The 69,117-nt window shown below is 44.5% G+C and overlaps 1 non-coding gene across 1 annotated transcript; it reads left to right on the top strand.

Moving 5' to 3' along the window:
* The first annotated feature begins 18,187 nt into the window (after nt 1–18,187).
* Nucleotides 18,188–18,325, top strand: LOC114808542. The gene has a single exon (XR_003756389.1). It is a non-coding gene; the product is annotated as a small nucleolar RNA SNORA7 (small nucleolar RNA).
* Nucleotides 18,326–69,117: the final 50,792 nt, after the last annotated feature.

Here is a 69,117-nt window from a genome sequence, read left to right as displayed (position 1 = left end):
GAGAGGGCAATACAACAGTTAGCAGACACATTCCCCACCCATAAGGAGCTTTACAGTCCAGTGGGAATTGCCTTGCAACTTTAGAAAAATTTTTCCATTCAGAACTTTGGAAAGCTTGGCAATTTGGAGGTCTGCTAATTTGAAGTCTAGAATTCTTAGTTGATTGCATTTATTATTTGTTTTTACTATTATTATATACTTGTCACAGGGGCCGGGCCGGCTTCCGCAAAACGTTCCCAGTGGTGTCACTGTGTTAGGCCATCTGCCCAGCAGTGCTGCGCACATCAGGGCGGTCACTCTAAGAAGGGAGTGGCAAACTTTTTCCCCATCTCAGGATGACCAAATGTCTGAAGTTGGCTCTGTTTGCCTTACTATATGATGCCACTTTGCAAACCAGTGCCAAACATTTACAAAATGTTACAGAAGTAATGGGCCAATGGCACAGCTGAGATCAGGAACTAGATTTCCTGGCTCACAAGAAAATGATCTCTTCCCTGATTTTAATTGTTCTAAGTGCTTTAAGTGAAGTTCTCCTGCCACTCTATTTTGTCAGAGGGGACATTGGTGAAACTTTAATTCCTTCCTGATTGCATTATTTTTAAATCAATTGCATTTATTGAGTGGTTGCTGTGTGCAGAGCACTGTACTAAGCACTTGGGAGAGTATACTATAACAAAGTTGGCAGACATGTTCCCTGCCCCTTATGGTAGTGTGTTTGACAGGTCCTAGAATTGCATTTGTATGTTTGGCACCTACTTCATCCTCTACATGCCAACTACTTCCAGAACCCTCTTTACCACTGGATTAAAGATATAATTTCCTATGCAATTTTTGTTTTTTTTTTAAAGAAAACTTCCATCATTCAGCTATCTTGGAGTCCCTGCTATCTTCTGGAAAAATCCGCTAAAGTCAATTTATCACTATGACATTTATCCTTTGTTACAAAGAAAAATCATTTGCAAAAATAAAAACAGTTAAATGGGATGATTAGTGATAAGTAGTGCACCTTTCTTGCCATCTGGGTGAGCTGCTTTCTGTAAGTTCAAAAGCTAAGTGCTCCTCAATTAAACCCTGAGGGGTTACGGTGATGTACCGAATAAATATAACATGGTGGTGGTGCTGGAAAATAAAATGACCCCAAACAGTCGATTGTTCCAGAAGTGTGATTATATATAAGCATTTTTAAAGTGTTTTTTACCAAGAAAACTCTTTGGATATATTACCAGAACAATTGTAGGTGGGGCATGCTGGGAGAGATGTGTCCATGGAGTTGCTATGGGTCGGAGATGACTCGACAGCATAAGACAAGGAGGGATAGAAGTGGTGATTAGCTGTATCATGAAGGTAAAGAAATCCTCCGTGCAGTATATCCTACTGCACACAGTAAGCACTCAGTAAATACAATGCAGCTCTTCGCCACACTCTTTTCCCTCAGTTCTCATGTACTCCCCCTCACACTGGTATCCCTGAACAATAATAATTACAAACCTAATAATATTTTTTCTTAAGTCCTTCCTATGTGACAAGCACTGGGAGTATACACAATAATCAAAACTCAACATGAGCAAGACTGAGCTCCTCATCTTCCCTCCCAAGCCCGGTCCTCTCCCAGACTTCCCTATCACCGTGGATGGCATGACCATCCTTCCCATCTCTCGGGTCCGCAATCTCGGTGTCATCCTTGACTCGTCTCTCTCTTTCACCCCACACATCCTATCCTTTACCGAGAGCTGCCGGTTTCACCTTTACAATATCGCCAAGATCCACCCTTTCCTCTCCACCCAAACGGCTACCTTACTGCTACGGGCTCTCGTTATATCCCGGCTAGAATACTGTGTCACCCTTCTCTCTCATCTCCCTTCCTCCTCTCTCGCCCCGCTCCAGTCTATTCTTCACTCCGCTGCCCGGCTCATCTTCCTGCAGAAACGATCTGGGCATGTCACTCCCCTTCTTAAACACCTCCAGTGGTTGCCTATCAACTTCCGCTCCAAACAAAAACTCCTCACTCTAGGCTTCAAGGCTCTACATCACCTTGCCCCTTCCTACCTCTCCTCCCTTCTCTCTTTCTACCGCTCACCCCGCATGCTCCGCTCCTCTGCCGCCCACCTCCTCACCGTCCCTCGGTCTCGCCCATCCCGCCGTCGACCCCCGGGCCACGTCCTCCCGCGGTCCTGGAACGCCCTCCCTCCTCACCTCTGCCAAACTGATTCTCTTTCCCTCTTCAAAACCCTACTTAAAACTCACCTCCTCCAAGAGGCCTTCCCAGACTGAGCTCCCCTTCTCCTTCTACTCCCTCTACCGCCCCCCCCTTCACCTCTCCGCAGCTTAACCCTCTTTTCCCCCCATTTCCCTCTGCTCCTCCCCCTCTACCTTCCCATCCCCTCAGCACTGTACTCGTCTGCTCAACTATATATATTTTCATTACCCTATTTATTTTGTTAATGAAGTGTACATCACCTTGATTCTATTTAGTTGCCATTGTTTTTATGAGATGTTCTTCCCCTTGACTCTATTTATTGCCATTGTTCTCGTCCGTCCGTCTCCCCCGATTAGACTGTAAGCCCGTCAAACGGCAGGGACTGTCTCTATCTGTTGCCGACTTGTTCATTCCAAGCGCTTAGTACAGTGCTCTGCACATAGTAAGCGCTCAATAAATACTATTGAATGAATGAATAATCAGTCTCACATGGGGGCTCACAATCTAAGTAGGAGGGAGAACAGCTATTGAATGTCCCTTTTGCAGATGAAGGAACTAAGGCACAGAGAAGTGAAGTGACTTTTCCCACGGTCACACAGGAAACAATCTGCAGAACTGGGATTAGAACCCAGGTCCTCTGACTCCCAAGCTTGTATTTTTTTCCCCCAGACCACGTTGCTTCTGTTAGAGTCACCACGCTGCTCCAACTCTTAGCTGGATTACTGGTCTCCCTGCTTTCAGCCTCTCTCCTCTTCACTCTCATTTATATATAGCTAATTTGATCATCTTCCTAAACCTCTGTTCAGAACACATTCTTCCTCAAGAGCCTCCAATAACTACCCATTTCTCTCCACTTCAATTAGGAACTCCTGATGAAACTTAGGACCTCAGGGTTTCCACCAGCTGTCACAAATCTTACATTTTATACTGTCTTCTCTCATTACACCTTGCATGCTAAAATAGCCTCTTAGCCTCTTCCATCTCTGACTCACTGCATACATCCTATCCCCTGCAAGAAACTCACTCCACAATAAAATCTACCAAACCACATCTCATCCCCACTTCCAAGTCCTCCTAAAGGACCACCATTTCCTTTCCTGATTTCTCCTCACCTCTTTGGTCATTCTCAACCCATCAGTTCACCCCTAGTACTTATGTACCAGTATATTTATTTCATTTATTCATTATTGTGGTCTCCCAGGTGTTGCGTACAGTGAAAGGCACGAGTAAGCCCTCAATAACTACTGTTGTTCAAGTAATTTATTTTGCCTTTATAAGTTGTATCTATGCTTTTACTCTTGTTCATAGTGCATGCAATTTATGTCTGCCTGTCTCCTCCATTAGATTTTCCACTTTTCATGGGCTGAGCCGATGACTTTGACTTCTAAATCCCAATGATGGTGATGATCTTGATCATGTTGAGGTCATTCTGTGTGTCTCTCAGCCTCTTTCTCTCTGAGTGTCTCCCTTTCTTGCCTTTTTCTCCCCACTCCAACAGAATCCTAGTAACCTCAGATGAGGAAAAGGGGAAGAAAATGGTGGCTGTGGGGGAAACGTGCAAGAGAATGGGAAGCAGCATTGCCCAGAGGATAGAGCATGGTACTGGGAGTCAGAAGGACCTGGATTCTAATCCCAACTCTGCCACTTGTCTGCTGTGTGTGACTTTGGGCAAGTCACTTAACTTCTTTGTGACTCAGTGACCTCATCTGTAAAATGAGGATTGAGACTGTTGAGCCCCATGTGGGACATGGACTGTGTCCAACTTTGCATCGAACCCAGTGCTTAGTGCAGTGTCTGGCACATAGTAAGAACTAAACAAAGACCATAAAAAAAAGAGAATGGGAGGATCAACTTCACCTTGAAACCGTATGGGTCTTTACAAAGTGCAAGGATAGGAGTGAGACCCTCAAATGGGTTCTATTTAACTAATCGGATCACCAGAATCCAAACTCTTTGATTTTCTCATTTTATTCCTTGCAAAGACTCAGCTTTCCTTCCAGACTTGAATATTCTCTAGGGTTAGGAGAATGATTTAATGGCCATTGTGTTAGCTATTCTTTTATTTTCATGGAGTCCTCTCCTTCCTCCTATTGTAAATTCTCTGACTGGGAGGCCTTTCCGGGGTTGAAACACCCTGGAGCATCCATTGTGAGGGGGATGCATAGCTGAAGTCCTGTTTTGAATTCTTGTTGGTATTTGTAAACTGGCCCTATGTAAACTATTTCCCTTTCATCCAAGGTCCAGCTGCAGGGCAAATGCCTGTTACTGAGTAGGCTCAGCATTAGTTTGGGGGCTGTGTTTCTTCTGTGTCTTCTTTATTAATTTTTTAATGGCATTTATTAAGCACTTAGTGTGTGTCAGTCACTGTACTAAGCACTGGGGTAAGATGCACACTAATCAGGTTGGACACAGTCCATGTCCCATATGGGGCTCACGGTCTTAATCCACATTTTACAGATAAGGTAAGTGAGATACAGAGAAGTGAAGTGACTTCCCCAAAGTTTTAGAGCGGACAATTGGCGGAGCCGGGATTAGAAGCCAGGTCCAGATCTGTGTTCTTTCCACTAAGACCAACTGATTTCTCTGTTTTTTTCACCTTTAGAGATAGGGTCCTCATGACAACGTTGCAGATAAGCGTAAACTTTTACCAGCTTCACTACTTGAAGGCACATACCTAATAGGTTAAACGAAATCAGTATTTCCCACTACACTTGTCATATACGATTTCTCAGCTGGGCCGATGGACAAATATCCATTTGCCTGGTGACTCTATCATATCTCTACAGCCCTAGGAAGCAAGGAAATTCATTTGAAGCTCTTTCTCGACTTCTGACTCTTCGGTGAATTATTACATCTCTGTGCCTCAGTTTCCTCATTTGTAACATAAGGGTTAAATTCCTGTTCTCCCTGCCCTTTACACTCTGAGCCCCATTTGGGACAGGAACTGTGTCTGATCTGATCGTGCAGTATCCACCTCAGGGCTTGGTTCTTAGTAAGCACTTAACAAATACCTCAGTTATTATTGAGAAGTTTACAATAGAAGTACAAAGTACATTAGATTGAGAAGGCACCATCCCTGTCCTCCAAGAATTGATAATCTAGTGGAGGAGACAGCCATGAAGCAGCTTGGCCTGGTGCAAAGAGCACGGGGCTGGGAGTCAGAGGCCCTGGGTTCTCATCCCAACTCGACACTTGACTGAGCAAGTCACTTAATGTCTCTGGGCTTCAATTTCCTCATCTGTTAAATAGGGATTAAATATCTATTCTCCCTCCTACTTAGACTGTAAGCCTCATGTGGGACAAGTACTCTTTCCAACTGAATAATTTCTATCTACCCCAGCACTTACTTTTGTGCTTGGTACATAGTAAGCACTTAAATACAGTTATTATTATTATTATGAATAATAGAAGGAGAAGGGGATTTGTATGAGTTAGTGCTTGAACATAAGGGCTACAGGTGGTTGTGAGTACACAAGTGTGTAGTTAGTACAGAAATGGGGGTGGATATGACCTGGATAGAAGATAAATAAATTGGGGAAGTTCTGAAAGAGATGCAATTTCAGAAGGACTTTGAAGGGGAGGAGAGTGCCAGCAGGAGGAAAAGTGTGAACAAAGGGGTCTAAGACAGCAGAAACAATAATGAAGCACAGTGATTAGGCTAGCATAAGAGGAAGAAGGAGTATGAGCTGGGGCGTAGTGGGAGAAGAGAGTGAATAAATAGGGAAGCAGCGTGGCTCAGTGGAACGAGTCCGGGCTTGGGAGTCAGCGGTCACTGGTTTGAATCCCACCTCTGCCACTTGTCAGCTGTGTGACTATGGGCAAGTCACTTCACTTCTCTGTGCCTCAGTTCCCTCATCTGGAAAATGGGGATTAAGACTGTGAGCCTCATGTGGGACAGCCTGATTACCCTGTATCTACCCGAGCGCTTAGAACAGTGCTCTGCACATAGTAAGCACTTAACAAATACCAATATTATTATTAAATAAGAGGGAGAGAACTGATGGAGTACTTTAAAGCCATTCTCTTTCCTGTTTCTAGTTCTAGCCCTTTCGTCCTCTGAGTAAAATCAGAGTTATATGTTTACAAATTTTCTGTGCAGTGCCTTGAGGTCGTCATAGGCAGATGCTGCATAAACCCATTAATAAAGAACAGATAAATACCTATACGCAATAGAAAACCGGAGCGGGTCGTTGATTATAATCAGTGTATAATCCAGTCTGTCTCCCCATCGAGACCGTAAACTCGTTACGGGCAGGGAACGTGCCCGCTAATTCTGTTGTATTGTACTCTCCTAAGTGCTTAGTACAGTGTTCTGCACATAGTAAGCACTCAATAATTATGATTTATGGAAGGATTGTTGGAAGAACTCATTCGGATATAAGAAAATTTCCCAGAATGAATGTTCTGGGATGGAGGTGGAGAGTGTTCCATGCACCCTTGGGAGGCCAGGGGTGGGTCTACACTACCCACCCTCAAGTCCCTGCTGTCTCTGGTCACCCTCAGCTGCAGCCACAACCCCCTGCCCTCCCCATTTTACTCTTTTACTCTGCTGGAGAAAAGGAGCTCTTTAGCAGCTTGCCACCCTCCCTCTCCACTGTGGTCATCGCCCTTATCACCTCCCCCCACCAAAAGTAATAACAATTGTGGGATTTGCTCAGTGCGTACTATGTGCCAGACACTGTACTAAGTGCTAGGGTGGATACAAGCAAATTGCTTACTATGTGTCAGGTACTGTTCTAAATTTTGGGGTAGATACAAGCTAATTAGGTTGGACATAGTCCCTGTCCCACGTGGGGCTCACAGTCTCAACAGCCAGTTTGCCTCCAGGGTGGAGGGTGCTGCCGGCCTTTGGGATATAATTTTCTTTTTCTTTTTTTCAATTTTCAGCAGTGGGTATAAGCTGGAGTGAAAGGTGAAATAAGGGACAAGTGGGGAGCTAATAACAGCTGTGCAGAGCAAAGTGCAGTCACAGCCATTTGCTCTTGGGAAAATCTTCCATAATCCAGCTGAAACATGGCTAGGCTTGCAGATTGCTTATAGAGAGTTCTTGAGCGGATCATGGTGTACTCATGACAGTTCATAGAAAATATACTCCGATCTATAGCAATAATCATTATTTATGGAACTTTTAATGCTATAATTTTTAGTGCTATAATTGGGGTAGACAATAATGAAAATTAAAAATCAGAAAAACCTTAGATGTAATATTTATCATTCACCTTATTTGCTGAGCACACTGGGCAAAGCACTGCTCTAAGAACAAAGAACTTGAGAAGCAGTGTGGGCTAGTGGGGCAAGGGCGGGTGTCAGAACTGATGAACCCTACTTTCCCTAGCACTGAGAGCAGTGTTAGACACATAATAAGCTCTTAACAAATGCCATAAAAAAGACGATGCTTCAAACAATATAAAATGTTTCAACAGACAAATCCTTTGGATAAAGTGTTACGGATATTATATTTCACAGTAAAGCAACACAGTACATCCATTCTAAAGGTAAAATCTCACCACAATAGGAGCCTGCTGGAAGACTGGCTAGTTCTCACCACTCTAGTTCAGATGAAGGGGAAGAGAGCCTTGTTTTCTCCTGGAACTTCTTTCTCTCTCTTTTTGTCTCCCTCTCTCTCTCTCTCTCTCTCTCTCTCTCTCTCTCTCTCTCAGTTTTGTGGGATTCTTCATCAAAAACCAGGCAAAGTCTCATTTTTATGTGCTCAAATTTGAACAGATCCTTTGCTAGTCACCAAAAGCTAGGAAACAGATCCTTTGCTAGTTACCAAAAGCTAGGACCTGATAAGGTTTCTTCCAGATTTGAGACATATGATGGGATATTTCTCATTCATTCTGTGTTTCCCAATTATTATTACATTTGGTGTAATGTGTGTGGGGAGGGGGGTGGGGAGGCGGAGGGAGGTCTTCAAGTTGTCTCTACTTTCCTAGTGATCATTATTTAACCATAAACTGTGGTTTCCATCTGGTCTGAAGAATGATAGACTTTTCTTCAATTCTTTGTTAATTGGCAATCACTGCTACATTCCCAGAGAGGATTCTTTGATGATCAAAGATTTGGTCCTTTCTTTTTGTTTTTTTCCTACGAGTGGTCTCTGTTTTCCTCCTCTGTCTCAGGGAGTCTCATTTTGTTCCTCTCACCTCTCCAAACATTATTACAACTTTCAAAATTCCTAGCCCTGAGTTCTGTCCTTGGGGATCTTATTGCCTCGAGTCAACGGCTTGCAGTTTTCTCACGGAGCGGGCTTTTCCTGGTTTTCTCAGGTTTCGGCTCTTGAACCTGAAACACATCAAGTCTCCTTACTCAGCTCTGTGCTAAATAGGTATCCTGGCAGAAGCAGTGGGCCCCTTGGCCTTAGGCAGTTCAATCCGTTCTCCTGAACTGGTTCCTGTGTTTCTGCTGGGTCCTACTTATGCCAGATCCTGAAGGAACAAAGAGAGCTAGGAAGATGGAAGTGAACCTGTGCCCGTGGTAGGGTGTGGTGAAAGGGGTGTGACGGTCATGCATGGAGCCCAAGTCTTGATGGGGCCTTGGGGCTGAAGCAGCAATGGGTTCATTCATTCATTTAATTGCATTTATTAAGCTCTTGGGAAAGTACAATACAACAATAATCCGTGACATTCCCTGCCCACAATGAGTTCACAGTCTAGAAGAGGGGAGACAGACATCAATACAAATAAATAAAATTACAGATATATACATAAGTGCTGTGGGGCTGGGAGGCGGGGTGGGGTGAGAAAAGGGAGCAAGTCAGAGTGAAGCGGAAGGGAGTAGGAGATGAGGAAAGGTGGGGCTTAGTCTGGGAAGGCCTCTTGGAGGAGATGGGCCCTCAATAGGGCTTTGAAGGGGGTTGAGGAGATGCAGAGTGTAGTGGGGTTGAGGCAAGAGAAGCTGAGTAGTTGTGGAGCTCAGGGTCTCTCCACAAGCCCCACCCCCAGTGGGGATCCCCCTGGGGCTGATGAAACCAGGCCCTGGGTAAAACTTTCCCAGAAAATCTCGGCTCCTGGGCCCTCACCTTTATTACCCAATTGAAAATTTTTACAAAAAAAGACTATCCAGAGTATAAAATAGCTTTCCCTGTCCCACATGGGGCTCACGGTCCTAATCCCCATTTTACAGCAAAGGGAATTAAGGCCCAGAGAAGTGAAGTGACTCGCCCAAGGTCACACAGCGGACAAGCGGCGGAGCAGGATTGGAACCCATGACCTTCTAACTCCCAGGCCCGTACTCTATCCACTATGTCTAGCTGATAATAATAATAACAATAATAATGTTTTATGGTATTTAAGCACTTACTATCTGTCAGGCACTGTGCTAAGTGCTGGGGTAGATATAAACTAGACACAGTCCATGTCCCTCTCACATGCGGTTTGCAGTATTAATCTCCATTTTACAGATGAGGCAACTGAAGCACAGGGAATTTAAGTGGTTTGCCTAAGGTCACACATCTGACAAGTGACGGAGTGGGATTAGAACTCAGGTCCTTCTGAGTCCCAGGCCCATGGTCTACCCACTAGGGCACACTTTTTCAAATAATAGTAATACAAATACAAAGAATAGTATTTGTTAAGTGTTTATTATGTGCCAGGCACTGTACTAAGTGCTGGGGTAGATACAAGACAATCAGATCCCGCATGGGGCTCACATTCCTATCCAGAAAATGAGCCCAGGTGTTGAATCCCCATTTTGCGATGAGGAAACTGGGGCACAGGGAAGTTAAGTGACTCGCCCAAGGTCGCACATCAGCTAAGTAGCAGAGTCAGGAATAGAACCCAGGTCCCCTGACTCCTAGGTCCATGTACCATCCACCAGGCCCCTCTGCTTTTGTCTCCACAACTTAGTGGCTGTGGGGGTGATCACCCCAGTGGAGCTTATGCCTACATACCTATATCCACAACATTTCATCTGTGGGACTGCTCACTGTTTGTACTGCTAATGATCTCAATTCTCCCAATGCCTAGACTTACTCCTTGCCAGTAAATTGACTAGGGCAAGGGTTCAGTGCCTTGCTGCCTACACAGTACTTACATTGCAGTCGAGTTCTAAATGGCTTCTAAGTGCTTGGAAAGAGTTAACACTCCTCCAAGAGTAACTAACGTATTACCAGGGAGTAATTTTAGGTACTGGGGAAAATGGGCTTATTACAGGCTAATGGACATAGCCCAGTGATTGAAAATCCCTTTGGAGAAAAAATGAACACACAAAACCCTCTGCCCTCTGACTCCACATAGACCGTCAGATCTGCTATGAATACGCTTTTGTAATATTCCTCTTTTCTTGTCTTTCTCTGGCATGATAAATACTTTCGTATTTGGTCACCTGGGCTTATCAGATGAGCAATTTGTGCCTGTCTGCAAAATCACAATCAAATAATATTTGGTACAGACTAGTGAAATGAGATCCCACTGAGATTATTTATAGAATTTTTGTTGGTGCTTGCTCTTTCCAGTATATCACTCTATGCTGCCCTAACTTTGTGTTTTTCAAATAGATTATTTTGGGAGCACACCATTTAAAACTAAGATCTCCCTGGTGCTGTAGACTGCCTATCTGATTCTTATACTTCATATGTGGCCCAACAAAGTTTTTTAACATAGTCTAGAACAAACAACTGCTTTCAACTCTCAACTTCACTCACTAAGTCATATTGGACTTTCCTCCACAACATTTTCTGGATAGGCCCCTTCCTTTCAACCTACAGGAAAGGCAGTTGCCATATCCCAACTAGGCTATTGAATCAGCCCTACTGACTGGTTTCACTGCTTCCAGTTTCTCCCCTCTCCAGTCCATACTTCGCTCTTCTGCCTGGATCATTTTTCTAAAATACTGTTCTACCCACAACTCCCTATGCCTCAAAAGCCTCCCATGGTTGCTGGTTCCTCTCTGCATCTAGAGAGGTTCCTGACCACTGGCTTTAAGGCACTCCATCAGTTCTGTCTTTTTTACTTCACTCTCTGCTCCCACTGCACGCCCCCCTCCAACCCTCTTCATTCCTCTCAAGCTAGCCTCCTCGCTGTGCCTCATTCTCCCCCAAAACTTTGCTCAAGCCTGTCCTACTGAATGGAACTCCCTCCCTCTTCAAACCTAGCAGATCGAAGTTCTCTCATCTTCAAAACCCTTCTGAAATCCCACCTCCATCAGGAGTCTTTCTTCCAGATAATTTTACTTCTCCTCAGGTCATACCCTCTCAACTTCCACCTCAGTATTTTGTGCAGTCTTTACAGTTGCACAATCAGTTAATCTATCAGTAGTATTTACCCATCACCTGCTGTATGCAGCACACTATACTAAGCATTTGGGGGATTACAATAGAGTTAGCAGACAAAATTCCTTCCCTTCAAAGAGTTCCCAATATATCTGGGAAGACAGACACAGAAATAATTTATTTCTGGGAGTCAGAAAGACCTGGGTTCTAATCCCCGCTCTGACATTTGTCTACTGTGTGACCTTAGGTAAGTCACTTTACTTCTCTGTGCCTCAGTAACCTCATCGGAAAAATGGGGATTAAGACTGCGAGCCCCATGTGGGACATAGACGGTGATTAGCTTGTATCTACCCCAGTATGGTTCCTGGCACGTAGAGTAAGCATTTAGCAAATACCTTAAAAAAAGTAGGAGGAAGAAGGAAAAGTAGATAAATAGATGAGTGAGTGCTTAAGAGGAGATGTGTAGAAATGTTGCAGATGGTTATGAGTAAACAAATGCATAGTTGGCACAGAAGTGTAAAATCTGAGGAAAAGAGAAAATTAAGTTGAGAAAGCCTCTTGGAGGAGATGTGATTTCAGCAAGACTTGGACTGAGGAGAGAGCTGTGGTCTAGCAGATTTGAAGAGGGTGGGAGCTCCAGGAAGCAGGAAAAGCATGAACTAGGGAGCGGAGGCAGGAGAGATGAGAACAAGGTACGATGAGTAGGTGGCCTTGAGAGCAGTGTGAGTTGGAGTGTAGTGGAAATAGAGGGTAGATAAATGGAAGGGAAAGGGCTGATGGAGTGTGCCTTAGAGCCATTTTTTATGGTATTTGTTAAGCGCTTACTACATGCCAGGCACTGTGATAAGTGCTGGGGTAGATTCAGGCTAATCAGGTTGGACACAGTCCATGTCCCACTTGGGGCTCAAGGCCTTAATCCCCATTTTACAGATGAGGAAACTGAGGCACAGAGAAGTGAAGTGACTTGCCCATGGTCACACAGCAAAGTGGTGGAGCTGAGCTTAGAACCCATGACCATCTGACTCCCAGCCCTGTGCTCTATCCACTAGCCATGCTGCTTGTGGACTGGCTCCATGAAGAGCGGGAATCATCGAGTCATAGTTTCATCCGTCTTTTTGGTCACTCCTCTGGGCCTGCAAATACTGAGGACCAGGCTTTCATTTCCTGAGAGCTGTTCAACCTGGATCGCAAAGTGAAGGGTGATGGAGAGGATGTGCAAAACACATTTTAAGTAAAGTACCATCCTGTTGTGCTCCCTGTGGGATGAACCAGAGGACAGGAAACAAAGCCGCTCTGTGGCAATCCCACATTCATCCCTTCCCCTTCCAGGCAGGAGGAAGAGCGTGAGCAATGGGTAGAAGATGGGAGAAGTGTTTCCAAGAGATTGATTCTCTTTGGTCAGGAGAAGCCCCACTGGCACAGTGCAGAAGTCTTAAGCTTTAAGGATTTAATTGTGTTTGTTTCTCTGCTTTCCCCAGCACTTCCTTCCTCCCTGATGTGATGTTAATACTCTTATTTGAATCGCCCACTGTTTCCCCTCGCCAGACCCCCAGAACACAAAGTGGTTCACCATCGGACTAATTTCAGTAATGACATTTTGCTTTTCAATTGTTTCTCATTCGTAGACGATACCTTATCAAAGACAAGAAAATCAAGGAGTTGACAGAGAGGTGCCTGGCAGTTGTTTCATGAAAGAAATTTCTAGATCAGCTAGGTTGGGTGGGATCTAGACAGGTTTCAAGCAATATCAAGATAATACAGTAACTAATAAGGAAGTTTCCATAGACCAGTAGCAGGCAGCCACGCCTATAATTAAGATGTATACACTGTGGGTTTGCTGCAAATCATTATTTGTAAAACAGATGGATCACATCCAAGAAATAGGCACGATTGGCAGTCAAGTGATGATTTCAAAATGATCCAGATTCCTAACCATCCTCGATCCACAAACCACCCCCAAGTGCAGTGAGGTATGGGGGGAGATTTTGAAGAAAGCCGTGCAGTAAGAACAGTGCCATGTTACGACACGCACCTCAAAAACTTTAGAAATAGTAGGGAGTGAAAACAGGGCACTCCCATCAGTCAGCCGCAGCTCAACAGGGATAAGGGAATCCTTTACCCCTGGTGGGAATACCACCGAGGAGGCGAACGCGTTAGCTTTGTCCCCAGGGACTTTTAGGCAGGGTAGGGGCCTGAAGCTAGCCTGCCTCAACCTATGGCACTGGTCTGGGGGGCCAGAAATGAAGCCAATAGGGCAACTCCACTGTTTGCTCTCTGTCAGCAGCAGACTGCACCCCCCTGGTCAGCCCTGGAACCCAGTGGGTTCCTCTTGCCCATGCTGTGCTCTGAAGCTGGGCCTGAGGGTCTGCTTGCCCTCCAGTCAGGCAACCTTCTGGGGGCCCTAGGGCCTCCTTTTAATGGTATTTGTCAAGCGTTTACTATGTGCCAGGTACTGTACTAAGCACTGGACAAGCAAATCAGGTTGGACAAAGTCCACGTCTGACAGTCTTAATCCCTATTTTACAGATGAGGTACCTGAAGCACAGAAGAGTGAAATGATTTGCCCAAGGTCACACAGCAGACAAGTGGCAGAGCTGAGATTAAAATCCAGGTCCTTCTGACTCCCGGACCTGTGCCGTCACCACTAGACCATGCCTCTTCTGTTTCAGCTGACCTCTCAGGTGTCTACAATACTGCAGACCACGCCTTTCTCCTGGAAACATCATCCAACCTCAGCTTCACTGACACCATCCTCTCCTGGCTCTCTGACGGCTCCTTCTCAGTCTCTCTTGCAGGCTCCTCCTCTGCCTCTCACCCTCTAACTGTGGGAGTTCCTCAAGGCTCAGTTCTGGGTCCCCTTCTCTTCTCCTTTGCTCGCATGTCTTAAACTACCATCTCTATGCAGATGATTCCCAAATTTACCTCTCCAGCCCTGACCTCTTTCCTTCTCTGCATTCCCACATTTCCTTCTGCCTTCTGGACATCTCTATCTGGATTTCCCGCTGATACCTCAATCCCCAAGAAACAGATACAGCTCAGTAGCACCAAATAAAAGCCACGGTTTTGTAGGAGACCTGCAATGAATCCAGCTGAAGTGAAGTGGGAATGTGACCTTCCAAAAGGGTACTTTCCAAAAAGATACTTAGGTTTGAAAAGATGATCAGATCTTATTTCAGGAGAGATCACTCAGATTCTCTGATCTGGTTTCTTTATTCGGGGATGCAGGAGAAGGAGCTCTTCCCTCCCTGCAGTTTCCTTAGCATTTGCATGCGTATCTGTAGTTTATTTATGTTATTGCCAGTTTCCCCTCTAGACTGTAAGCTCATTGGGGGAAGAGGAAAGGGTCTACCAACTCTGTTATATTGCTCTCTCCCAAGCATTTAGTACAGTGGTCTGCACACAGTAAGCATTCAATGAATACCTCACCTGGGCCCCAGTGTTCTTACTACTAAGGTCCCTGGGGTTCCAAGATTACCATTGGGCCACAGAAGTAGTAGTGGAGCAGGAAAGAAGAGCTCTCCCAAGCACTTAGTTCAGTGCTCAGCACACAGTAAGCGCTAAATAAATACGATTGATTGATTGATTGAAGAATCCGGGTAGGGGAACATGCCTTGTGACTGCTTCACTGGCCTCCCATCTGAGAGGGACTTATTAACCCATGATAACTAAAACCTATTTGCTTGGTTGACACACTTCTCAGCTGGAAGTGCACTAACATTTAAGAAACTTCAGGTATGTATTTTTTTTACTCACCCCCGCCCCCCAACCTTTCATAGCCTTATTGAAGTCACATCTCCTCCAAGGGGCCTTCCCACACTAAGCCCCACTTTTCCTCATATCCCACTCCCCTCTGCATCACCGTGACTTGGTCCTTTTTGCTCTTCCGCCTTCCCAGCCCCACAGCACTTATAGACATTTCTGCAATTTTACTAATTTGTATTGCTATCTGTCTCCCCCACTCTAGACCATAAGCTTGTTGTGGGCAGGGACTGTGACTGCTTATTGTTCTATTGTACTCTCCCAAGTGCTTAGCACAGAGCTCTGCACATATTAAGCGCTCAATAAATATAATTGAAAGAATGAAGTTCCTTAGAGAATGAATATGCTCCACCTTTCTGTTTCTTTCAGTAACTTCCCTTTCCTACTGGAAGAGCTATGTAATCTACCTCAAAACCATAGCATTCATGGTAAATAAATGTATTTTTAGAGATAATTTCAGTCAAAAAAATTCATTCTCCATGAGTCTCCTGAGCATATTGTTTTTATTGAAAACCAAGCCATCAGGACACCCTTCCAAATTTATACTAACTGTGGCAGGGAGAAAGTAGGGTTGGTGGGGGGAGGGGCGGGGAGTGGAGTAGGAAGGAAAGGGCAAGAGGATTAGATGGGGGAGGGGGAAGGACATGGGGTTAAAGTCCTCTAGCATTCCGAGATGTTTGAACTACAAGTCCCATTCAACTAGTTCGGTCCTTCAGTGCTGTGGGAACTAAACTGAGTACATTCAGAACCCACTCCAGCCCAGATTTGAGGACACAAGCACTTCAAATGAGCAAGAGCAGCTGAGGGGTAGATCGAGATAAGTTAGCCAAATGATCTAGTAGACAGTCTCTGAAATTCGAAGCAAAAAGGAATATCTTCACCAAGGAATACCACCCATGTACTTTTTTTTTGGTGCCAACTACATTCACGTCTCACTTTGCGTATGTACATGTCAAAAGACTTTCGCTCTAAAGCCGGTTTAAAAAATAAGATGGTATCCCAAGAACTGTGTTACTCTAACTGGCTGGCTGTCATCTGAACATATCTTTCTCTGTCTAGATGAAGCTGCTCACAGTTAGGTTAACTCAGCCAGGCGAGGCTGGCCATACGATAATAGTTGACATCTGTATGCCCCAGAAGTCACTGGAGCGTGCACTAATTTACATAGCTATTTGGCAGAACCTGGCATCCAGGAATGTGGAATTGGCACAGAAACAAAGAGACAGAAATTTAACTGAAGACATTCAGGACTCGCTGTTTCTAAATAAACATAGGCATGTTTACTCAGAGAGCAGACAAAGGAGAAGCACTTTCCATATGAATTCAGGGCAAGCAGCACAAAGCCAGCAGCATCAAAGAGCCCAATTCAGCCAGTTAAATTCAGCAGTAAGGAGGATGTGAAGTAGGTTTGGCCTCCGGCTTGCTCTGTTACCCCACTGGGAAGCACAGGCAAACAGGAAAGACTATTCCAGGGTATTTGAGGTGGGCAAAAAATTCAGTCTTAATCCTTGGATTATGTCCCTGGGTTGCACGAAGGGACTTGATGAATTACGGTCCCGTAGGCTCCCTGTAGGCGGGGAACTATACTTCTCTAAGCACTCAGCAACGGGCTCTGCACACAGTAAGCGCTCAATAAATACCGTGGATTGATTGATTGGAAAGTGGGCCTGCCAGGTATTGTCTCTGTACTCAATGGGCTCATCTAATCCTCCTTATTGGTGGTGGCATTTGTTAAGCACTTACTGTGCACCAAACACGGCACTAACCGCTGGAGTAGATGGAAGATTATCAATGAATAGGGCTCTGTTTTTCTACCAAATTCATTTTTTTTCCTAAGGTACCTCCATTTATGTACTTCTGCATGAAAAGGCCCAGCTGCTGCTTGCTTGCTTTGGGATTTTTTTTGTCAGCCTCTTGCTAGCATGGAAGAAATTAGGATGAATTGATTTCACTAAGGACATGTTGTATCTTCGCTTCTGGCCCTTTTGGAGAATTCCCAAAGAGCGCCTTCCATAGGAAGCCTCTCTAGTCCTTGAGTGTGTGTCAGGTTATGCAATTTGTTCCTGGCAGCAGTGAATTCCATTTACCATTTCCTTTGGGCTTTATGTTTCTTTTTTTTTTCCTAAGTTTCTAATGATGGAATTAAACATGAAAAGGGAACAAATGAAATAAACACTGTCCACAGGACAAAAAGATTACAATCAGAGGCTTCAGCAGAAGATGACACTGTGCCATTAAAATCCCCCTATTACTTTGATACTCTTTCACTGTAGCTGAAGAGCCAGTGTCTACTGTTTTAAACCTCTAGAAGTTTCTAGTGAGCTTTGGGGTACCTGGGGAGGGTGACTATTATATAATTGCCTAGGTGCTCACCCTCTCCTTCATTAAAGAGTTTATATACTACAAAGCTGAGCTCAATTAAATCTGTCAAAGGATACACATTTCACAAGGATAGGTACAGTCGTAGAGTTGGTCTAATCCAGTAAAAATCCAGATATTGGCCAGTAGAGACACCCATTCCCCTCCCACCCCCCGCCCCAGACTGTAAACTCCTTGTGGGCAAAGAAGGTGTGTTCCAAATCTGCTGTACTGTACTCTCCCACCCACTTAGTACAGTGCTCTGCTCACAGTAAGCACTCATTAAATACCATTGGTTGACTGATACTTTGGGGGAGAGGAAACAAGCAACGGTTGAGTTTCACTTTCACCAGTCCCTCACCCTGCCCTTCCACTGACATAACCACAGGATGCTATCATTCACTGGAAGCCAAATGCCCAATTGCTCTACTCAGTGGCCCAGCATTCTAGAATTACCCAGCCTACTAGGGGAAAGTAGTCCAGTTTTTTCCTTCTGTGCCTAAAGTGTTTTCATTGACTTGCCACTTATTAGTGAGGAAGGAGAGACTGAGTTACTTGTATTACCCAATCAATCATATTTATGGAACACTTACTGTGTGCAGAGCACTGTCCTAAGTGCTTGGGAGAGTACAATAATAACAGAGTTGGTAGACACGTTCCCGCCCCTCTCAGGATCACACCCGGAGAGTTTCCAGTACCCTACCAGTCTCAGCTACGGGAGGGACAGTCAAGCAGGGGTATATCCATTCCATTCCTAGCTTAGGCAGTGGCTAGCGAGTGGAAGGCAGTCTGCTACAAATAAAAACTCACCTGTTCTGGGCAGCAGCGGCACGGGAGAGAGTCGAGGGCGGAGACTCGAGTTTACTGCGTGGAAGGAGGCAATTGTAAACCACTTCTGTATTTTTACTAAGAAAACTCTGTGGATCCACTACCAGAATGATTGCAGATGGAGGTGGGGCATTCTGGGAGAGATGTGTCCATGGAGCTTCTATGGGTTGCAGATGGCCTTAGACAAGACCATCATCATCATCATCATCCTCATATTGTGCGTCCAGAGGCTTGGACTTCTAGACCGTCAGCTCGTTGCAGGAAGGGAAGGTATCTATCCACTCTGTTGTGCTGTACTCCCCCAAGTATTTAGTAGAGTGCTTTGCACACAGTAGGCGCTCAATAAATACCAATGACAGATAGATTGATTGAGCTCTAGCTGTAGACTTGCCCAGTGAGTATTTGAGGGTTTGAAGCACCAATCTAGATGTACCACTATGACAATGGAGTAACTGTATTAAACCCTTGATCCTAGCAGTTGTGTTCCTACCAAGTGGATTCGCTCCTGACACCCTAAATTTGATTTTTTTCCCTTAAGCAAAATGAAGGAGAGGAAGGAGAATGGTTGAATTTTGTTGGACACACACCCAACCAAACTTAAATCAGCCCATTTTTGTCAATGGGGTTGCCAAAAAAGACCATGGCTAGTGATCTGTCAATCTATCAATACCATTTATTGAGCACCTACTTTATGCAGGGAACTGTGCTAAATACAGTAGAAGTCATACGATTGAAGGCGGGAAACAGACTGCAAATCATTTATGGAGAGGAGGAAGAGGAGATTAGAGAGGATAATGTTGGAGAAAGGGGGCAATCTGCTGGGGAGAAATGGCAAGTCTGTTACCTTGGGCTACCCACCGAGTGCTGAGGGAACTGTGGTCAAAACAAAGACATTTTAACCTGGGGTGGAGTGTGGTAGCATGTGGGTGTAGAAGGGATTAGGGAGTCAAATTAATTCAACTGAGAACACTCTTGGCTTTAAGGCTTTAGTCCCAAAACAAAAGTCTATTTTAGTGCCCAAAGGAAGGGTTTTCTCAGGAAACGTACTGTATTGTTCCCATCACCATGGGCAGAGTGAGAAGTATTGTTTGTGACATATTTAATGGTGTGGATGGGGACAGGGAGAGCTAAAGAATGCAGTAAATGAATTTGGCACCTAGAAAATACCATATAGCTCGTTGTGGGCAGGGAAGGTGCTGTTTATTATTATAGTGTCCTCTCCCAAACATTTAGTACAGTGCTTTGCACACGGTAAGTGTTCAAGAAATACGACTGGATGAATAAAACTTTACAGTGCTCCTGAATAAAGTCATGGATTTTCACTGCTCACCAAAAAGGGGAGGAAGCAGGAGGTAGAACTGGCGTGAAACGTATCAATTTCACAATTGATATTACAGACACTCTTTGGTTTTACTTCGTGTTCTTTTCTCTTCTTTTGCTTTACAGTAATTAGACAGCTAAGGGCTGACTATACTGCCAAACTGAATCAGTCTCCTGAGTCATCCAGTCACTCGACTCATTTTGAAAAGAGAAAAAGAAGCCAAGTTATAGAAACCGAGAACCAAGAAAACAAATCCAATTTTCAGTTTGCAGAGTCAAATTCCTCCCCCGCTGGAGTGAGTGACCGGTTGGGTTTGTAAAGTCCTGCACCTGCTGATGTCCTTAGGCCAAGCAGAGGAAGAAAACAATCTTCCTGACTTACCCCAGTGCTTAGTACAGTGCCTGGCATGGAGTAAGCTCTTAACAAACACCATAAAAAACCCCCCAAAATCTCATCTGTTCTGTTTTCTCTACTGCTGTTGAAAGATCTAGCCCAGGTTTAGGAACAGCAGTCTTAGCAATGGGCTTCAGGAAGGATAAAACGTAAAACATAGCTTACCCAGTGTAATGGCTACAAAACCACAGCCAAACCCATATAATGAATCAGCATATATGTGTTTCCTTTTAGGGTGGCGATCCTTCATATGCTTGGCCAGCGAAGATAAGTAGTAATAGCAGTAATAATAATAATGTTGGTATTTGTTAAGCACTTACTGTAATAAGTGCTGGGGTAGATACAGGGTAATCAGGTTGTCCCACGTGAGGCTCACAGTCTTAATCCCCATTTTACAGGTGAGGGAACTGAGGCACAGAGAAATGAAGTGATTTGCCCACAGTCACACAGCTGACAAGTGGCAGAGCCGGGATTCGAACTCATGACCTCTGACTCCCAAGCCCGGGCTCTTTCAAGCATCTACTGTGGGCAGAGCACTGTATTGCGCACTGGGAGAGAATCCACAGGTGGTAATTAGACACAGTCCCTGCCCCTTGGAATGGGAGCTCACAGTCCAAGAGTCTAAGCGAGGAGAAGGGATTGGAGACAGACACATCAGGAGTGATGAAACATCAAAACATAACCCAAACAAATACATAAAACAGCGATGGAGGAATCTGAGAAAGCACAGGAGCAGCTTTTATCCCCGGCCCGACGGGGATAAATAAGACACTGACGGTGATTTTGTAACCCACCGGAGGGCATCCGTTATCCTAGTTTATGAAGTAAGCTTTTCCCCTGTACTTTCTCTATTTAACATTTATTAAAACACTTGCATCATACTCACTCCAGTGTCTGGTGGCAGCTGCCTAACACACTGTAAGTATTAGACTAAGCCAGATTCAGACACGATTTTCAAGGTGTGGAGGAGTACGCTCACGTCAGTACGTCCGAGGAAAGGCAAGCCCTTTTTGACTGGGCCAAGTTTTTGTGTTTGGCTCCCTCCCCTTCCTGTTTCCTCTATACCACTGGTCCAGTGGAAAGAAAGGGCAGGGGCAGGACCAGCTTGAGATGATGAGTGAGAGAGGTGGCCACCTCGGGGTGCAACAACAGAGTGGGGAAGAGCTGTGATGTGGCCTGGCAACTCTTGTAGGGATTTTCTATTTAGAACTTTTGAAGCATGGTAATTGTGAGATCTGCTAACTGTAAACTTTCTGTTGTTTAGCAGATTCCACTTGGGCATTTTGTTTTTATTATTATTATATTCTTGATACGTTCGGGTGGATCTCGGCAAAATGTACCGTACTTCCTTATATTTCATTCATTCATTCATTCAGTCGTGTTATAGAATGCTTACGGCATGCAGAGCACACTATAATATACTGTGTGCCTATCTTAACACATGCACAGAGTTAGCATCTTCAATTCACCTGCATCTGCCCAGTCGCGAACCTAGTGCAGCACTCCATGAATAGTTAGTGCCGTTAACTGGATGATCTGGAGTTAATCTTTTTCATCTCGTCTTTTGTACACTGAAGCCAGTGGTCTTTAGGCTCTGAGTTTGATTTGGCATGTCCTGAAGCGTATATTTCTGAATGTCCTGTTGACTCTTGCCTTTTTACTTGGAGAAGCAGTGTGGCTCAGTGAAAAGAGCGTGGGCTTCAGAATCAGAGGTCATGGGTTCGACTCCCGGCTCTGCCACTTAGCTGTGTGACTGTGGGCAAGTCACTTAACTTCTCTGTGCCTCAGTTACCTCATCTGTAAAATGGGGATTATCTGTGAGCCTCACGTGGGACAAACTGATTACCCTGTATCTGTCCCAGCGCTTAGAGCAGTACTCTGCACATAGTAAGCGCTTAACAAATACCAACATTATTATTATTATTACTTCTTTGAATTCAAGCAAATTGCATTTCTCTGACAATTCCTTTACTTTGAGAAGCTGTTTCTGCAGTCACCCACGTAGTTTTTTTTTCTTAATGGCATTTGTTAAACACTTACTATGTGCCAGGCACTGTACTGTGCTCTGAGGTAGATACAAGTTAATCAGGTTGGACACGGTCCATGTCTCACGTGGGGCTCATGGTCTTAATCCCCATTTAAGAGATGAGGTATAGATGAAGCATAGATTTTCACTAGTCTTGCACTCATCCTATCGATCAATCAGTCATTCATATTTATTAAGTACTTACTGTATACAGAGCATTATGAGTACAATATAACAAGAGTTGCAAGACATATTTCCTGCCCACAATTAATTTACAGTCTAGGGGAGAGACAGACATTAATATAAACAAATTACAGATATGTACGTAAGTGAGGTAGGGCTGAGAGAGGAGTGAATAAAGGGTGCAACCCAATCTAACCTAGGTTTCCCAACCTCCCTGCAACTTCCCTTCCCTTACTTCTCTTAGTCATTTCCTTTCTAGTCAGACAGACCATAAGACCCTCACTGAGTTTGGGGATCCTTTTCAAAGGCTACATAAAAACTGAGCGTGTTGCATTATTGTCCAACAGCTATGTTATATGAGAAATAATATCTACTGATCCCTATTTAAGCCTCTATTTAAATCTGTTTCTGTTCCATTTAAATCTGCTTTCCCGTGTGACCATCATGTGGTTCATTTCCAATCTTACCAAAAAGGCTCCAAGCAGTGTGACTGAGAAGAAAGATGCTTTATTTGCGATAGAGTTTTCCAAACCGATTAACGCAAACACATTGATGTATTCCAACTCATCCCCAGGGGTAAACTTCAGTCAATCAGTAGTATTTATTGACCGTTTACTCTGTGCATCAATAGTATTTATTGAGCGTTTACTCTGTGCACTATACTAAAGCATTTAGGGGAGTACAGTAGAGTTAGTAGACCCAATCTCTGCCCTCCAGGAGTTTACAATCTAGCAGGGGAGACAGACCCTAAAATACATTACAGGTAGGAGGAAGCAGTGAAGTAAAAAAGTATGTGCAAAAAGGGTGGGGTGGAGTGAGTATCCAAGCACTCAGGTGACCCAATGCAGAAGTGCTGAAGTAGCCGTTGGTTGAGTGGGGATTTAGGGTGGGGAGATGTCAACTGTGGTATTTTTTATCCCTCCACTTGCTCTTCTGGGTGGCAAAACACCACGTTTTTGAAGGTAACCTACAGAAAGAATTAAAGTAGAAAAGTGGCAGGTGAGCTTCAATGTCGTGGGTCCTATGTGAGACAGGGACAGTGTTCGACCCTGATTATCTTGTATCTACTCCAGCGCTTAGTACAGTGTTTGGCACAGAGTAAACACTAAACAAATACCATGATTATTTTTACTGTTAATAATGATAATAATAATCATAGTGATAATCAATCAACGGAATTTATCCAGTGCTCACTGTACTAAGTGCTTGGGAGAGTACAATACAACAGAGTTGGTGGACACGTTTCCTTCCCACAGTGAGCTTACAGTCTAGAGGTGGAGGCAGACATTAATATAAATAAATAAATTATGGATATGAACATAAGTGATAATGCAGCTAGGGAGAATGATCCATATCACAACATGATGATGTGTGTTGAGCTATTAATCACATCTCAGGAAAGATATTGGAGTCATTTCTGACTAGTCTCTTAAATTCTCAGTTCAAGGTGTGACAGCAGCCAAGAAGGCCAGCCAAATACTTCTCATCATCAGGAAGGAGATGAAAAACAAAATTAAAACCATGGTATGTTCATATCTGGGTTACTGTGAGCAATTCTGGTTGCCGTATCCCAGGAAGAATATAATACAGTCACAGAATAATAATGATAATGATAATAATAATAAAAGGGAAGCAGCATGACGAAGTGGATAGAGCATGGGCTTGGGAGTCAGAAGGTCATGAGTTCTAATCCTGCCTCCGCCGCATGCCTGCTGTGTGGCCTTGGGCAAGTCACTTTGCTTCTCTGGGCCTCAGTTACCTCATCTGTAAAATGGCGATTGAGAATGCGAGCCTCACATGGGACAGGGACTGTGTCCAACCCAATTTGCTTGTATCTATCCCAGCACTTAGTACAGCAAGCACTTAGCACATAGCAAGCACTTAACAAATTCCATCATTATTAACAAGCAGGGTGTCGTATGGGTCCCCAGGACCACATCATCTGTTTCTACCTTCAGGAACTAAATAAAATACATTTGGTGCCAAGGAAAGTGTAGGCATGATTAGAAGAAAATGGAACACTGGAGGGTTGGGAAAAGATAAAGAGGAGTCACAAATACACACATTCAGGTTAATGGAAGATCAGTCATTCAGGTACTGGCTCTGCAATCAGATGGATCCAGCAGAAAGACACTGCCCTTCCCCCTTAGGTAGTACAGACATACCTCAGGTTATGGCCATGCTGCGAACACGTGAATTCCAGTAATGTGTTAGGTGTCATGCACTTTTTGTCTATGTTCCCCAGGATTCGTAAGTCCCAATGACCAATCACTACGGGTAAGCCAATTTCCTCCCTGCCCGCTCCTCCCCGTGCCCCGCTTCCTTCCCACTTTCTCCCTTGTTTCAAGCAGTTTTCTTCCCACTCCCACACCCAAATTCAGCCCCCCTCACTCCCCTGTTTCTCCTCCCTACTCCAGTGTCTTTTTTAACTCTTCTGAACCCAGAGAATTGGCAGTACCCATTTCAAGCCACAAGAACGGCCATGCCATCAGTCATATTCTGGAAATAGGAGGGGCAAGTGCTGGGGTGGATACAGCTGTACCACACTGTACCTTGATCTCATCTATCTCGCCGCTGACCTCTCACCCACATCCTACCTCTGGCCTGGAACACCTTCCCCCCCTCATATCAGACATGATTGCTCTCCCCCACTTCAAAGCCTTATTGACAGCACATCTCTTCCAAAAAGCCTTCCCTGATTAAGCCCTCCTCTCCTCCCACTCCCTTCTGCTCCTCCCTGACTTGCTCACTTCCTTCATCCTCCCTCCCATCCCCACGGCACATATGTATACATCTGTAATTTATTTATTTATTTATTTATTTATTTATTTATTTATTTATTTATTTATATTAATGTCTGTCTCCCCCTCTAGACTGTGAGCTCTTTGTGGGTAGGGAATGTGTCTATTTGTTGTTGTAATGTACTCTCCCAAGAGCTTAGTACAGTGCTTTGCACATAGTAAGAGCTCAGTAAATATGATTGAATGAATACAAGCAAATCAGGTTGGACACAGACCCTGTCCCACATGGGGTTCACAGTCTCAATCCTCATTTTACAGATGAGGTAACTGAGGCACAGAGAAGTTAAGTGACTTGCCCAAGATCACACAGCAGACTAGTGGCAGAACCGGGATTAGAACCTATGTCCTTCTGATTCCAAGGTCCATGCTCTATCCACCACACCATGCTGCTTCTCTCAGCTCAGACTCTAACCTCCGAGGTCTCTGCAGCCTGGTGCTCTGTTCATTCAATTCAATTGTATTTACTGTGTGTTCTTGGAAGAGTACAATCAAAGTATTAGACGTGGTCTCTCCCCTCAAGGAGCTTACAGTATGATGGGGAATTCTGTCCCGTCCCAAACCCTGTCCTCCCCCTGACTTTCCCATCACCACTGACAACACTACCATCCTCCGTCTCATAAGCCCGTCACTTGGGCAGTATCTTTGACTCATCTCGCTCATTCAACCCACATCCTCAATCTATATCTGCAGAGAAGGCAAGAGGGAGGTACCATCATCTCTTTCCCTCAGAGATTGACTGGAGTACTAAGTACAATGCTCTGCTTTTAGGAAGCACTCAATAAATATCATTGATTGATTGATTGGAGTTTGGAGGAGACCTTAATCCTGTCAGCATTCCTCAGCTTTCTGGAAAATTTTATTGTTCGAGCCTGTGCAGTATAAAAGCAGACACAGCTGACTGTAGAGGGCTGTAGAATTTGCATAGCTCCTCGAGGACACGCAGTACAGGAAACACCAAATATTTGCTAGGAGTCCCTGACGTATAAAACTGAAATAACCATCAGCCAGTATCCTAAGTTCTCCTTTCAGGAAACTGCTCCTAACTTTATGGTGACTGCCATGAGGAGAACAGTTCTTCCTTTCTTGATTCAGATAAGGCAGCTCATTCAGTCTAGCCCACAGACTCCACTCTGTCCAGGGTGTTGTTCACAACTGAACAGGATGCTACTGCAATACACTCTCACTCACGAGAAGCAGCAAGGCTTAGTGGATAGAGCACGGGCCTGGGAGTCAGAGGACCTGGGATCTAAGCCCGGCTCTGCTACTTGTCTGCTGTGTGACCATGGGCAGGTCACTTAACTTCTCAGTGCCTCAGTTACCTCATCTGTAAAAGGGGGATTAATACTTTGGGACAGGGACTGTGTCCAACCTGATTATCTTGTAGCTACCCTGATGTTTTGAGGGGGCAGGGACCTAGGTATTATCTGAAGTAGGTTTACATTTTTAATAAAATATTGGAGTTGGTAGATCATGGCATTAGGAGTCAAGAAATTGGGGTTTCCCTCTGGGCATGAACATAGATTCTCTTGTCCCATTCGTGGAGGACTGGGACTTGCAGCAGCCGGCTGCAGGTCGCCTCTTTCCAGAGCGTGAGAAGGCCGCTCTGACTGCACCGAGTGAGGAGCCGTGGGATGGGTGAGTGTCCCGTCCTGCTGAGCGCTCGTGGGGTTGGAAGCCAGAGGCTTCACCATGGGTATGTAACGTTTAAATGTATTTGATGTCTAAGTGGGTGCCTCCCCAGGGGGACGTGAATATGGTGGGAGTGAGCCACCTCGCCAAGTTGAAGCAGAGAAGCAGCGTGGCTCAGTGGAAAGAGCCCGGGCTTTGGAGTCAGAGGTCATAGGTTCGAATCCCGGCTCTGCCACCTGTCAGCTGTGTGACTGTGGGCAAATCACTTCACTTCTCTGTGCCTCAGTTACCTTGTCTGTAAAATGGGGATTAACTGTGAGCCTCACGTGGGACAACCTGATTACCCTGTATCTACCCCAGCGCTTAGAACAGTGCTCTGCACATAGTAAGCGCTTAACAAATACCAACATTATTATTATTATTACTGTGGAACGGCCCCTCACTTCTGTGGGTCTGTTTCCTGATCTGCAAAGCGATTGGCAGTACAGCAAAGGGATCGATTGCCAGTAGATGACAGCTATTATTGAGAATCATCTAATAATTATAACTGGGGTACTTGTTAAGCACTTGCTAGGTGCCAAGCACTTTACTAAGCATGGTGGAAGATGACAAGATATTCAGGTTGGAACAGGTATTGAATCCCCATTTCATAGTTGAGAAAATTGAGACACAGAGAAGTTAAATGATTTGCCAAAGATCACACAGCAGACAAGTGGAAGGGTCAGGATTAGAACCCAGGTCCTCTGACTCCAAGACCCAGGTTCTTTCTACCAGGACACTTTGCTTCATCTATAAAGTGAATGACATTTCCAGAGTTCTTTCCAACTGTGAGCATTATTTCCATTAGTGTCAAAGGGCAGGGACTGTCTCTATCTGTTGCCGACTTGTACATTCCAAGCGCTTAGTACAGTGCTCTGCACATAGTAAGGGCTCAATAAATACTATTGAATGAATACTGTATTTAAATCCTAGGTGACTATTCAAAGTATTAACCCACAGGACCTTCCTGAAGAGTAAACTGAGCCATAAAATTCCAATTCCTCGGTAGATAACCTAGGGCAGCTATTCCACTAGGGCCCCTTTAGCCAAACAGCATAGGGGAGTGAAAAAGGTTACATATTTGCCTGGGGTTAAGCAATCAATCAATCCATGGTAATTACTGAGCACTTCCTGTGTGCAGAGCACTGTACTAAGTACTTGGGAGAGTGCAATGCAAGGAAGCTGATAAACATGTTCCCTGCCCACAAGGAGTTTACAGCCTAGATGGGGAGATGGGCATTAAAATAAATTACAGATAAGGGAAATGACAGAGTACTAGAATATGTGCATAAGTACCGCTGGGAGTGGGGTGAATAACAAGTCCTTAGTGGGTACAGACCCATGTGCATAGACAATGCTGAAGGGAGGGTAAATAGGGGAAATGAAGGCCTGGTTAGGGAAGTCTTCTTGGAGGAGATGGGATTTTAGGAGGATTTTGAAGTCCGGGAGAGTTCTAGGCCAGAGGGAGGATGTGGGCCAGGAGGTGAGATCCAGCTGCAGTGAGTAGGTGCTATTAAAGGAGAGGGTGGGTGGGTAGGGTTGTAGCTTAGTACAGTGCCTGGCATAATTATTATTAGTAATAGGAAATCAGAGAAGTAAGGAGGAGGGGGAGAGACACTTGAGTGCCTTAAAGTTAAGGGTAAGGAGTTTCTGCTTGATGTGGAGATGGATGGGCAACCACAGGAAGGTTTTGAAGAATGGGAAAGATGGGAGACTGAATGGTTTTTGAGAAAAAGGATGTGGGCAGCAGAGTGAACTATGGAATGGAGTGGGGAGAGACAGGAAACAGAGAGGTCAGCAAGGAGGCTTATGCAGTAATCAAGGTGGGATAGGATAAGTACTTAGATCAGTGTGGTAGCAGTTTAGATGGAGAGGAGAGGGCGGATTCTAGAGATGTCGTGAAGGTAGAACTGACAGGATTTGGTGATGGACTTCACATGCAGGTCAGAAATGTGGCTTGCTTTCAATAAGTTAGAGGGCTAATTCTTCTGGCCATCAAAAACCCTGTCATACTAGTAAGAAAGGAACCAAAGAACCCAAAGCCAGTTCAAGTCAAAGCTTTATTGGGAAATCTATAACTGTGTAGGCTCATCATGCTATTCCTCTCTATCTGGATTACACTAGACCCTTTAAGTGCATTTGCTGTAGATCACCGTATTCCTTCTTTCTTCATATTCTTGCTTACTAATCCAGTGCTGCTGGAAGACTTCAACCACCCAATTCATCCAGAAGCCTTCCAGGCAGGTGAACAGGGAACAGCTGCTGAGATCTTTCGGGAAGAATTCAGGAAAGCTCCCCGCAGAGTAATAGATTGAGGGTAGCATCACACCTGTTGAGGCACCTGGCAGTCAGGATGGATCCAGTTAGTGAGGGATTGAAGAGTGTCTCTGAGGAAAGCTATCTCTCTTGATGGGTGGGGAGTTGTTCACTGGTGAAACACTAGCATCATTCAACATCTTCATCGAGTAAGTATTGAAGTCAGATCCCACTGCTCCCAAAGACGATCACTCTCTCCACCTTCAAAACCTTATTTAAAGTGCATCTCCAAGAGACTCTCTTTGTCCTTCTAGACTGTGAGCCCGTTGTGGGCAGGGATTTTTGTGGCTGAATTGTACTTTCCAAGCACTTAGTACAGTGCTCTGCACACAATTGTACTTATTGAATGAATGAATGACTAAGCCCTCATTTTCTCTTCTCCCACTCCCTTCTGCATCACCCTTGCGCTTGGATTTGCATCCTTTATTCACCCCACCCTCAACCCCACAGTACTTATGTACATATCTGTAATTCATGTATTTGTATTAACATCGGTCTCTCTCTCTAGACTATAAGCTTGTTGTGCGTAGGGAGTGTTTCTACCAATTCTGTCATAATGTACTTTCCCAAGCACTTATTCATTCAATCGTATTTATTGAGCACAGTAAATGTGCGGAGCCCTGTACTTGGGAGAGTACAACAGTCCAGCTCTCTGCACACAGTAAGTGCTCAATAAATATGATTGCGTGATCTACAATTTGTCAGGATAAACATGAAGCAAATATGAGCAATAGAGTACTATGTCTAAAGGAGCAAAATTTCAGTCTTCTAAGGCCTCAGAATCCAACTGTCCAGCTATATCCACAACCACGGGCTTCCAAACTTTCCAAAATTTGAGAAGATTACGAGTCCCATGAGGGACAGGGACCGTGTCTGACCTGATCATCTCGTATCTACCCCAGAGTTTGGTACAGTGCTTGGCACATAGTAAGCACTTGGCAAATACCGTAACTCTAAAGACCAAACCTTGCTGCTGTTTCCAGTATGAAGAAGTGGATGATGGGGAAGCTCTCATGCCGTGGGGGTAGCCTCTCTCAGGCTGCAGGCCTTGGCAATTTGGTAGTAAAAGGGTCAGCAGAGTACTTATCTGATTAGGAAACCCTGATAGGAGGATTTAAGTAATCCTCTTATAACTTGAAAGAGTTAATGCTCATTCCACAGTGTCTAAGTTATTCCAGGGAGTAACTTTAATTACTGGGAGAATCGGGAGCAATAAGAATAATATCATTTTTTTTCATTATGAAATAGTAGTGTGTTTATACTTAAGTGTTCCTTGAGAACTTAAATTATCCTTAAAGAGGTAAAATTGATTTGAGATGAACTGTGATCCAGTATGGACTTCTGTAAAGCCCTTTGGACTGGTTTATGTACACTTGATAAGAGGTGGCAATGTGTGGACCTCAAAAAATGCACTGAAATACCAGGAATCTAAACTAGGAGTTTACACTTTCCAGTGTAGTCTTTTTCTGTTTCCAAATCTTTACTTCTTAAATTTACCAATTGTAAATGTGTCAAGCAATAACCCAGGTAGGTGACTATTCTGCCCAACACCCTTTGCACTTTTCAAACTAGAGGTCAAGAAAAAGAAATTATGTGTTGAATGCAGAGAAGAGAAAAAGCAAATGCATTTTTTTTTCCAAAGCTGGGAAATGAGATCCAGAAGTCCTGAGATCGGGGCGGGATTCAGATACTAAGAGAATGAGGCAATTGCTTTGGAGTGGGGGTGGAGGATGACTGTGAGGAGGTTATAAAGTTTTTAAAAACAGCCAGCCTTAGTTAGAAGTCACATTTTTGTCAAGAGAACTGGGAGGCGAACACAGTGGTTCTGAAGCAACCAGGGAGCCCTTCGGGTCCCCCCCCGGCCCCTAAACCTTCCAAGACCTAGGGTGGAAAGGACTACCATATGATGTTATTACACTACATTTCTGTGTACTCTGTTCAATGTAATGAAATCATATGGAATAGAGTGGGGAAAGGAAGAATCAAATTTTTGGTACCATGAGGCCAATCTAGTTCTATGGACAGAGATGCTAATGTTGGTGAATGCTGCAAGATGGTGTGTTTTAGAAGCGGTTTTTAAAAAGCCATTATTCCCTTTCTCAGGTCTCCTAAGGCTCAGTTTCATCCCTGCTAGTAAAGAGGTGCCAACAGGGACAGGATGCAGGGTGGAACGGGAATCTGTCCAGGGATTTTTGTGGGGGATTAATGGGCAAGCAGGAGAAAAACTGCCAGGAAGACTCTCCTAGGCCTCCTCTCAGTGGGACCAGAATCCAGCCCTCTCCTTCCCTGCCATCTCCAGCACCTCCCTAGAGATCCACCATTTACTCCCCAATTTTCCTGGAGCTGGAAGCCTGGGTCCTGAAACTGAACTAAGCGCCGGGGTTGATACAAGATAATCAAGTCTCACATGGGACTCACAGTCTAAGTAGGAGGGAGAATAAGTATTGAATCCCATTTTGCAGATGAGGGAACTGAGGCACATACCAATTAAGTGACTTGCCCAAGGTCACACAGCAGACAAGTGGCAGAGCTGGGATTAGAACCCAGGTCCTCTGGAAAAAGCCTGTGCTTTTTCCCATTAGGCTATGCTGCTTGACCAACAAAAAGCACCAATCTTTGGGCAGGAACTGGAGAATATTTTCTGCTTTCCCTCCTGCTTGTTTGCAGTTTATTATCAGGCTCCAAAAGGTATTGAAACTCTGCCAGGTCTGTAAAGGGAAGAAAACACAGCACTCCCTTCCACCCAGCTATCACATCTAACAATGCTCCCCGACACCCTGCCTCTTCCAGTTTCTGATATCCTTTCTCCCAGAGTTCTTGCTTATGATATGGAAAGAGCATGAGACTGCTACTCAAGAGACCTAGGAAACAGAGTGCCTGCTACTTTGAGAAGGATCTTACAATGGGCTCGTTGCGCACAGGGAATGTGTCTCTTGTTGTATTGTACTCTCCCAAGTGCTTAGTACAGTGCTTTGCACAGAATAAGCGCTCTATAAATGTGATTGAATGAATAAATGAAAGTGGGTGCTGAGTTCCCACCATAGCTGGGGATTGGGTTACTGGTATGGAGGAACTCAACAGGAAGATTTTTCCACCAATCAGAGTAAGGGATAAGGGGGTGGGGTGGATTGTAAGCCAGTGTTTTAATTGGAGGAATCCAAAAAACAAAGGTTTCCTGGAAGACTTTCCTTTGGAGGAGTAGTAGATTAGCAAGTCACAATCATGTACCCCAATGTTCCTCCACCCCTAAGATGGCCAAATGTCTGGAGACAGCCCTGCATTATATTGAGTAATGCAAATGGCCTGTTTCTGTAGCACTTTGCTGAGGAGAACCTTCATGAACGGTAAGATGAAATGAGGGGATGAAATGGATATTAAAAGAAGTAGACAGGGCAGGAAGCAGTGAGATACAGGGTCACGCCTGGTCACATTTGTACGCTTAACACACTCCACCTCCTCCACCAACCCTCTCGCTACTTTTCCTTGTGGTTCTTCAGTTAGGAGTGGTAGCGGGAGTGATGTGTTGGCAGAAGGGCAAAATGTCTTCCTGCCTTCCCAGTGCCACTTTCCCTTCCCTCAGCTGCCTTAATGATCCACTAGTGGAGCAGCGATGGTGGTGATCAGGGAATGGCGATGCTGCCAGATTGTGAACTCTTCCAGACTTTGAGTTCCTTGAGGGCATGTGTCTACTAACTCCCTAGTACTCTCCCAAGTGCTTAGTACAATGCTCTGCGTGGAGTACCCACTTAGTGAATATTTCTGCTTGATTCTTGGCAGCAATTTTCAGCACTGAGTGCCACCTCACACATGTATGGTGCCCCTCCTGCCTCCAGTTCATTCAGTAGTATTTATTCAGTGCTTACTGTGTGCAGAGCACTGTACTAAGTGCTGGGGAGAGTAGAGTACAACAGTAAAGATCAACTGTTAAGCTCTCTCCAGCTCTCAATATTTCTCTGAGGGGCACCTGGATCATCGTGAAGAATTGTGGTTTAAGGTGGCCATCCATAAAGAAACCTCGTTAGTTTTGAAAATGCCCTTATTTGACTTGTGTCGATAAAAAACCTGTGTCCAAGACCTAAAAGAAATCAGAGTGATCCCAAGGAAAATAAAGTTGCAAACCCAAAAGATACTTTAAGATTTGCTACTTCTCTTTTATTTTGCCTCTGAGTTGGATTTGGTTAGAGAGTTGCTTAACCTCATCACTGTATTAAAATACAGTTATAACAGAACCGACCTTCCCTATATGCAAAGTCTATTAGAGCTTTGGCCTGACCAAAGGATGACCTAAGATCTATTTATTTCCCCTCCTTAGTCTCACCAAATGACCTCTGGCAAAGGCCTTAGCTTTCACATACTGTATCTGTTTTCTCATTCATGAAAAAGGCAAAATAATGCCTCCTTCCTACTGTAGCTCTCTGGGACCCTAGAAGAATTGATGAATGTCCGTAAAGCATTTTGATATTTAGAGGGGAAAGGGAAACCTACAGAAAGGCAGAACTGCAAGGGGAGAGGGAGGGAAAGGACAGAGAAGTGATGAGGAGAAGGGCAGCAGAAGAGAGGGATAATGAGGTGGAGGGGAGAGAAGGTGGGTATGTGAAGCTATAGAGAAGTGATGGATAAAAATAAGGCAGAGATGATGATGGGGAGAGGGAGCTAGAGGGGAGAGATTGGTATTTTCCGAAGTCAATTTTGATATGTTACTCCATTTTAACTCTTCGTCTCATTTATATTGTTAGAATGACTAGTTGTTTTACCAGTTGAAGTTTCTGATGTATGTTTCAGGGATTTTTTTTCCTCAGTGTAGGATATTATAATGGTTTTTTTGGTCATGTTATTTTCAATTTTGAATTTTTTCAGTCTACATAAGTACAGTTTCAGGCCCTGAAAGGATAAATTATTAAATGACATTTAGGTAGCTAGAAAGAGTTCATAGGGCTAGGTATTGTCAGCCCAACAGCCACCTTTATGAAGCAGTATTGATTCATTTATTCCCGTTGTGGCCATGCCATCTGTAGTAAAGGTTTCAGACTAAAGGACCAGCTATGACCTGCTATGATTGGACCAGCAGGAATCCTATAAAACAGCTGGTCCACCTGGGCAGCAAAGACCACAGAGGCAACCAAGGCAACCATCTTCTTGCTCATGGCTCTTTATGGGCAGGCCACATGACTGCAATTCTCTTGTACTCTCCCAAGTGATTAGAACAGTGCTCATGCGGAAGCAGCATGACGTAGTGGATGGAGCACGGGCCTGGGAGTCAGAAAGGCATGGGTTCTAATCATGTCTCTGCCACTTGTCTGCTGTTGGGCCTTGGGCAAGTCACTTCACTTCTCTGGGCCTCAGTTACCTCATCTGTAAAATGGCGATTGAGACTGTGAGGTCCACGTGGGACAGGGATTTTGTCCAACCCAATTTGCTTGCAACCACCCCAACGCTTAGTACTGTGCCTGGCACATAGTAAGGGCTTCACAAATGCCTTAATTATGAATTATTATAGTAAGTGTTCAATAAATACCATTGATTGATTGGTGCTACGGCCCAGCATCCGTACCATGCTGTGGTCACTTCAGCCTTAAACGAGTCCTGCGTCCTGCACATAAAAAACTTGCCAGATGGCTCACTTGTTAGCACTCTTTGCCCCAACAGGAACTTAGCTGTCTGAGCTGAGAGAGTGTGAGTGGCACTGCCCAACCCACTAGAACTAAAATCACTTTCCGCACACAGTTCTCGGGTTTCATAATAAATAATAACTGTGGTAGGTTAAGTGCTTACTATGTGCCAGGCAATGTACTAAGACCTGGGGTGGATATGAGCAAATCGGGTGGGACTCAGTCCCTGTCCCTCATGGGGCTCACCGTCTTAATTCCCATTTTATTGGTGAGGGAACTGAGGCCCAGAGAAGTGACGTGAATAATGCCCAAGGTCACACAGCAGACAAGTTGTTAGAGCTATGATTAGAACCTATGCCCTCTGATTCCCAGGCCCGTGCTCTATCCACTAGGCCATGCTGTGTGACCTTGGGCAAATCATTTCACTTCTCTGTATATCTGCAAAATGGGCATTCAATACTTGTTCTCCCTCTTACTTAGACTGTGAGCCTTATGTGGACATGATTATCTTCTATCTACCCCAGCACTTAGTACAGTGCTAGGCCTATAGTAAGCGCTTAACAAATACCACAATTACTATTGCAATTAGCTGAGTTCTACAAGAGGAATCCCCATGCCCCCCACCCCCCCCACCCCAAGACTGATTCTGCCTTGTGGTTCTTTTCTGATTTTATCTCACCTTTAGAACTATTTTCCCAGGGTGAGTCACATATCTAAAATCCTGCTTTTCTGGTTTTGTCATTTCTTGCTTCTGATTTCCCAGAGGAAGAAGTCCAAAAGAGAAAGGAGAGAGTGACTCTTTGCTGCCATATTAGGAGATGAAGAAAGCTGACAGAGTCTTTCATCAGCTGAATTTTTATTTCTGGACCGGGGAAGGCCAAATTCACTGACATCTTCCTGTTGGTGAGAGTTCAGCTTCTGGCACATGCGATTCCGGTCATTAATCATTGAATCTGAACATTCGACAAGGGAATGACCCGTTTCCTGCAGCTTGTTTTCCTGAGAAAAGTAGTCCATTCCTCTGTCAAGCAAAGATATTTCATCCTGGGATGTAAAAGGTAGGGGTCAGACTTGTGACAAGGAGGAGAGAGGCCCTGTCCTGTAGGATTCTCTAGAGAGGGACCCTAGTTGGCAGACGGGTTTTTCCAGGATGGGGAGGCATTGGAGAAATACTTCTTTGCTGTATGGTCCAATCTGACACTGCTATAGATAGATGTCCCAGGTGCCTCTGCATCACAGGGGAGCAAAAATAAACGAAGATTAAAGGTAACTCGGTTTCAGTGGCCCTGTTGTGTGCCTAGGCTTGCTCTGTCTCATGCTTTGGCCTCTCTTGGCACTCCTCTGATGCCACCCATGTTTTTGTGAGGGAACTTGTTGTTTTCCACAACCTCACCTCCAGTCATCCAATATGGATTTAGCTCCCACTAGCCAAGCCTGCACAATGCTGACATTCCATCTGCAGCCTGAACCTGCCCAGGGCAAAAACCAAATATTGGTGAAGGTTGCCCTGGGCAGAGAGGGCTAATATTTTGGGGCTACTAGTTACAACGCGGAGTCTGCTTCAGGATCCCTGGAGCCAACATGTCTCTCTGAAAAAGCATTTCAGACTTTCCTATCTCCCATCCCAGTTCTTCCACCAGTGGAAAGAGCCTGGGCCTGAGAGTCAGAGGACCTGGGTTCTAATCCCTGCTCTGCCACAGGTCTGCTGTGTGACTTCGGGCAAGTCACTTGACTTCTCCGTGCCTCAATTTCCTCATCTGTAAAATGGGGATTAAATCCTACTCCCTCCTACTTAGACTGGGACAGGGACTGTGTCCAATCTGATTATCTTGTATCCACTCCATTGCTTAGAATAGCACATGGCACATAGCAAGTGCTTAACACATATTTTTATTATTTTTAATAATAATAATAATTATTATTATTGGTGTTTCACCTTGATAGCTGGCTACTGGGAATCCTCAGGGTAATCTCCCAAGCCTAAGAAGGCTTGCAGTGGGTTGAGGAAGACAGCACTGAGACGCTGGTGCCCCTGGACAGTAGCTACTAAATGGATGAACTTCCTTAACATTTAGGAGACTCGCATCGAATGGAAAGAATACCCTATCTGTACGACCGTAGGCAAACGTTTTTCAGTCCTTCTCTCTTGAATTAAGAGCCAGACTACTAGTATCACACTCCAATAATGTCTTCTGGTTAGAGTTAGAGATAAACCCCAAGAGTTAGAATCTTTAAGGCCTAGACTGACTCTCCAAAATTCTTTCACACTAGTTTTAGGTTTGCGCTTGACAGACTTGGCCAAAATGATACTCCCCACTCTTAAGGTTTGGAGTTCTACCATCACTAAATATTTGCGAGGCAGGATGCTAACACAATTAGGGGTGCCTGATTCTTTATCAGCAGAGATTAAGGTTTTTCTTCTGGGGCTAGAAGAGTAAGCAAAAAGTGAAGGCTCTTCTTCTGATTTCCCTCCTGACATTGAGGGAGTGGGGAGAAAAACACTGACTTCACCACTGATCACGATGATCTGGGTTTGGGGGATTTTACTCACGCTTTCAATCCTATAATGTTGCAAACCCAGGGTGAAAGAGAAGGAGGGAGACAGTGCATGGGGGCAAGGGAATGGGAGATGGTGGCCGGGGGGTGGGGAGGGTGGAGGTGAGGTCTGTCTTATGAAGAAGGGGAAGGGAAAAGAAGTTGTGAGGATTAGGGAGGCCACTGTGTCCTGGCTCTGGAGTCACAGTGTGTCAGTCTTGTTCCTCTTCCCTGGCTTCAGCAGACCTGAACTCTGGACCTTCTCCCTCTTCCCTTCAGGTATGGTGAGATGCCTTTGCCACAGGAGATGGTGAAGGTCTGTTTTTTTCTCTTCCTGAGTAGCTCAGGAACATCTCTCTCCCCCTTATTGTGGGCTGCAATGGGGTTCAGTACCACACCCATTTTCCATGCCCCCTATCCGTGGCAGAACTGATTCCGCATCTTCCCCTGGCAGTGGTGGAACTAACCCCCTGCCCTTTCAAGTGGTGGCAGATTCAGTAAAGTTTGTCTTCATATATCCCTACCTATCTCTGTCTGCCCCTGTTTCTCCCTTTCTCTTTCTCCCTCTCTCTGCCTCTTTCTCTCTCCTCCCTCTGCTTCTCTCTCTCTCTCTCTCTCCCTCTCTCTGTCTTTCCCCATCTTGGATTCTTCTCCATGGATCTCTCGGTCTCTCTTCTCTCCTGCCTGCCTCTGGCTGCATTTTTTGACTCCATGAGGCATCTCTTTCCTGCCTCCAGAAAACCCATTCTTCATATGTCTCATCCAGGCACCTGTCATAATAATTAATGCTAATAAATTATGGTACTTGTTAAGCACTTACTATTAGCCAAACACTGTTCTAAGCTCTGGAGAAGATACAAGTTAATCAGTTTGGACACAGTTCCTGTCCTATATGGGGCTCACAATCTAAGTACGAGGGAGTAGGATTTAATTCCCATTTTACAGATGAGGTAACTGAGGCACAGAGAAGTTAAGTGATTTGCCCTAGGTCACACAGCAGACAAGTGGCAGAGCTGGGATTAGAAGCCAGATCCCCTGACTCCCAGGCCCCTGCTCTTTCCACTAGGCCATGCAGCTTCTCAACTCTAACTGTCATGAGCCCAGATGTTATCATTACTTAATGTATGTGCTTAGTTGCCACAGTAGGCTGGATCGTTGACTTCAGATTTTGACACCCATATATAAATCTGTTTATCTGTTATTGATTTACTTGCTTAAATTTAATCATTTTATCATTTGCTTTTATTCTTTTACTATCTGGCAGTTTGTGCTAGCTTATCTCCACCATTTCCCTGAAAGCAAGATCTGTGTCTTTTGCTTCTATTTTTTGTTCCCAAGTGCATAATACACAGCTCTGTCCACTGCACATCAATACATGCTATTGATGATGTTGATCAAGATTTTTGACAACTGAAAATGGCAAATACTTTAGGAATAAGAGCCTATTTCTCCTGAACTTTGTATGCTATAAACAGTGGAGCAAGAGGAATAACGTAGGACATAGAAAATATGTAGAAATACATTTCATCCTCTGTTGTCCCTCAGAATTGATTTTTCCATGCGCCAGCAGCAGCTTTTAAGTGCTGTTAGATCAGCCCTTTGGGGAGCTCATCTGCTGTGGATAATGACCTAATGATTCTGAATGATTGCAGGTCGGCCTTTCCATGGAATTGAAACAACAAATCCTGAGCTGAAGCTGGATCTGGAGCTGGAGTTAGGGTGCAATCAGTGGTTCACAGAGCAGATAAACTGGGATGGCAGACTGGCACCTATCTGCAGATCAGCCTTGGAAAATAACGATTACAATCATGGAGTTTTTTAAAGCAGTTACTATGTGTCAAGCCCTTTACTAAGTACTGGGGTAGATACAAGATATTCAGGTTGGACACAGTCCCTTTCTCATATGGGGCTCACATTTTAAGGGGGAGGGAGAACAGGTATTGAATTCTTCATTTTACAGATGAAGAAACTGAAGCACAGAGAAGTTTAGTGACTCACACAGCAGGCAAGTAAATGGCAGAGCTGGGATTAGAACGCAGGTCCTCTGACTCCCAGGTCCGTGCTCTTTCCGCTAGGCCATGCCATTCCTTAATGCTGCTTTAAGCCACACATTACTTTGAGGACAGGGTAGATAATCAATCAATAAATCATATTTATTAAGTATTTACTGTGTGCAGAGCGCTTGGGAGAGTATGATACAACAATGAAACAGACACATTCCCTGCACACCACGAGCTTACAGTCTAGAGGGAGAGAGACATTAATATAAATGAATAAATTATGGATATATACGTAAGTGCTGTGGGGCTGGGAAGGGGGATGAATGAAGAGAACAAGTCAGGGCGATGCAGAAGAGAATGGAAGGAAAGGAAAAGAGGGCTTAGTCAGGGAAGCCCTGGTGGGAAATTTGCCTCAATAAGGCTTTGAAGTGGGGGAGAGTAATTGTTGTATATGAAGAGGGAAGGTGTGGGCAGGATGTGGGTGAGAGGGCAGTGGCGAGATTGATAAGATTGAGGTACAGTGAGTAGACTGGTGTTAGAGAAGCAAAGTGTGCAGGCTGGTTTGTAGTAGGAAATCAGCGAGGTGAGGTAGGAAGGGGTAAGGAGATTGAAGGCTTTAAAACCGATGGTGACATGTTTTCTCCTTCATATTTAACCCACAACATCCAATTCATTTGCCTTCCTCAATATGCTAAGGCCTGCTTCAGATGGTTCCTCTCCATCTGCCATGTAGAAATGATGATTAGTTCAATCCTAATTTACAGGGCCATCACGGTCTCTCAGTTTGGAAGCAGAGTTGGATTTCTCAGAACAGTTGTTATCCCTCTTTGGATGCTTGTCTCCTACAACACATACTGACAGCTGAAAGGACCCTTCCACATGAGCTTAACCTTGCTTTGGAAACATTTGCTCCTCTCCCCCAACAGAGAGATGCTTTAATCCACCCAGATTTTATCAGTAAAAAAAAAAGGAAATAGAGGAAAATATTGTCATCTGGGGATATTAGATATCACTCTTCTCCCTCATTCCCTTCCCACAGATGGCATGCACACATTTGGAGGCACATGTCTTGGGTTGATTGGGCTTGTACACCTGTGCATGCATCTATCAGAACCCCAAAATATGTAAATTGAAGGCAGTAAGTACATAGAATGATCCACCAGCAGTTTTTTTGGAGCATGATACAGATTTACCTAGGATGAGAGTTTGGTCAATGCACATCCATTCACCAAAAAGACATTTCTCTTGAGATTTCTGATGTCAATCATCGTACTCTGAACTCTACCTTTCTCCTCCTAAAAAGAAGGCTGCTGGTCATGGTTTGGATACCCAGGAATACCAAGCTCTAGAGAGATTGAACTAGCCCAGTATCACTGTGCTGAACACACCCATTCATTCAATAGTATTTATTGAGCACTTACTATGTGCAGAGCACTGTACTAAGTGCTTGAAATGTACAATTCGGCAACAGATAGAGACAATCCCTGCCCAATGACGGGTTCACAGTCTAATCGGGGGAGACAGACGGCAGAGCAAAACAGAACGAGACGAAAACAAGACAACATTATCAGGATAAATAGAATCAAGGGGATGTACACCTCATTAACAAAATAAATAGGGTAATAAATAACATATACAAATGAGCACAGTGCTGAGGGGAGGAGAAGGGGGGAGGGGGAGGAGCAGAGGGTGGGGTGGGGAGGGGAGGGAGGAGCAGAGGGAAAGAGGGCTCAGCTGAGGGGAGGTGAAGGGGGAAGGGGGAAGGGGGAGGAGCAGTGGGTGGGGTGGGGAGGGGAGGGGGAGCAGAGGGAAAGAGGGCTCATCTGAGGGGAGGTGAAGGGGGAGGAGCAGAGGGTGGAAGGGGAGCAGAGGGAAAAGGGGGGAACTCAGTCTGGAAAGGCCTCTTGGAGGAGGTGAGCTCTCAGTAGGGCTTTGAAGAGGGAGGGCAATCCAGGACAGTGGGAGGACGTGGACCACAGGTCGACGGCAGGATAGGCGTGAACAGTGAGATAGTGAGGAGGTGAGCAGCAGAGGAGCGGAGTGTACAGAGTGGGCAGTAGAAAGAGAGGAGGTGAGGTAGGAAGGGGCAAGGCGATCGAGAGCTTTGAAGCCAAGAGTGAGGAGTTTCTGTTTCGTGCGGAGGTTGATAGGCAACCACTGGAGGTTTTTAAGGAGGGGAGTGACGTGCCCAGAGCGTTTCTGTAGGAAGATGATCCAGGCAGCGGAATGAAGAATAGACTGGAGTGGGGAGAGACAGGAGGAAGGGAGATCAGAGAGAAGGCTGCCACAATAATCCAGCCGTCCGCTTGGATAATAATTATGGTATTTGTTAAGCGCTTACTATGTGCAAAGCACTGTTCTAAGCACTGGGCACTGTTCTAAGTGCTTGGATGGACATCATACACTGCCCCAGCCCCATCCAAGCCAGTCAATTCCAGTCTATTGATTGCGTCTTAGAGAAACAAGAAGTCCAATGGGAAAAGCACAAAATGGGAAGGAAATGCTTTTGACTACAATTCCAGCGCTGGGAGTAGTATTAGATTTAGTATTGATTGAGTACAGTCTGCTTGCGAGCACTTGGGAAGTATGAAACAAATAAATGACCCAATCCTTCACTCATTCAATTGTATTTATTGAGCACTTATTGTGTTCAGAGCACTGTACTAAGAGTTTGTGAGAGTACAACACAACAATAAACTGACACATTCCCTTCCCACAAAGGGGAGGAGATGGACATACAACTATTTACTTATAGAGTAGTTGAGATAATTGATTATACAATTGACGAGGTGTATAAATAAGTTCATAAGTTTTAGACATCTCCAGCATTGATGGGTTTATATGACTTCAAATGCTGGGAATTAATTGGGGAAGGTTTGCTGGAAGAGTTGGGATTTTAGGAGGATTCTGAACACGGGAGGGTTGTGAACTGCCAGACTTGGAAAAGAGGGAGTTCCAAGCCGGGAGAAGAGTGTGAGAGAGATGGAGGTGGGAGGGTTGAGAATGAGGTACAGTTAGTAGGCTGGCTAAAGAAGAATGAAGAGAGCGAGCCGGGAAATAGCAGGAGAAGAGAGCAGAAAGATAACCTAGGGTCAGTTGGTGGAGAGCCTTGAAGCCGACTGCGAAGAGTTTTCGTTTGATGTGGAGAGACCCAGGAAGCCATTGGAAGGTTTTGAGAAGAGGAGAGATATGGTAAGACTGATGAGTTGATCGGTGCAGCAGCTTGTAGTATAAATTGGAAGTGGGAAGAGGTTGGAGGCAGGGAGACCAGCAAGGAGGCTGACAAAACAGTCTAAGCTGTGATATAACCAGAGCTTGGACCAGAGTGATAACAGTTTGGGTGGAGAGGAAGGGGAGGATCTGGGAGATGCGTAGGAAGGATTTGGCAGTAGCCCAAATGTGAGAATTCAAGGACGGCGAGGAGTCGAGAATGACACGGAGATCGTGGGCTTCTGGGAAAGGGAAGATGGTGGTGTTATCCTTCCCCACAGCTGCAAGGTGATTATGCAGCTATTTCTCTAATCTAATAACAATCAGGTGACAGATTAGCTCCAGCCTTGTACTTGTGTTCTGCTCTTTCTGCTCTACCCCTTGGCCAGAATCCAACCATGCTCTTGTTTGATGCAGGATCACCCTTTGGATTGGCTGCCTGCTCATAATAGAACAGCTGAATGATGCTTATGTTCATTGGCTGGCTTACAGCAAACCAAAATGCTAGCCCCAGCCCACACTGCAGCCGCCTCCAGATGTGTGTGAGTTCTTAGGTGGCTCTAGTTGGAAGAGCTGCAGACTCTCTCCAAAGTGGATTGGATTTTAACCTTGGTTTCAGAGACATGTCTTTGGTGATTACTGGGGCCACTGAACCCTGAGGGGAAAACCAAAAAAAAGATTCAGCTTTCCTGGAGCATCACCATCATCCGTCATATTTATTGAGCACTTAGTATGTGTAGACCACTGTACTAAGCACTGGGGAGAGTATTTTAAAGTATTCATTAAACACTATCTATCAAATACTGTTCTAAGCGCTGGGGTAGGTACAAATTAATTAAGTCGGACACAGTCCATCCTGCATGGGGCTCACAGTCTAAGTAGGAGGGACAACAGGTATTCCCTTTTTACAGTTGAGGAAACTGAGGCCCAGAGAAGTTAAGTAACTTGTCCAAGGTCCCACAGCAATCGGTAGATCTGGGATTAGAACCCAAGTCCTCTGACTCCCAGGCCCACGCTCTCCCCACCAGGCCATGCTGCTTCTTGTTACAATGGAGTTAGCAGGTATGCTCCGTGCCCACAGTGAGCTCATAGTCTAGAAGGGTTCCAAAAGGTAGGAGTGGGAATGTCATTTGGACACCCCTTGTTGGGATGTTATGCCACTGATCATCATCATTGCTATCAATGGCAGTTCTTGAGCACCCACTGTGTGCAGAGCACTCTGCTGGGATCTTGCCTTCTAGGACTTCACAGTTGGTTGACAAGTGCCTAAAGTTAGGATGCTCATTGCAGGGAGAGTTTTTCTATTCTGTCCCTACCACCCCTCATTAGGGCCCAGACAGTACCTTGGCTCTTTGAACAGGTTATTCAAATGGAAAACAATACCAGATGGTTGCCTAACACTTATCACTGCCACATAGGGACAAGTGCTCTATATCCTGTCATCGTCTTTATCTCCCTGTCAAACTTTTCCCTGTTGAATCATTTATTCCCAGGAGATGGTTAATGGACAGACAACAGGCTCTCTGTTGTTTAGCAGTTGTCTTTGCAGCCTTTCTCAATAGACACACTGTTTGCCGGCCAGGTGCCAAGAGATAGGGGTTTTCTGCCAGTCACTCACACTCATCAGACACATAGCCTCTTGCCCAGGCCTTTGATGCTGAAGTGGGGCAAATGCCCAGCTATTGGATGGGCCTGATTCTTTGCATCTGCCGCTGGTCTGATTATAACTGGGTCAATGGTATGCTTTCTTTTGCTCGTGCTTGCTTGAAGGGTCCTGGGAGTTTCTTAGTTGAGCTTGCCAGAAGCCTGTAACAAGTCCCCTGTGTTGTGTGAAAGCGGAGGATTTTGGAACCATACTGTGTGGAGAGATGGAGGGAGGGAGGGAGGGTGAGAGGAACAGGAAATCACATCTCTTTCAGGAAGCCTTCCAAACTGGGGGAAGAGCGGGAGCGAAGGGATAGAGGTGGGAGGGCTGAGAATGGGGTACAGTTAGTAGGCTGGCTACAGAAGAATGAAGAGAGCGAGCCGGGGAATAGTGGGTGAAGAGAGCAGAATGATAACCTAGGGGAAGTTGGGGGAGACGCGTCCCCTTCCTACAGTGAGATAATAATTTATGGCACGGAGGAGGGTGAGCAGGTCTTTGTAGTTGTAGGGTTAGTGAGCAAGAGAGAGAGAGAGAGATTGCACAGACTTCGGGCTATGGGACATTACGAGAGAGGGGCACTGGATCCCGGACTGAGGGAGACAGAGACACTAACTCTGGGGCAGCTGGAGAAGCAAGAGGAGGAATTGCATCCCGGGGCTCTGTAGGTCACTGAGTGGGACTGGAGATGTGGCAGTCATAGCTAAAACTAGACCTAAAGTCACCTTTGGTTATGGGCTATCGGGTCATGGAGCTTGGTCCTCAGGTGTTCACACCACATATGTTGGGGGCAGGGCCAGGCTCGCAAAAGGGACAGAGACAAGAGAGAACAGGTTGTGGCTGCTGATGACAGAGCTAGCCAAGACAGATTGGGGCAACCAAGGGATAGCCAGCTTAAAAACATAAGGCCGTAACTCCAATCCTGTTTCAGGCCAATTGTCCACAAGCCCTTTATTACGGTCTCCAACAAGAGGCACTGGAGAACGCCTGAAATACGAAAATATGCTTCCTTTTGCTCGTCTTGAATTTCCCCCCTTGAAGTCTCAATGGGTGCCTCTGGCGTGAGAGCGGGTGAACAACAATTCTGTGTTTTCTTGGTACACACCATCTATAAGTCTGTAAACATCAATCATTTCCTCTATAAGCTTTTGTCTTTCCAGAGTCATGTGGCAGCTACTTCATCTTCCCATCATTTTCGTTGCCCTTTTCAATTCCTTTTCTTCTTTCTCTGTGCTTGGGAAAACAGTTGCTCTGACAGCCAGGCAAATGGACTGGCAGACCACCAGGCAGATGCCCAAACACTTCTATGAAGCTCATCTGGTACCAGTTAAAGGGATTCAAACCTGATTCCAGACTAGAATCTTAGAATTTGCCTGCCCGAAGGGTCAGAACTTCTTTGAAAGGTCTTGGTCTCTAAGGTTGGTAATTCAAAAAGAAAAGATTCTGATGTGAAGCAGATGACTGCTTCTGGTTATATCTCATTCATTCATTCAGTTGTATTTAGTGAGCACTTACTGTGTGCAGAGCACTGTACTAAGTGCTTGGAAAGTACAATACAACAATAAAGAGAGACAATTCCTGTACACAACAGGCTCGCAGTCTGGGGTGGGGTTGGAGGCAGACATCGATACAAGTAAACAGGCATCTCCTATTAGACAAGGAAAAGCCATCTGAAGATGAAACTCTAGCCTGTAAGCTCCTCGTGAGCAGGAAACATGTCTACCAACTCTGTTGTATCCCAAGCACTTAGTACATTGCTCTGCACACAATAAACCTTCAATAAATACCATTAATTGATTGAAACACAACCTGCAAGCATCCCCGAGATGGAAGGCTATAGTCTGACAAGATTAGCACTATCACCAGAGTGGCCTAGGCTTCTGACTCTCTGGTTTCAAGGGATTTAAGAGAGAAGGAGGGGAGCAGTAGCAGCAGGAAAATGGAGCTATCTGCTATTGTTCACTGGGAAGCTAATGGCAAGAGACAGTTTTGGTAAGTAGCTGCACCTGTGGAGTGGTAAAGCACGCCTCTTGGGTCTCTCAGTACAGGGCTCGAATATCAGATAGCACAGAAACTGTACACCTTGTCATGTCTCATTATTCAAGCTCTGTGCACCTTGGCAGGAGAAGTGCCTGCATCACACCCACGGTGAGTATGGAAGGAGGCATTCTGAGGAATGTGCTTTCTCCCACTGCATGATAGGGTGAGAGAGATGTATCGCAGATGGTTTCTGGGGAAATCAGAATTGAGAATGGAGCTTAAATGTAATTTATTCTTGGCAGCCCTGACACACTCAAGATAATACACCAAAGCCTAGTGGAAGCAGTGTGGCCTTGTGGAGAGGGCAAGGGCCTGGGAGTCAGAGCACCTGGGTTCTAATCCCATCTCTGCCACGTACCTCTGTGTGACCTTGGGCAAGTCACTTAACTTCTCTGTGTCTCAGTTACCACATCTGTAAAATGGGGATGAAGACTGGGAGCCCCAGGTGGGATAGGGACTAAGTCTAACCTGATTATCTTGTGTCTACCCCAGCGTTTAGTACAGTGCCTGGCACATAGTAAGTACTTAAAAAAATACCTTTAAAAAAGGGGCTGCATTCCCTTTACTTCTCCTTGACAATAGTGAGGAAGAACTGCAGGAGATTTCATTTCTCACTTGGACTTGAAAGGGGATTCATGAAACTGGAACTCCTTGGTGGGAGAAGGAACTTGGGTAATTGTGGTGTTAAGGGTCTGCTGAGTTGTTCAGCAGGGTTTGCATCGGTTTAGCGTGCCAAATTGAGGTGCCTCTCAAGGTCCCACTGTCAAAGTCCTCTGTTTTTACATAGTTGTCCTTCCAACTTTGAAGATGACACCCCTGATAGTGGTGTTTACCTCAGGGTATAAGAGTGGCTCAATAGGCTAAGGTGGAACTCACAGTCCTGATCACACCATGCACACTCCAGGCTTGCCCCTTGTAGTGGTTTTAGCAGTGTTGTTTTTGCTCCAAATCCTCTCAAAGGGTCTGCTCAAAAAGAGTGGCTACTTCCTTAATTGCAGTGTGCCACATATGTCTACTCTTGTCTCCCAGTTTTCAGCTCCAATCCATCAATCAGTGATATTCATTAAGCACTAAGCTGGTAGATAATCATAATGATGGCATTTGTTAAGCACTTACTATGTGCGAAGCACTGTTCTAAGCGCTGGATGCGAACCCTGCTCACAAGGGGCTTACGTTCCAGAGGAGGAGACATTTAGATTAAATTGCAGATAGAGAAAATGGCAGAGTGGAAAGATTTGCACATAAGTCTGCCATCTGTCTCCCCCGATTAGACTGTGAGCCCATCACTGGGCAGGGATTGTCTCTATCTGTTGCTGAACTGTACATTCCAAGTGCTCAGTACAGTGCTCTGCACATAGTAAGCGCTCAATAAATACTATTCAATGAATGAAGTGCTGTGGGGCTGAGGGTGGGGTGAGTATTAAATGCTTAAAGGGGACGGATCCAAGCGAATAGGTGACAAAAAGGGAAGGAGGCAAATGGTTAGGGGAAATGAGGCCTTGCTCATGGAAGGCCTCTTGGAAGAGAGGTGATTTTAGGAGGGTTTTGAAGGTGGGGAGAGTGGAATTCCAGGCCGGAAGGAGGATGTGAGCAAGGGGGCAGTTGGTGAGACAGGAGAGATTGAGGTGCAGTGAGTTGGCGATAGATGAGTGAAGTAGGAGGACTGGGTTGTAGTAGATCAGTGAGGGAAGGAGGCGGGGCAGAGTTGATTGAGTGTCCTATTGCTGATTGATACCATATTGTTCGAGGATCTGTTTATAACTGTGCTCTTCAAATGTTTCCTTTGCTTTAAATGACCTCATTTCAATTTACCACACCCAGATTTTTGGGGATCCTGCTGTTAACCGCCTCTCAGGATCGCACCAGGAGAGTTTCTAGTACTCTACCAGTCTCGACTACAGGAGGGAGAGTCAAGCAGAGGCATACTTCATTCATTAATTCAATAGTATTTATTGAGCGCTTACTATGTGCAGAGCACTGTACTAAGCGCTTGGGATGAACAAGTCGGCAACAGATAGAGACAGTCCCTGCCGTTTGACGGGCTTACAGTCTAATCGGGGGAGACGGACAGACAAGAACAATGGCACTAAACAGCGTCAAGGGGAAGAACATCTCGTAAAAACAATGGCAACTAAATAGAATCAAGGCGATGTACAATTCATTAACAAAATAAATAGGGTAACGAAAATATATACAGTTGAGCGGACGAGTACAGTGCTGTGGGGATGGGAAGGGAGAGGTGGAGGAGCAGAGGGAAAAGGGGCCCCATTCCATTCCTCTCTTGGCCAATGGCTAGCGAGCGGAAGGCAATCTGCTTACAAATCAAAACTTACCTGTGCTGGACAGCAGCGGCATGAGAGAGAGTTAAGGGCGGAGACTCAGTTTTACTGCCTGGAATGAGGCAGTGGTAAACCACTTCTGCATTTTTACCAAGAAAGCTCTATGGATACACTGCTGGAATGATTGCAGATGGAGGTGGGGCGTTCTGGGAGACTTGTATCTATGGCGTCGCATTGGGTCGATTAGATTGTAAGCCCGTCAAACGTCAGGGACTGTCTCTATCTGTTGGCGACTTGTTCATCCCAAGTGCTTAGTACAGTGCTTGCACATAGTAAGCGCTCAATAAATACTATTGAATGAATGAATGGGTCGGATACGACTCATCAGCATAAGACAACAACTGTTAACCATTCTTCTCAAAAGTCCCACCCAGCAAACCTGTGTTGAGGTGAGCATGGCTTCCATATTAGTAATTGCTCAATTTAGAGAATATGGGCTTCTTTCTGGGTTTCTACAAGTATACCCAGAGGGTTGGATCCCTTTCAGTGGGAGAAAGTGAACCAAGCAAGAAGCCTATTCAAATGTAGACTTCCCAGCAGACAGTGTCAGTCAGTGATCAGCACGATGTAGTGGATAGAGCACGGGCCTGGGAGCCAGAAGGTCATAAATTCTAATCCTGACTCTGCCACTTATCTGCTATGTGACCTTGGGCAAGTCACTTCACTTCTCTGTGCCTCAGTTACCTCAGCTACCTCATCTGTAAAAACACCATCAGCATCAACAAGATGCTGGTTTCTATGCTTTCCCTTTGCTCTACTCTATCCTCTGAAAGAGATTATAAAGACCAGATTGGTTCAAGTGGACTAAATCAACATTCACAATTATTTAAAGATATCCTCTACCTTCCCTGATTAAAAATGAAGTTGACACCTCCCTTAGATAAAGTAAGGAATTTCTCCAACCACCAACTGCTTCGTTAGGTGATCCAAACCAAACAGACTCTCCAGAGTAAGTGCGTAGCTTTTCCGAGGCCAAAACACAATGGATGTTAGCTAACTGTAGAAAGACTTCATGCCCCACAGCTCATTGCCAACCCTGCACATTTGCTCTTGAAAATTGCTGGGAATTAAAAAGGGAACATTTGAATTTTGGCTACATTTGTCCAAGAGCTGAAGACTGTTATGGCTGACAGAAATTTCTTCTGTAATTTATCTCCCCATCTTTATCATCTCCACTGTCTCTGGGGACTTACCAGGTTTAGGGAAAATAGCAGGAGAGATTTTCATGAAAAGGATTTGAAAATGATCCTGGAAAACTGTTAGCAATATTTGTTAAGCCTTTACTATGTGCCAGGCACTGTACTAAGAGCTGGGGTAGATATAAGCTAATCAAGTTGGGACACAGTCCCTGTCCAACATAGGACTCACACTCTAAGTAGGAGGGAGAACAGATATCGAATCCCCCCAATTAACAGATGAGGAAACTGAGGCACCGAGAAGTGAAGTGACATGACCATGGTCACCCAGCAGGCGAGTGGCAGACCTGGGATTAGAACCCAGGTCCATGCTCTTTCCAGTCTTCTCAACAGGGAGTCACAGGGAGTATATCTGCTTATTGTTACATTGTACTCTCCCAAGCACCTTAGTACAGTTTTTTGCACACAGTAAGTGCTCAAGAAATACGATTAATGAATGAATGAATGAATCACTACTGGGCTTAGAAGGTAAGTCTGCCTGAACATAATAATAATAATGGTATTTGTTAAGCTCTTACTATGTGCCAAGCCCTGTTCTAAGCGCTGGGGTAGGTACAAGGTTATCAGGTTATCCCATGTAGGGCTCACGGTCTGAATTCCCATTTTACAGATAAGGTAACTGAGGCACAGAGAAGTTAAGTGATTTGCCCAAAGTCACGCAGCTGATGATTGGCGGAGCGAGGATTAGAACCCACGACCTTTGACTCCCAAGCCTATGCTCTTTCCACTAAGCCACACTGCTTCTCTGCACGTGAACTTCTGCACATGAACAGAAGAGAGACTAGCCCTCCTCCCCTTCAACCCCATCCCCCTGCCTTGGTCAAATCTGAGGTAAGTGGGTGTACTTGTCCATTCTAAGGAACTGCACAGTTGTCCTAGGCCCAATGACCATAAATTTGAAGTCCTGCTCATGCAGCACTAAGTGCTTCCAAAATAGAGTTGCTTGGTTCCCTGGTCACAAATTTTGATGTAATTCCTGGCCCCATTCCCAATAATCCTCTCAAATCCTCTTTTCCATCTATGGACACTTCCCAGATAGTCAACTTCTAACTGTTTGGACAAAGCCATTCTGTCTCAGAGACACATAAGCTGGAGAACGATTTGCTCTCTTTTCCCTTCATCCCATCAGTGACATTCATAGGCATCTGACAGGTGACCAGGTTACCTTGGGTATTAAATACTGTAACGTTCTGGCCTACGTGGGTCGTAGACCATCCTGGTTTCATGCCATTTAACCAATTCACCAGCATTTTACAGCTTTTGCTATTTGCTCAGCAACGTCGATCAATCTATCAGTTATATTTATTGAGTGCTTACTGAATGCAGAGCGCTGTACTACTACTAGTGATAAATATAATTGTGGTATTTGTTAAGTGCTGTAAGTCTTTTCTAGGCCCCCTACTCTTGTTTTTCCTTTCCTTTTCTTGGGAGGTCATCTGCTCATATGAATTCAACTCCCCACCTTTACTAGGATAACTCCCAAATCTATCTCGACCCAACCTCTCTCCTGCTTTTCAATCTCTTTTGTCTCTTGCCTCCAGGATATCACCACTTGGATGTCCCACTGGCACCTTGAACTCATCTCCTCCCAAACTTGAACTTTGCTTCCCTCCCAAACACTTGTCTCCTCTTAATTTTCCCATTTCTGCTGATGACACCAACATCTTTTCTAACCCAGAAGTCCTGCAACCATGTTGTCATCCATGACTTTCTCACTGTCTTTCTGCTCCCATTTCCAATTAACTGCTAACTATTAAATAGAGAAGCAGTGTGGCGTGGAGGAAAGAGCACAGGCCTGGGAGTCAGAGGACCTGGGTTCTAATTCCGGCCCTGCAACTTGTCTGTTGTGTGACCTTGGGCAAGTCACTTCATTACTCAGGGCCTCAGTTACCTCATCTGAAAAATAGGGAGTAAAACTGTGAGCCTCATGTGGAACAGGGACTGTGTCCAACCTGATTAGCTTGTATCTTCCCCAGCACTTAGTACAGTGCCTGGCATGTAGTAAGTGCTTAACAAATGCCATTAGGAAAAAAAAAGAAGAAAAAAGGATGGAATGTTCCTGAGTGCCTAGGCATTATTACTAGAGCCATGGAACGCCCCATAATTCAGATTTTTTTCATTAAAAACCAGCAAATATGGAAATGAGAAAACTGATGAGGGAAAATTTATCTTTGTGAGCCTTTGTGTGATACAATGTCCTTCCATCCCTGCCACCTTCTATTAGTACCAGGCTACTGGATCCAACCAATTTCACTGGATTAGTTTGCATGGTAGACTTGATTTTAAATTCCTTTGCCAACATCTTGTTTGGAGGGAACTAATGACAGACAGTTTAGAGAAAAGATTGCAGTCCCTGAATCTGGTATGTTAATTTATTCACATGATTGTCAATAGCATCTTATTGTGTCATTTAGTAGAGAAGCAACAGGGCCTAGTGGATAGAGCATGGGCTGGGGAGTGAGAAGGATCTGGGTTCTAATCCTGGCTCCACCACTTGTCTGCTGTGTGACCTTGGGTAAGTCACTTCACTTCTCTGTGCTTCAGTGATCTTGTCTGTAAAATGGGGATTAAGACTGTGAGCCCCATGTGGGACAGCGACTGTGTCCAACCCTATTTGTTTGTATCCACCCCATTACATATACAGTGCCTGGCACATAGTATGTGCTTAACAAATACCACAATCATTATTATTACTATTATTTAGCTCCTCTTCCTGCCTTAAGGCAAGTCCCTACTTATGCCATCCCATTGAAATATGAATCTATCCAATTTGGAAGAATAGATTATATACCAAAGCAATTTCACTATCCCATTCCTCACTGACAAGAAATTCTGGCATAAATCCCTCCATTATTTTCCCCCTGTCTGACCTCGGGCAAGTCACGACTTCTCTGTGCCTCAGTTTCCTCATCTCTAAAATGGTGTTAAACTCCCTGTTCTCACTCTCAGGCCGTGAGTTCCATCTGAGAAAGGATCTGTGTCCAATCTTGTATCTACCCCAATGCTTAGCACTGCGCTCAGTGCATAGTAAGCACTTAATAAATGCCATCATTATTATTGTCCCATCATCAGAGGCAGAGGAAAATATCATGCCAGAACATGCTGGGGACTGATCATGCTCTACTACATAGATTCTTGCTCCAGGTAATTTGGACAAATAGTGCTTATTAGTGGTTATGCAGTAAATATTAAATTACAAACACCCCAGTAAGGGCACCTTGGTATTGTAGAAAGAGAAAGGAGAGTCTGAGGACCTGGGTTCTAGTCCCAGCTCTGCTACTGGCTTGCTGTGTGACCTTGGCCAAGTCATTTATCCCTTCAGTTTTCTCAACAATAAAATGGGTATAATGAGTTCTGCCTTTTCCTATGGCATAAGGAAGTTGTAAGGACAAAAATAAGTCCTGTAATGGGAAAGTGCTTTGGAATTTTTTTTTTAAAAATATAGAATTCAAGGTATTACAAGTCACTAATGTAATCTAGTTGTTTCCTCTGGGTGAATGAATTGCCTGGCACAATTCCCCAGCTGTTTGGGATGAGAGTCTTGCTCTTCTAAGGCTGGCTGACATCCAGGGAGGTAAATATCACCCAGTTATCACCCTTTGAGAGCAGGAGGTGGTTGACTCTATGACCTTGGGTTAGTCACTGTATCTCTTCTTTCAGTTTACCCAGCTAAAAAATAGAGGTAAAAATTTCTGTCCCTCCCTTACATAAAAGCTATATCGTATGGGAGAAAGGAAGTCATATGCGGGGCGCTTTGGACCCCTTGGAAAAAAGATGTTGGAGAAATACAAGCTGCTTTAACTACTGGGATTTCATTTAGAGATGTTCACAGCTAAGTCAGCAGTAAACAACTTTCGAGCTCCTGTTCCCTTCGGTTTGCCACACTGGATGAAAACAGTAGGGACAGGAGATTGCAGGGGACAAGAAACGCTCTAAGTCAGTCACTCAGTCAACAAGTATTTTTTGAGCCCCCCTGTGTTGTGTAGCTTGAGACATCCGAGCCTCAATTCTTCCTCAATTGTAAGGATGTAAAACAATTCCTGGCCTTTGTGCTATAGAGTTAGGAGAAGGCTATTACTGTCCGGAGAGCCTCTGGGAGTTTCTCTGAGAAAGTCACACTACAGAGACAGGGAATGTTGCCCGGAACTAATTTAAATGTGCAAACTTTAAGGCCTGGCCTGGACTACTGAACTTATCTTAGTCAAACAGAAGAGGCATGAAAGCATCTTCTGTCTTGGCACCTACCCTCTGATATCTAATTGTTTCTGCTCCATAGCACTTTCCCAGTTCATTTTTCTTTCTGGAGAGATTCCAGGGGACCTAATTAAGGTTTTTTAAGGGGAGATCAGTGACCATCAATTTAAACAAATTTTTAATCCCTTCCAGCAGTGGAAAGAGGACAGGGGTTTCTGAACATCACTGACCCAGTAGTTACAACCTATGTCCAAATTCCCTGCTGTTAACATTTTCTTGAGAGGTAAGTGATTAATCTAGTGGCAAGATGACTGTTTAGGGAGATGCAGGATGGCCTAATGGAAAGAGCACGGGCATGGGAATCAGAGGGCATGGGAATCAGAGGACCTGGCTTCTAATCCTGGCTCTACTGCTTGTCTGCTGGATGACCTTCGGTAAGTCACTTCACTTCTCTGTACCTCAGTTCCCTCACAAGTAAAATGGGGATTAAAAACTCTGAGCCCCATGTGGGACAGGGACTGTGTCCAACCTGATTGTCTCATATCTACCCCAGCGCTTAGTACAGTGCCTGGCACATAGTAAGAGCTTAACAAATACCATATCAAGCCCCAAAACCTAATTACCTTATATCTACCTGAATGCTTAGAACGGTTTCTGGCAAATAGTAAGCACTTAATACCACAATTATTAATTATTATTATTAGGCAGGATTCTTGCCCACAATGATCTTACCGTCTAGAGGGGAGGTAGACGTCAGTGTAAATTACAGATAGGAGAAATGGGAGAGTATAAGGATTTGTACGGGGTGAGTATCAAAGTGAGTAAGGGGTGCACAGTCAAGTGCATAGGTGATGCAGAAGGTGGGGAAATGAGAGGTTAGTCAGAGAAAACTTCTTGGAGGAGCTGTGATTTTAATAGGGTTAGAAGATGGGGAGGGTGGTGGTCTGTCAGGTATGAAGGGGGAGGGAGTTTCAGGTCAGAAGGAGGACATGGCCAAGAGGTCAGTGGTAAAACAGATTAGGTCACAGTACAGAGTAGGTTGGTGATAGAGAAGCAAAGTGTGTGGGCTGCGTTGTAGTAGGAAATCAGTGAGGTAAGGTAGGAGGAAGAGAACTGATTTGAGTGCCTTCAAGTGGATGGTAAGGAGTTTCTGTTTGATGCGTGGGTGGAACAGCAACCATTAGAGTGGGGAGAGGTGGACTGAATGTGTTTTTTAGAAAAATGATCCAGGCAGCAGAGTGAAGTATGGACTGGAGAGGGGAGAGGCAGGAGGTGGGGAGGCCAGTAGCAGGCTGATGCAGTAGTCAAGGTGGGATGTAAGTTTCTGGATCAGTGGGGTAGCAGTTTAGAAGGAGAGGAAGGGGTAGAGGCTAGAGATGTTGTGAAGGTAGAACCGACAGGATTTGGTGACAGACCGAATATGTGGTTTGAATGAATAGATGGTTCGAGGATGATCCCAAGGTTCTGGGTTTTTGAAACAGGGAGGAGGGTGTTCTTATTTTTTTGTTTTCTTTTGTTCTGCTTTTTAACAGTATCTGTTAAGCATTTACTGTGTGCCAGGCACCGTATTAACTGCTGGGGTACATACAAGTTAATCAGGTTGGACACAGTCCATATCCCACACAGGGTTCACAGTCTTAATCCCCATCCTACAGCTGAGGTAACTAAGGTCCAGAGAAGTTAAGTTACTTGCCCAAGGTCACATAACAGACAAGTGGTGGAGCTAGAATCAGACCCAGGTCCGTCTGACTCCTAGGCCTGTGCTTTTTCCTCTAGGCCACGCTGCTTCTGAAATCATATCTCCTCCAGGAAGCCTTTTTTTCATTCATTCAACCATATTTATTGAGTGCTTACTGTATGCAGAGCACTTTTTTCAACTCTTCACCTTATTTTCCTGTCTACTGCTACTTCAGGACTTTTGCATCAACTAAATATTTTTGTTAATCACATACCTCCCCTCTTAGCACTTATTTACCTATCTTCATACTCTATTGCTTCCCTCTGTAATTTAACATCTGTCCTCCACTAGATTGTAAGCTCCTTGAGAGCAGGGTCTTTGTCTATTCTCTCTAGTGTACTCTCCCAAGTGCTTAGTACATTGCTCTGCACACTGGAAAGCACTTAATAAATACCACTGGTTGATGTTGAAACTGGTTTGTTCTGAAGCTGGAAGATCTTCTAGTGTCTAGTGCTGCTTCCCAATGTCTGAGGGTAGCGTATGTGACATATGTGTGTCATACACAGGCGTAGTGTGGTGTATAACCTGATCCCAGTGCTCTCTAGCAACCTTCAAGTGGAGAGAGTATTTTTTGCCCCATTTTTAAAAATAGTATTTGTAAAGCACTTACTATGTGCCAGGCACTATACTAAGTGCTGGGTAGATTCAAGATACAGTCCATAACCCACATGGGGCTCACAGTCTTAATCCCCATTTCACAGATGAGGTAACGGAGGCACAGAGAAGTTAAGCGACTTGCCCACAGCAGACAGGTGGCAGAGCCGGGATTAGAATCCAGGTCCTTCTCACTCCCAGGCCTGGGCTCTATCCTCTAGACCATGCTGCTTCTCATTCCCTTTCCCACCCTTCCTTCCTTCCTTCCTTCCTTCTTTCCTTGTGTTTTGCAGTAGCCTGGGCCGCTGGTGTGTCATTGTGCTTACTTTCCTGTTGAGAAGGAAATTGCTTTTCACACATGTAGCAAGTTTGAGGCTTCTTTGATGCAAGAAAGAACATTTTACATTTATTTCCTAAATAATTTCCAACAAGGCAGATTTTGTATTCACTCAGGCAAAAGCAGGCTCCCTGTAAAAGCAGGCAGTAGACCCTCCATGTCAGAAGACAGTAAAATTTCTTGGGTCTTTTGCTTGCTAGTGTTTTTTTCTTTAGTAATTCACTGAAATTTCACTTGTTAAAGACAACCCCTTCATATTGTGAAATGAACACAAGTGTAGCTCTTTGCTATATCACGGAAGATTTATTTTCAAATCTGTAAATAGCGTGCAAGGTATTTTTAAAATAAAAAAAGACCTAGATCCTTTAAAAATTGAAGAGAGAAATATGAAGATGGACCTTAACAATTTTCTTCCTCCTAGTTAGACTGAGAACCCGAGGAGGGACAGGGACTGTGTCCAAACTGATTATCTTGTATCTACCCCAGCGGTTTCTACCGTGGTTGACATATGGTAAGTGCTTAACAAATTCCATTGTTATTATTAATCAGTGACATTTATAGAGCACTTGGTGTGTGCAGGGCACTGCATTATTATTATTAATAACTGTAGTAATAATAATAATAAGACTAGAGTCCCATGAAAACTGGGGGAAGCTGTACTGGATATTGGATGATTGCCAAAACCAAGCCAAACCACAAAAGCAAAGACCACAACCTTGGCTAGAGTACCTCTTCCTTCTTGTATAATCCGTGATCTCGCACCTTAGCTATGACCTCTATGGTCCAGAAATAACGTTACACAACTCTCTTAGTAATCCCCTCCTGTCTTCTCAGGATATGAATGTTAGGTCTGTTCTCGCAGACAAGAAATACAGGAAATAGAGGAACTAGCTGTTTAAGCACTCAAATAAAAAGCAGAAATTAGACCGTGAATAAAAGCATAAAGATTTTGCCATATCGGATCTCAATTTTTGGCCTTTTGAGCCTGGCGAAAACCAGAAAAGTTGGAAAGGGGATCGATGATACAGAGAAAGGAGAGTAAATTCAAATCAGTTTATGTTTTGCTGCTTCTTTGTAGCTCTGAAATTAAGCAGTTCTTAAAGTGGGTTTAGCATGGATTTAAATTATCCATGCTGTGCCTGTCTCCAATTCCACAGATGATTTTGAGTTAACTGTGCTTTCTGAACACTTGCAGAAATGAGGAATGAGGAAGACTTTGAAATTTGTAAAGCAATTTAAGAAGGGTGACTTTCGGTAACAGAATGGACCTGCCAGAAAGGTAGGAGGAAAACCCGGGGAGGATTCTGTCAGAAAAAGCCAGGTCAGATAGTGCTTCCAGGAGAAGGCGGTGGTCCACTGTGTCAAAGGCAACTGAGAGGTGAAGAAGGATGGAGAGAGCAGTCTCAGTGGAGTGAAGGGATGGAAAACGGATTGTAAAGGGTCAAGAAGGGATTTGGAGGAGAGGAAGCAGAGTTGGCGGGTGTATACAACCATCTGAGGAGTTTGGACAGAAACTGGAGGAGGGAGATGGGGTGAGAGCTGAATGGACCATTGGGACCCAGAGAGGGATTTTTTTTTAGGTAGGAGATGTAGAAGTGAAGGAGCCATGACAGAGCAAATGGTTGAAGATGATGGTCATGGAGGGAAGAAGAGTGGCTGCAGAGTGTTTTTAGAAGCTGAGAAGGGATGGGATGAGAGGTGTTAGGAGAGAAGGTAGATTTTCAAAGCAGGCAGATCTTCTCCTGAGAGATGGATGAGAGGTGGAGGAAGAGGTGGGAGCGAGTTGGGAAGCTGAAGGAGAGGTATTCATCCTAAACCAAACACAATACGGGATGCTCACTATCACTGAATTTTGGCCAAACGTGGGGACTGCTAGTCGGTCCATCATTCGTTCATTGCTATTATTGAGCACTTAGGTTGTGCAAGAACTGTACTAAGCACTTGGGAGAGTACTATAGAGTAAAGAAACACAATCGCTGCACTCAAGGAGCTTACAGTCTAGTGGGAGAGACAGAAATGTTCAAGTAGCATGGCCTAGCAGAAAGAGCACGAACCTGGGAGTCAGAGCGCCTGGGTTCTAATCCCAGCTCCGCCACTTGTCTGCTGTGCAACTTTAGGCGAGTTACCTAAATTCTCTGACCCTCAGTTACACCATCTGTAAAATGGGGATTAAGACTATGAGTGCCATGTGGGAGGACCATGGTCCGTGTCCATCCCGATTAGCTTGTATCCACCCCAGTGTTGAGTACAGTGCCTGGTACGTAGTAAACGCTTAAAGACTGTAAGCCCATCAAAGGGCAGGGACTGTCTCTATCTGTTACCGATTTGTACATTCCAAGCACTTAGTACAGTGCTCTGCACATAGTAAGCGCTCAATAAATGCTATTGAATGAATAAATACCATTAATGAATAAATATATTACAAATAAGGGAAGTAGCTAAGTATCAGGATATAGTCATAAATTCTGGGTGGCGGGGCGGGGGGTGGTGAGTACCTGAGTGCTTTGGGGATGTGACTAAGCACATAAGTGAGGCAGTAGGGAGGGAAAAAAAGATGTCTGTGTGGGGCTGAGAGCTTAGTCAAGGAAGGCTTCCTGGTTGGGATAAGATTTTGGTAAAACTTTGAAGATGGGGATAGTATTGGCCTGTCAGATATTTAGGGGGAGGGAGTTTGAGGCATTCATTCATTCATTCAGTCGTACTTATTGAATACTTACTGTGTGCAGGAAGGATGAGAGTAAGGGGTCAGTGGCGGGATAGACAAGAGAGAGGTACACTGAGTAGGTTGGTATTCAAAGAGTGAAATGTGAGGGCAGAGTCATTTTTTAGTGGGAAAGGAGCTTTTGTGGCTCAGACCTAATAATAATAATTGTGATATTTCAATCAATCATATTTATTAAGCACTTACTGTGTGCAGATCACTGTACTAAGTGCTTGGATGAGTACAATAGAACAGAGTTGGTAGAAATGCTCCCTGCCCACAAGAGCTTACAGTCTAGAGGGGGAGACAGACATTAATATAAATAAATTGCAGATATATACATAAGTGCTGTGAGGTGGCAGGAGGGGTTTCTAAAGGGTGCAAATCCAAGGGTAAAGGCAGTGCTGAATTGAGTGGGAGAAAAGGAAATGAGAGTTTACTAGGGGAAGACCTCTTGGAGGAGATATGCAAAAATAAGGCTTTGAAGGTGGTGAGTGATCATCTGTTGATATGAAGAGGGAGGGTGTGAGAGGTCAGTGGCCAGATAGATGAGATCAAGGTACAGTGAGTAGGTTCGTGTTAGAGGAGTGAAGTGTGCAGACTAGATGGTAGTAGGAAATCAGCCAGGGTAAGGTAGGAAGGGGCAAGGTGACTGAGTGCTATAGAGCCGATGGTAAGGAGTTTCTGTTTGATGTGGAGGTGAATGGGCAACGACTAGAGGTTCTTGAGGAGTTGGCGAACATGGACTAAACATTTTAGTAGAAAAATGATCCGGGCAGCAGAGTGAAATATGGACTGGACTGGAGAGAGGCAGAAGGCAGGGAGGGTCAGTAAGGAGGCTGATACAGTAATCAAGGAGGGATAAGATAAATGCTTGGATTTACGTGGGAGTGGTTTGGGTGGAGAGGAAAGAGTGGATTTTAGCAGTGTTGTAAAGGTTGAACTGAGGATTTGGTGATAGATTGAAAATGTGGGTTGAATGAGAGAGATGAGTCGAAGAAAACGGGCAAGGTTTCTGGCGAGACGGAGGATGGTGGTGCTGTCTACAGTGATGGGAAAGTCAGGGGAAGGACGGGTTGGGTGGGAAAATAAGGAGTTCTGTTACGTTTGAGGTGTTGGTGGGACATCCAAGTAGAGATACCCTGAAGGCAGGAGGAAATGCGAGACTGCACAGAAGGAGAGAAATCAGGGCAGGAGATGTAGAAGGAGAGAAATCAGGGCAGGAGATGTAGATTTGGGAATTATCTGCTCAGATGTGGTAGTTGAAGCCATGGGAGCAAATGAGTTCTCCAAGGGAGTGGGTATAGATGGAGAATAAAAGGGGACCCAGAACTCAGTCTTGAGGGACTCCCTTTGTTAGGGTGTGGGAGTCAGAGGAGAAGCCTCTGATATTTGCTAAGCGCTTACTATGTGCCAGACTGGGGGAGATACGATACAATCAAATCATCTAACTCACCTTTATACCATTATTCATTTGTAACATGTTATTCGCATAATGATTCAATAATAGTGTGATGCTAACATTAACTTTTGCAATAGACTTCTTCCTCTTGGCATTGTGATGAAGGAGGTTCTCTCCCTTGTACATCCCTGAGGTGTGAGAACTGTAAGAGGAAGCAGAGTAATTCTGTATAATTCTACCATGGGAATTAGAGAGCTGCCAACATTGCTCTTGGTAAACTTTAAGCTTAGGTATTTTCTATTTTAATCACACTAAATAGCATCTTCAATTCAGCCAGGTCCCAGGTGTTGTCCTTTTTGGCATTTGTTATTCTTATACATTACAGGAATTCATACACTGAGGCATGAAACGCATCCTTTCTCTGAGAAAGGGAAAGACTGCCTTTATGCTGTTGCTGCATTATGAAACCATGATTTTAAAAGGGCGGGGCAAAGAGCAGTCACACTTAACCTATAGTCCGAGTAGAAGCAATGCCTTACCTAATTTCAAGAGGGAGGTGATTGGCAGTATTCAACCTGGGATCCATAACTTCATTATTATTATTATTATTACTGCTATTTCTATTATTATTATGTTTTGGTACCTGGGTTGAATTGAGAGAACATAAAAACCGTTTGTGTGAAATTTTAAAAAGATGCTCCTTGGGAGTTCAGTACATGGATAAAGACTACAGGGCTATATATGTCGGATGGGAGTAAACTGAGTCAAGGAGTGACTGAATTACTTGCCTAGGGTTACATAAGGCATGTCAGTATGGGATAAATGTGTTTTGGAGAAGGAACTTTTCCAACGAAATACCGTTTTTGTCCCCAACCTGCATGAGGCAAGTCTAATGCCAGTAGCAGAGAAAGGTCCCTGCCCTGCAGCAAAGACAGCAATTGTGGAGGGAAAGAATGAATGCCAATCATTATCAGTAGACACTAGCATTCAACACAACAATATAACAGACACATTCCCTGCCCACAGTGTGTTTACAATCTAGAGGGGGAGACAGACATTAATATAAATACACAATGGATATGGACATAAGTGCTGTGGGGCTGGGTGACGCAGAAGGGAGTGGGAAAAGAGGAAGTGAAGGCTTAGTCAGGGAAGGCCTCTTGGAGGAGATGTGCCTTCAAATAGGTTTTGAAGCTGGGGAGAATAGTTGTCTGTCGGATATGAAGAAGGAGGGCATTCCAGATCAGAGGTAGGACATGGAGCAGAGGTTGGTGGCGAAATAGATGAGATCGAGGTACACTGAGTAGGTTGGCATTAGAGGAGCGAAGCATGTGGGCTGGATTGTGAGGTACTTAAAGAGAGGAAGAGTTTAACAGTAGTAATAATAGCATTTATTAAGCATCTTCTGTGCGTAAAGCACTGGAGTGCATGCTGGGAAAAACTATGCAGGTAAGAATTAGACACAGTCCCTGGCCCTAGAAGGGCTCACAGTCTAAGAATAAGTGGGGAAGGGAAGCCCAGGAAAGATGAAGAAAAATCAGCACTGAAATATCTTTTTCACTGCACTGGCCCTTTCAAATGTTGGCAACAAGAACTATTTTACCATAAACCATTGTGGTTGTATGGTAAGCTAGTTAGGGAATTTTTCTTATGGTCTGCATGAGATGATCTTACTGTGACTTCTCCCCAAACTCCTCCCTCCCCCTCAACGCTCCTCCATACAGAGGCTTTTATTGTGGACAGATGGATGTGAGTCACTGAAGAAAGATTAGGATGGAACTTCGTGTTCAAGAAAAATGTTAAAAACCCGGCTCTCCGAAAAAGAAAAAAGTGTTTTCCAGAATGCATGTAGGAATCCATTTTTTAAAATAGTATTTGTTAAGCACTTACTTTGTGCCAGGCACTGTACTAAACGCTGGGGTAGATACAAGCTAATCAGGCTGGACACAGTCCATGGCTCACATGAGGAGCTCAATCTTAAGCCCCATTTTTACAGATGAGGTAACTGAGGCACAGAGAAATGAAGTGACTTGCCCAAGGTCTCATAGCAGACAAGTGGTGGAGCTGGGATTAGAACCCAGGTCCTCTGACTCCCAGGCCTGTGCTCTTTCCACTAGGCCATACTGCTTCCCTACAGAATCATTTGCTCTGAACTGCTTGCCAATATGTTTTCAGCCATTGTTTGGACTGCTTATCTTCAGTTCCCTGATCCATCTAGGGGATTTGTGAGCCTTGTTTCTTCTCTCTTCCATCTCTTGTATGCTCAATGATGGATTTGGCGTAGCTGTGAAATAATCCCTTTGGCAGAGTCTGTCATACAGCACCTGGCAAAGCAAGATGTCTCCCTGAGCCAAGATGGACGTTCCCCTGGGAGCGCCTGCTGGGCCTCAGGCGTGGCAGTCCACCAATTATTATACTTTTCTCTTTTAAAGAAACTTCCTAGAAGAACAGGAGTCCCCTGACCTCGAAGCTGGTGTTCGGCCAATAGAGCCAATTTGCATTTATCATTATCATATTCTCGGTTTCTTCCCTCTATCTGTTCAGACACTACCCAGCCTGGTGAGGAAAAGGTCACTGGGATTCTTTGCTTGCTTTCATCTGTTTGGCATCATGTGGGCGGTATCTGAAAGACTTGACCTCTTGAGTCTGTCTCATTTTTTCCCCTCCCTTCCTTGGCAAATGACTACTCTCCCCTTCACTCCTTTGGGGCTGCTGACAGGAAGGGTAAACTTACAGTGGCTTCTCCTCATTAGCACAGAGGGGAGTGGAAAGGGCTGAGTATGTAGAATTCCTTGGCGGATGTGGGTTCCCCCCGCCCCCCACCCTCATGTAAAATGTAACAGGGCAGGGTGTTGTCCTGAGTTTTTTAAAATAATGAAGGAAAATGTTTCTGAAAGTTCAGGTTTTACAACAAGACTCAAATGGCTGCAAATCTCACTTGTTCTGAAATTTTAAGGTTCTCAGTGATGTGGTGCAGTTGGCTTAGGGGTCTACCAGGGAGTGGTCTTGCCAAATGCAAATATTATCCACTGGAAGCCAGTAGATGTTCCTGGCTTTGATCATTTCACCTCTTTACCTTACTCCGAAGAAAACCTTAGTTCCTCAGCTGACCCTAAGGCAAGTTCTCCATGGGGCTAGGCACATTTTCTGTGAGGAGTTTTCTCATAGGAAATTCCTCCTTTTAGCTAATCTGCAAGGCCCAAATTCTCACCCTTAATGCCGACTCACCTCTTGAGGTGAATGTTTCTGGAATCATGAATGACTAGTTCCACTTCAGAGCTCATCTGTCAGCAAAATCACTGGCAAAATTTCAGGCTTTTCCCACCTCCAGTCTTGCTCCTATCACCACCTATTATCGACATTTATCGAGTGCCTATTGGGTGCAGAGTACTGAACTAGGTGCTTGGAGAATATGCTCTAGAAATAGAAGATGTTGTCTCTCCCCTAAAGGAGCTTGCAGTCCAATTGGGGATAAAAGTGGACACAAATTACCAAATTACACATCAAGCCTAGTGAAAAGAGCCCGGGCCTGGGAGTCAGAGGAGCTGGGCTCTAATCTAATGCCTTGGACAAGTCACCTCACTTCTCTATGCCTCAGTTACTTCATCTGTAAACTGGGGATTAAGATTGTGAGTCCCATGTGGGCCCTGGACTGTGTCCAACCTGATTAGCTTGTATCTACCCCAGTGCTTAATACAGTGTCTGGCACATAGGAAATGCTTAATGAATACCATAAAAAAATCAATCAATCATTCAGTTATCAGCATTTATCGGCGACCTACTATATGCAGAATATGGTACTGAGCACGGGTGAGAATCCAATAGAAGTAAAAGACATGAGAGCTTGCGATCTAAGAAAGAATAGTTAAGAGTAAAGGCTACAGATGCATGGACTCAATCATATGACCAACTGAAACAACAAAGCCGTGCGGCCTATTGGAAAAAAGCACGGGCCTGGGAGACATAGGACCTGTGTTCTAATCCCGACTCTGTCAAATGCTTGCTGTGGGACCTTGGGCAAATCACTTAACTTCTCCATGCTTCAGTTCTCCTGTTCTCCTCTAGACTGTAAGCTCCCTTCCAGACTGTGAACTCGTTGTGGGCAGGGAATGTGTCTGTTTATTGTTGTATTGTACTCTCCCAAGTGCTTAGTACAATGCTGTGCACACAGTAAGCGCTCAATAAATGCGATTGAATGAAACAGGAGCTGGAAAAAAAATGTGAGTGAGAGGTGGCTAGGGATTTAGGAAATACATTTACATTTAAGAATAACTGGGCTAGGAAATGGTAGTAGGGAACTGTGGGGATGTGATGTTTCTCTGAGATCTACTCCCTCCCACCTGGCACAAGGCTCACATCGGCAGCAGCAGCAAGGAATTTTGATCTTGATAACAACAAACAGGGAGTAAGGTGATCGCATTACCGGTGATGTTTCTTTTGGAAAAGAGACATTTGGATTTGGTTTTGTGATCTCAATAACATTAATCAGTGATAATATCTAGAGGCCACGACTTGACTCTTACTGCTCTATTTAAAAAAAATATTGAAAAGTTTGGATTTGTGTTAATTGACCTCAGAAACTTTGCTTCCACTGGCAATGTTTTCACACCAGCAGCAGACCGCAGATGCCACAGCTATGCCCCTTTCCTACCATTACCTTGTTTTTAGGAGAGAAAATGACTATTAATAATTAAATATTTACTTTCATAGCTACCGTACAACAAAACGCTTGTCTTTCTAATGATCACTGCACTACTTCAATTAGAACGGGTCTGTTTAGTGTTGTATTGTACTCTCCCTAGCGCTTAGTACGGTGCTATGCACACAGTAAGCGCTCAATAAATGCGATCGAATGAATAGGCATAAAAATCAATGATAGGGCTGTTTTTTAACACTTTACTCTCTGTGCAGACCTCAAAAATCTCACTGGGAGCCTAAAAATATTTCGATCAATCAATCACATTTATTGAGCACTTACTGAGTGCAGAATACCGTACTATGCACTTGGGAGAATACACTACAACAGAGTTGGTAGACATGTTCCCTACCCAATTCGGGAAACTGAGTCCAAGCAAACAGACCTGGGATTCTTTTAAAATCAATCTTGATAGACTGAGAAACCCACTCCTTGAGATAAAGGTATTTGAAGAAGTAGGGAATGAGAATTAGAGGGAAGTCAGATAGTGACTCTGAATGGTCAGGTTTGGGATTTAACCCTCCATTGGTCCTCTGGAGTTTTGGGTGCAATTTCCTTCCTCCCTCTCCTCACAATCACCCAACACCCCAACACCCCACACCCACATGAGACTAACAGAAGTAACACTGTGGCTTGCTTGGGATGGCCTGAAACTCCAAGACTGATTCACTGATTAACTGATGGTAAGAATGGTGTCAAAGAGAGTCCTTACATGGCCAGGTTTGAGGGGTGTGTTCCATTTTGGTTTATGGGTTTCAGAATGATTTTCTAAAGGTTTTCAGAATGATCTTTTTCTGTGCATTTATTTCCTGGTTGGAGAGGAGGAATCCAGGCAGCCCACGTTAAACTCTACCGTGAGCTCAAGACCTGCACACCCATAGCAGAGTTGCAGGTTGGATAATTCATATGAGGAGATAAGTATGGGTAGGATGTAGATCAGATCTGTTGGTATTTTGTTAAACGAATTGAATATCCGATGCCCCCTTCCCTATTTTTTCCCCTCCTCCCTCCTCCATCCCACCCCCTACCTTAGACTGTGAGCCCAGTGTGGGGCAGCGATCGTGTCTGATTTGATTGCATTGTATCTGCTCCAACACTTAGCACAGTGCTTGGCACATAGCAATTAACACATATCACAATTATTATCATTATTATTATTATTAATAATAATATTGCTAATAAGATCATCCCCTCTCTCACTCTACCTTGACCCTCTACCTTCTTCTTTTAACCACCTGCACCATTCTACCCTGAGCAGAAGACAGTTGGGTGAGCAGGGAAGCAACCTATATACAATGGCAGAAGGAACTGCTGGAGGGTGGGAGAGTAAATAGAGAAACAGCATGGTGGAGTGGAAAGAGCACGGGCCTGGGGGTCCCAGGATCTGGGTTCTGTTCCCAGCTCTGCCACTTCCCTGTTGCGTGATCTTGGGCAAATCACTTCACTTTACTCTGTTTCCTCATCTGTAAAATGGGGATTTTCCCTTCTACTAGAGTGTTAGCTCTACGAGGAACAGGAACTGTGTCTGACCTGTTTTTTATCAAACCCAGCATTTAGCCCAGAGTGTTAGCTCCATGAGGAACAGGGATTGTGTCAACCTGTCTTGTACCAACCCCACCACTTAGCACCACTTGACACTGCAAGCGCTTAACACATACTACAGTTTTCACTATTAAATAAGCCGATATCCGCCCATGAAAGATCTGTAATTCTGGCAGTTTTACCCCACCTGTACTGCGAGCACTTGCAGTTGTAAATTACAGGGCGGGCCAGGTAAAAATATTTTTCACTTTTATGGGCAGGTAAAGGTGGATGTCTGAAGATGTGAGGTAGGTATGGGAACTACATGTAATGCTCAGGTAGATCTCTGCACCCATTTTGGAGGAGGCTTCCTAGACCATCTGTGTTTTGTGAGGCAAGAGTGTCTAATATTACTGGTTGGTTCTGCTGATTCATATTCTTGAAATTATGAAGAGAATACATAAAAATAACAATAATTGTGGCATTTGTTAAGTCCTTACTATGTGCCAAGCACTCTGCTAAGTGCTGGGGTAGATACAATACAATCAGATCAGATACAGTCCCTATCCCACTGAGCCTCACAGTCTAAGGTGGAGACAGAAGAAGTATTTAATCCCCATTTTACAGATGAGGAAATTGAGACACAGAGACATTAAGTGACTTGTCCAGGGTCACACAGCAGGCAAGTGGTGGAGTCAGGATTAGAACCCGCGTCTCCTCACTACCAATCCACATTGTCAGTCAACCAATACTATTTATTGTATTGTACTCTCCTAAATGCTTAGTACAGTACTCTGCACATAGTAAGTGCTCAATAAATACCATTGATTGATTGAAAAGGACATCTCCTCCAAGAGGCCTTCCCTAAGCCCTCATTTTCTCTTCTCCTACTCCCTTCTGCGTCATCCCTGCACTTGAATTTGCACCCTTCATTTTCCCCTCCCTCGGCCCCACACCACTTATGTCCATATCTGTCATGTATTTATTTCTGCTAATGTCTGTCTTCCCCTCTAGACTGTAAGCTCGTTATGGAGAGAGAATGTGTCTACCAACGCTGTTGCATTGTACTCTCCCAAGCACTTAGTACAGTGCTCTGCACACAGTGAACACTCAATAAATATGATTTATTGTTTGATTTCTGGAGGAGGTGTGATTTCAGAAGAACTTTGAATCTGGGTAATCTGCCAAATGTGAAGAGAGAGGGTGTTCCAGTCAGGGGGAAGGATGTGAGCAAGAGGTCACAGGTGAGAGATTAGAACAAGGTACAGTGAGTAAATCAGCTTCAGAAGAATTAAGTATGAGCAAAGGACTGAAGTGGGAGAATAGTGGGTAAATAAGAGGGAAAGAACAGATGGAGTGCCTCAAAGCTGATAGGAGTTTCTATGTGATACAGAGCAAGGAATGGGAAGCCACTGGAGGTTTTGAGGAGTGAGGAGATGAGTGTTGAGCTATGCTTTAGAAAAATGATCTGGGCAGTAGAGTGGAGTATGGATGGGAGATTGGGCATACATATACATAGACTTTTTCCTTTTAATCTTGCCATTTTCTTTGTATGTTTTATGAATTACATATTCTGCTATTTTTTCTTCCGTAATTATATATATGTACCCAGAGACTGTGAAGGATTTGGATCCTGTCCATAAATATCCTGTCTATAAAATACAGAATGCTGGCAGCAGGGAGTAATTCAAACCTACACTAGCTCCATTAGAGGCCAAACCGAGCATCACTTATATTTAGAAATATCACCCAATCCATTTTCAGGAGTCATTTTTGTGATGAGCATTAATATATTTCCACTGCTGCAATATAGTGGAATATTACTCTATATCAATCCCATTGTGTGAAGGAAGAAGCTGAGAAGCCCAGGGAGTGACTGGATAGGTTTAAGATCAAATTGCCAGTTTGGCAGACCTGGACCCAGAATCTCAATCTCACAAAGGGGCTCAGTTTACCAAGGAAATAGTTTATTTACTTTGAACCGCCCAAGGAAGTGACTTCACGAATGTTCTTGTACATGGAAGAATTTTAATGAATTACCATAAAGCTTATGGTTTATAGCTGTATACTGGTTATATTCATTCATTCAATAGTATTTATTGAGCGCTTATTGTGTGCAGAGCACTGTACTAAGCACTTGGGAGAGTACAGTATAACAATAGACAGACAGATTCCCTGACCACAGTGATCTTACAGTCTAGAGTTATAGTTCTACATAGAAGACCAGGGGATAACAAGACCCCATCAGACCTACCCTCCGATCTCAACATAAGATAGGGTTGACAGGACCATGCCTTTCCCA

Source organism: Ornithorhynchus anatinus, chromosome X5, assembly GCF_004115215.2.
Source record: "Ornithorhynchus anatinus isolate Pmale09 chromosome X5, mOrnAna1.pri.v4, whole genome shotgun sequence".
Lineage (NCBI taxonomy): Eukaryota > Metazoa > Chordata > Mammalia > Monotremata > Ornithorhynchidae > Ornithorhynchus > Ornithorhynchus anatinus.
Note: the sequence above shows the minus strand (reverse complement) of the source record. Positions and strands in the feature narration are given on the sequence as shown.